This window comes from Protomyctophum bolini (assembly GCF_963924005.1).
Source record: "Protomyctophum bolini genome assembly, chromosome: 14".
NCBI lineage: Eukaryota > Metazoa > Chordata > Actinopteri > Myctophiformes > Myctophidae > Protomyctophum > Protomyctophum bolini.
This window is the reverse complement of record NC_137875.1, coordinates 2,592,722-2,664,810: the sequence shown is the minus strand read 5'-3', so window position 1 is coordinate 2,664,810 and position 72,089 is coordinate 2,592,722. Positions and strand designations below refer to the sequence as shown.

The window sequence follows — 72,089 nt, the reverse complement described above, 5'->3', positions numbered from 1 at the left end:
CTACTAGCATCATGTACGCGTGATGCTACAGTTTAGGTCAATATTTGACCTGATAAACAATCCACACCTTCACAGTGTTGTTGGTGGAACCGACGTCCCATCATGGCATGCACTCACTCACTCACTCACTCACTCACTCAAGCAAAAAGAAAAGGTACTATGTTTACCCTGCAGGGTAACTCTACTAAGCTCAATAACTTGTTTACAGCCAGGCCCTGCTCATAGAACATTTCATGGTAGGGGTTCAATGCCTTGCTCAAGGGCACTTCAGTGGTGGTAATTTTAACGTGCCGGTCCGGGGATACGAACTAGCTACCTTCCAATATCAAGACCGCACGTAATGGTATACACAGCTCTGCTAGTAACAACAATACAGACAGACAAATAGAATCTGTAAGCACATACAGTACCCACCTACCTAGGAAGCTCTAGGAGAAACAGGGAAATCTAATAAAGTAACCAACAATGCTACTGAACTAATATAAGACTAGAGCAACAACATTTTCTATAGCGTGTGGAATCTGGAAATCCATAATTCTACAATATTTCATGTTCGTGAACAAATGTAATGTACTCAACTGTTCATTCAGTAGCTCTGACTATACAGTAGGTCTGGCTGGCTTAATCATGCAAGACAGTTGGTCTCTGAGGCCTGTCTTTGTTCTTATACAAAGTCCACCTGGAGTGAGGACAGTCAGGGTGATGGTGTGTGTATACTCCTGGGTGACACACCCAAAAGGACATTTACATGCTAGGCTTTCAGTTTTAACAGTATTTCGTACAGTAGAACTAGAGTGTTTGGTGTCTACCAGATACAACATACCGTCAAAGCAGGAGCAGTGAATGGGAAGTGTGCCCATATGGCAATCCTAAAAACTTCATCACAGAAGCTCCAGTTTGAGGCCTTTTTTTTCTTCTCAGCCTCAGATTTGATTGTGGGTAACAGAGCTCTATATGTTGTCAATACATTTTTGGGAGCTTTTAAAAGCATGTGCGGATCTCCTCTCTACTTTTTACACATTTTACAATTTAGTCATTTATCTCCTCCAGAGGGACTTACATAATAAGCAAAAACAACAAACGGTAATTCATGAAATACATAGAACTATAGTCTTCAAGGATCATAATAGCTAGAACCTAATTAACATCCGTCTAACTGTAGAATATCTGTACAATGATGAAACTATGAGTATACACTGTAGACAGTGTAGAGTGCTATGTTTACATAATGTTTAACACTAAATTACATAATTTAGCCTTTGCATTCTGCTGCAAGGTCGTAGAGGGTAGGGCAATTAAGTGCTGTGGGCTAAGGTGGAGTCTGAAGAGGTGGGTTTTCATGCAGACGATATGGCGGACGATTGGGAGGGACTGAGTGTGCAGTTCTGACTGATATGGGAATTGCATTAGGATATGAGTAACAGCTTTATTCCCTCGTTAGGATAATGGGTGAGTAACAGTGTCTGTGAACAAAGAAGTGTTCTGGCCCTTGTCCCAGTCGGGGTTACTGTTTAACCTGCAAGCATCCCTATCTCACACACCCACGTACGTGCACGTGCGAGCACACACACCATTATCTGACACTCGTTGTGAGTTAGGAGTCGGACAGTGGTAAACGTGTCAGACTGTCATCATCGTGTACAAAGATGCTGACGCACGCACGCCCAAAGTCCTTGTAGCGCTGCCGGCCCACCGGAGGGAGAGAATCTTGAAAAAACAAAAAAGTGGAGTCACACACACCAAGAGCCAGAGTGCCCAGTGGCAGTGCCAATGCTGTATCTCCTGTTTCTGTAGCGTGATGTACAAGTACACCCCCTGGACATGACGCTAGTATGTCGCATGGACTTACCCCCCAATGCAACCCTTGATGCTGAGTGCCAAGCAGGGAGGCAGTGGGTCCCATTCAATCCCGGCCAGGGATCGAACCCCGACCTCCCAGTCTCAGGGCGGACACTCTAACCACAAGGCCACTGAGCTAGGATGGTTAAGACAAATGAAAGGTTAAGACAAATTAATCCAACGTTTCAGCGGTTAAGCCTTCTTCAGGGAAACGTGTCACCATGACAGCAAAGTGACAAAAGGCCTGGCTGTAGAGGACAATAAAAAGACCATTACTGCATCAAAAGTAATCAAGAATCTATTCTATAAAAACTGGTCAATTAAACATTGGCCAAATTGTCAAACGGTTGGGACTGATGCGCTTCTTGATCTGAGTACCTAAAAAGCAGATCCATTGCATCACTTTCCTGAGTGTTGGTTTGTTGAGAGCTTTGAGAGAGAGAGAGGCAGACTGGGGTCGTCTGTCTTCTGAGGGAGAGAGGTCGCGTGGCAAGCGGCAGGGGTTGGATCGCTGGTCTGGGTAACCCCTGAGCTTCTCGTTGTAGTGCCTTGGAATGACTGGGATGGCCTGGGACGCTCAGGTCAGAGCGTCGGGAGCTGGTCTGTGGGATTGAGCGGTGTGTCCTGATGTGGCCAAGACCCGATCTCATCAGACATCCTTCTCTCTGGTTCCTTCTGGTTCCTCTCCTCTCCCTCCATCCGGGTCCTAGATTCCTATCCGATCCTCTGGTCTCACTAGTCCTAAACTTTCCCGGATTCCCGGAATCCTGGATTCCTTGGCTGGGCTTCATCTCTCTCTTCATGGCTCAGTTACCATAATGTCACTCTCATTGCAAGATGGAGACATTGAGAAGTCACGTGACGCAAAGGGTCCTTTCAACATGCATTTAGTTGTCAACATGTTGTTGTGAAGCAAAGTCTTTTTGAAGTTCATTTTGGGAAAGGTAATTTTGTGTATAAGCATGCACTTATCATGGCTTTACTGACGGCTGTATTTTGCGTGTCTTAAGTACCAGGTCTTATTCCCTAACTTGAGTAAACTAAAGACCTGGAGGCGTGATCAATGCTCTTTGGCCACTCAGAATAGCCAAATGGCATTGATCACCCCTCCAGGTCTTTAGTTTACTCAAGTTAGGGAATAAGACCTGGTACTTAAGACACGCAAAATTCAGCCCTGAGTCTCTAAGTCTGTAGTGAAACCAGTCAATAGAATGTGTACGTCGTTGTAGATGAACATGAAGGCCAGACAGTGGTGCCTGGAATTGGACAGTTCCCAGTAAGAGTGTGTACATTTGGGCACACAATTCTATAGCACCATGGGCAGGATTTGATCAGACTCAGTCAGTCAGTATACCATACTGACCATTCTTGAGGGTCAATAGGTCAGAAGACTCCTCTGCAGGCTATAACTGTCCGGCTCCTCCACTTACATGCACTATGGGTGCACGTGACGTAGGATGGGAGAGAGAGAGAGATCACTTCAACATGTTCATTAGATCATCCAATGCTGTATATGTGCTATAGCTAGATGCGATAGCTTAATTGTGCCTTTATACCCCTCGTCTACCACACGGCCATTTAAGTAAAAGAGTGTGATTTAAGGCCAAAATAAAATAGGCCATTTTGTTGGCCTATAAGTGACGTGGAGAGACTAGGTGTGTTTTCACTGACCGCTGGTGAATCACTACGGACTCTGACGCCACTCACCGCCACACCGGGTGTCAGAATATTCGCGGGGTTTATGGGTGCGTTGGGTTTGCACTGCAGAACGCACGCCCCGACAGAGTGACATGCAGACATGATTGTGTGTGTGTGTGTGTGTGTGTGGGGGGGGGGGGGGGGGGCGCGGGGGCCATAAAATGACCGGATGATAAGGTCAGAGCAGGATTTATAGAGTCACAGATATCCTCTTTAGTGACGCAGTAAAAGACAACTACTCATTAACCCATTCTGAACGGGAACCCATGTTGGTGTTAGCATCATGTTATGCTTTAGCTATTGAAAAATAGCAGATCTACAAGCTCATAGCGCGCCACCGAGTGGCGCGCTACGAGCTTGTAGGTCTGCTATTTTTTGAAAAATCGAAGAACGACTGACATTTTTATAGAATCTGATCTCAGGTCAGAATGGGTTAACCACCTGACGTCCTGCAGGCCGCAGCCCTGCTCTGCCCTGCCCTGCGGGGGCAGACGCCTTTAAAAAGGGTCCGTTCTGGAGGTTGGGAGTACAGAACAACTGGAGCTGACTGTCTGGACACTACCTACCGTATACCGAGCCACACCAAGAACCACTGTGTTGACTGGACACTACAGTACCTACGGAAATACACCAGCCTATACTGAACCACACCAACACCAACAACAACGAACCCTCAGCTGACTATAGACACTATTCCTACTGATCTACAGCATCAACAAAACAACCCAGAACAACCATGAAGACCAGCATGCTGTCTGCCATCACCGTCCTGCTCCTGGCTTTCACCTTCACTTCTGATGCCGTGCAGGTCCAAGTAAGTGACAATTCAATTCAACTCAATTCAATTCAATTCAATTCAATTCAATTCAATTCAGTTCGATTCAGTTCAACTCAATTCAATTCAATTCAACTCAATTCAATTCAATTCAACTCAATTCAATTCAATTCAATTCAATTCAATTCAACTCAACTCAATTCAATTCAATTCAATTCAATTCAATTCAATTCAATTCAATTCAATTCAATTCAATTCAACTCAATCCGTAAAGTTGATGTCAGCCTATACTTACAAAGGTGCCCATGCACACTTTTTTGGACTTGAGAGCTACTTTCAAAATGACCAGCTCAACAATCAATCTATCTACCTACCGAAAAAAGAATATATTATAAACCATTGCTGAAACTAGTTTAAATATGGAATAGCGGCGCTGGTGTTACATAATAAGTCAAATGCACTTGGAACGGAGAAATGGAATAGGTAGCTGTTTTTTTAATTTATTTAATCTGTGATGCCTCTGACGTTTGTGCACAGCAACATCTATCTTGAAAACAAAATATTGCATTGTGGGTTTGAGCTGACAGGCCCTTTTTGATCAATGAATCAAGTCACCTTAATTCAAGTGGCAGATGCCAAAAATATATTTTTGTATATATTTTTTTAGGGGCATGTCATGTGATCTACCTGCACAGCCCTTGTGATCTACACGATCTATACCTTTTGGGTAGATGCATGCTCAGAATAGAGCCTGCACCTCCACTCTGGCCCAGGTGCAAAAGACAAAAGGCAGTACAAGAGGACAAAATACAGTCCACAACACGTAGCTCCACTGGTTTATTGATTCAACGTTTCCATCACTGGGATCTTCTTCAGGAATCCTTTCCTGAAGAAGATCCCAGTGATCGAAACGTTGATGGAAATGTTGAATCAATAAACCAGTGCAGCCCCCCGTTTTCTATACCAGTGTTGTGGACTAGTCCTCACTGTAAAAAGGGAAAGGAACTTAAATGCCTTTGACATAATTAGGTTATACAAAGTAATCTTGAACTTTCAACTGAAGCAGACCAGAGCAACTTTCACACTATTAGTGGAGTAATAATTCACCAGGAGTATCTAAACTTTGCCTCTCAGGTAGTGAGTATATCACCTCCGTTCTAGCGTCCCTGCACTGGCTCCCAATCTCCTTCTAGAATCAACTTCAAACTCCTTCTCACCATATTATTCAAAGCCAGCAAGTCCGGTCTCGCTCCACCCTACATCACCGATCTATTCTCCCCCTACGTCCCAACCCGCTCCCTGCATCCACCCTACATCGCTGATCTAATCTCCCCCTATATGTCCCAACCCGCTCCCTGAGATCCTCAGTCATCCGAAGACTTTCTCAACCCTCACATTTGCCGGCTAAAGTCCAAAGGAGACCATGCAGGCTTTCAGCTCCCTAATAGCGCCAAAACTCTGGAACACACTGCCCTTTATACACATCAAGCGCGCTGAATCAGTGTCTTCTTTTAAATCCCTTTTTTAAAAACCCACTTTTATAGATTCCTTCAAACTGCCAATCTAACATTTTAGTATATATATTTTCCTGCTTTTGTTTTGCTGTATATTTTTCTGTTTGTTGTTGTTGTAAAGCACTTTGTAATGCAATTTGAAAGGTGCTATATAAATAAAGTTTTATTATTATTATAAACTATAATATGTCGAACACGTGGTGTCTGCCTGTGGCTGGCCTTTGAGACTGTATTCACTGAGTTTGTACCTGTCTCTCTCTCTCTCTCCCTCCCCCTCTCCCTCTCTCCCTCTCTCCCTCCCTCTCTCCCTCTCTCTCCCCCTCTCTCTCTCCCTCTCTCTCCAGGAGGGAGTGTTTTCTTTCTCGGCGGAGTCGGTCAGGACGCTCCAGGCGTTGACGACGACCAATAGCGCGGCAGCCGAGCAGCGAAGCCCCCGGCTGCCGAGCCCCGGTGCATTGTGGGTCTGCCAGGACCCCGAACTCCCTCTGGACTTCCTGCCTCTCTGCCAGCAGCCGGGAGCCGCCATGGCTCTGTCCAACCTACGTAAGATTATTATTATTAATATTAACGCCTCTAAATCCTGACCTAAGGTTTTTGAAAAACTTCAAATATTTATATAGCAGCATCAAAAAAATTACATTTTTGAATACTGTACATACTGTACAGAACCCAAATATGGGTTCCCGGCCTGAGGGGGTAAGATACCAATAGGGGTTCCCGCCCAGAATGGGTTAAGAGATCATTCTATCCATTTCTCTTTCGATAAACATGATTTTGTTCGATTATTTAAAACTTTCAGCCAAAGCCGTTTATTTTTAAATGACTGTCGAATCTATTAAACCGCTTAGTTTTATTAACTGTCATAACTCTAAGGGCCGATTAACATACTCCTATTTTAGAGCCGAATAAAACTGTGTGTAATTTGGGTGTTTCTTTTTATCATTCCTACAGTGGTGGTCCCCATGGATGTGTGTGAGATCTGTTCCTTTGCTGCCTGCACTGGCTGTTAACATCTACTGTACCACTACCTAGTACCCACCCCACTGTACTGGCTGTTAACATCTACTGTACCATTACCTAGTACCCACTGTACTGCACTGGCTGTTAACATCTACCACTACTAGTATACCACAATGAAGAAATACTGTTACAAGAACAAGGCTTGTCTTAAAAACTTCAAGTCTAAAAACCTAAGTCTAAGTACTCAAATTTTACAAAACATTTTTTTTTCTTCTTTTTTGTCCGATCTACATGCTCAACAAAGTCTTTAGCTTGTAGCTAAGGCTATTTTCCAATTCCTAAAATATGAAACGATGCTTAAGTGGAATGTTTTGTTCTAATAATCAAAATCTTACAAAGTAATAATATTGCCATGGAGTAAAAAGAACAATAGTGAGATGTAGTGAGAGTGAAATGAAGGATGAATACGTGTCAAAAATGGAAATAATACTCAAGTAAAAGTACCTGAAAAAATACAAAAGTACAGTACTTGGTTACTTTCTATCACTGCCCAGAATGAAATGTAAAGACATGTTTCGCCAGACGAGACTACCTTGTTGTTTTATATTGTTATACATTATATATTATATAACTATTAGACTATAAGAGTTCATTTCTCCGTTCAGAAAGTACCTCTACATTCTAAGACAACTGTTTTCTCTACAAACTGTTACTTATTATTGCAGCATATCAGCCATTTATTTTAATTTATATTTGGAAGTAATTTTGATATTTTAAGTTATATTTCAGAGACTTTCTTACAGATCTTTGTATACACTCATTTTTTCATTTGTATTTTTGAATAAAAAAAAGCAAAGTTTAACTCAGTGTGTGTGTGTGTGTGTGTGTGTGTGTGTGTGTGTGTGTGTGTGTGTGTGTGTGTGTGCATTCCAACAAGTCATGTATTTATTTTCTAACCATTACATTAATATTTATCACTGGAAAGTTTATTTTTTCAAATTTGCACTTGAGGTAAAGTACTAAATGTAGCCTATATTTGCTTTAAAAAAACCACGTAAGTGTTGAAAAGTACATGATTAATACTAGTGTTTAATTAATGAATATATTATATACTAAATATCTTCATTTTTAAAAGCAGTATTTGAACTGCATACTATTTTAGAGTAGTTTGTGAATGTTTGCTGCCCTCTAGTGCTGTTCAGATGAATGACAACATGAACAAGTCTTTTTTTTTCGTTACCCCCTCACCCCTAAACTTCTTTGCTTTATTTACTATTTTGATTTTTTTTGTTTTTAATAGTTCAACTAGCCTATCTGCATCGACACTGTGAGCTTGTAGATTGGCTATTTAAACTATTCAAAAATGCTTTTCAAAATAGTAAAAAAGCCAAAGAAATTAAGGGGTAAGGCACCAGCGAAGATAGGGCCCCTTTGAAGATTTCCTACTTAACCAATAGTCACCAAACTCATCAGGGGACACATTTGAATATATATATATATATTTTTTAGGATTTCACAGATTCACTTCATTTTCAAACGTGTGTCGACTCATCATGTATCATCTATCTTCTATGAGGTTCAACTGAGACCAAATGTCTTTCTTGTGAACCAGGGCTGGACTGAGACAAAAATTCGGCCCTGACATTTTCACAGAACTTTAGGCCCAGACTGGCCCACCACCAACAACCAGCGCGCAGATACTCTAGTCTACCGGCTATTTCTGGTCGAGGCACTTGAAATACAGAATAAGCCCTTGGCTCCTTAATACCACCACTTTTACAGGACACAACATAAATGATACACAACCAACAGACAGTGAAACAGACAGACCGGCCCACCACAACCCACCAGACATAATGTCTGGCCTGTTGTGAACAAATCACTGCCTAGTATTATTCCTAGTCGTTGATAATACCAGTGCAGTAACACGTTCCGTTTTGATTTCCTTGTCGATTCCTTGTGTTGGCCCAATTAAATCCAACCTGAGCTGGTTTGACGCGGCCTGAACAAGGCTATGAAATGACATTTTTGGCCGTTTTAGACTGAATAAAAACAATGTGACTCCTCTGAGTCAAATGGAACCAAAATGGACTCTAACGGGTCCATTTGTACACACGGGGGTCCCAGAGATAGAAATGCCATTAAATGGTCTAATGCAGGTCAAACTGGGGGTCCTTGAAATCAAAATGGTTGAGAATCACTGCTAGAGCCGTAAAAAATCTTCTCTTATGCATGGGGGGTCACTGCTGTAGGCTATATCTTTTCAAATGGGGGTCCGCAGGTTAATAAATGTCAATTTGGGGGTCCTTGACATGAAAAGGTTTGGGAACCACTGGTCTACTCTATATGACACCTCTCTGCCTGCCTGTCTGTCTGTCTCTCTGCCTGCCTGCCTGTCTGTCTGCCTGCCTGCCTGTCTGCCTGTCTGTCTGCCTGCCTGTCTGCCTGCCTGCCTGTCTGCCTGCCTGCCAGCCTGCCGGTAATGACCTCGGACGGACGTTTGACCCCTGGCTGTGGGGGTCATCATTCACCGATCCATGACACGGCCAGGAAGTTTAGAGGTTCAATCTTGACCCGTCTGGACACTAACGCTGACCTGGAGTCTGTCTGTCTGTCTGATCGTCTGTCTGTGACAATGGAACACAGTTGCTGGACTGGGGGCGAACTAGAGGTGATGAGACATTACCAACCATGTACCTTGAGCTTGTCTCAGAGGCGCGCGCACACACACACACACACACACACACACACACACACGCAGACGTCAACACAAACAAACACACACACACACACACACACACACACACACACACACACACACACACACACACACACACACGCAGACGTCAACACAAACAAACACACACACACACACACACACACACGCAGACGTCAACACAAACAAACACAGACACACACACACACACACATCAACACAAACAAACACACACACACACACACACACACACCCCCGTGTTGACCCTGTGGGAAAAGCCAGCCAGACTTGATGATTAATATCATGAACTGCTGGAGTCGGGTTGAGTTTGATGTGAACGTACGATAATATGCCAACAGCTGCAGAAAGGAGCAATAAATCATTATTGATCATTTTACAATATCCCGCTCTAAAAGACACATTATTCTTCAATAGCAAAATAATAACAAAACAATAATAATGGCAACCAGAGAAGAAAATCATATAGTTACAACTTCATTTTATTGAGTAGGCACTTTCCATTCATACACAGAAATACAACGGTGGAAAAAACAAATAATTAATCACATCATATTATTATATCCATCTATTCTTTGATTTTTACAGAAAACTAAAATTAAACAAAAATGCATTTCTTTCAGGCAGCATCACAGAGACCTACTGGTAGCTATGGTTATGAGTGTAAAACAACATGCTGTCTTGAAGTTGAACCAAAAACTAAAAACACATTTAAAGCAATGGTTCTCAAAGTGAGGGTCCAGGAACTCGAGACGGGGAGGGAAGCTACACACTATAGACTACACACTTACTACTAAAACTACAGTGTGTAGTTTAGAGACAGGGGACAAACCCTGTTAGTTTCTACTAAAACTACAGTGTGTACTAGTAGTTTAGAGGTGGTGTCAAACCCTGTTAGTTTCTACTAAAACTACAGTGTGTAGTTTAGAGACAGGGGACAAACTCCAGGTAGTTTCTACTAAAACTACAGTGTGTACTAGTAGTTTAGAGGTGGTGTCAAACCCCGTTAGTTTCTACTAAAACTACAGTGTGTAGTTTAGAGACAGGGGACAAACCCACGTAGTTTCTACTAAAACTACAGTGTGTACTAGTAGTTTAGAGGTGGTGTCAAACCCTGTTAGTTTCTACTAAAACTACAGTGTGTAGTTTAGAGACAGAGGGGAGGGAAGCTACACTAGTGTCTGTGGACAAACACAGTTAGTTTCAACTTCAACACGGCATGTGTTTCACTCACATTATGAACAACAGAACAGGGGTATATAGGGCTACTTTCATCTATAAAAAGGTGTTGCAAGCTTGTAGATCTGCTATTTATTCAGGCTAACGTCCCCCCCCCCCCCCCCCCCACAGAATAATGGCGTGCAAGTGCTTAATCGATTGACGAACAAAACAAACAATAATAAATCCTATTCCTTTCCACTACAGCCCTGATCATTACGAACACCACAGTCTGATCAGAAGGGCCATTTCTAGATCCATTTAATAAACATGCTGATATGAGAATTTGGGCTCCATTTTCGTCACCGCTTAAAAACCCCTTATCCCTAAACTTCTTCGCCTTTTTTTTAACTATTTCGGAGGAAAGAAAATTATAGTTCAACTAGCCAATCTACATTGACAGGTTGTGAGCTTGTAGACTGGCCATTTTAACTATTAAAAAAATGTTTTGCAAAATAGTACAAAAAAGGCAAAGAAGTTTAGGGATAATATGGGCCCTATCTTACTTCACCCCTTACCCCTTATCCCTAAACTTCTTTGCCCTATTTTTCTTTTTACTATTTTGAAAATCATTTTTGAATAGAGGTTATAGCGTAGTGACATCATCATCAAACCCGGAAGTTACGCGGGAACACTTACTGAGTGGCAAAAAACTACTTCCTGGCCTCGACAGCCCCTACATCCAAACAGATAACTATTTGATTGCATTAAACTACTTTAAACAACATTAAATTAACTTTGCCACCACCTTTGCCACGAGATCTGCCATTCACTTTATGCACGCTCATACCCTCTATAGTTCAATTCAGCCGATCTACAAGCTCACAACGAGTCGATGTCGATCGGCTAGATATGTTTTTCAAAACGGTTAAAAAAAACTAAAACGCAAAGAAGTTTAGGGATATATAAGTGGTAAGGACTGGCGAAAATAGGGCCCTAAAAATGTTATCTTGGAACTTCCCGATATTGTGATCCTAATGATGTGTCGTCCTTCGCCCCTCGTTAAGATCTAACAACACTGGGACATCAATGCCCACGGCGGCGCGAAATATCAAACAGTATTTGGTACAAAACAAAAAGTATACATTTGATTTTATCCATAAGTTTACAGTATGTGCTGTACGTGGCCCAGTTCTACCGATCAGTACATGAAAACATTATGGCAACAATGTTGGGGAGAGAGAGAGAGAGAGAGAGAGAGAGAGAGAGACAGAGAGAGAGACAGAGAGAGAGACAGAGACAGAGAGAGAGAGAGAGAGAGACACAGAGAGAGAGAGAGAGACAGAGAGAGAGAGAGAGAGAGAGAGAGAGAGAGAGAGAGAGAGACAGAGAGAGAGAGAGAGAGAGAGAGAGAGAGAGACAGAGATAGAGAGAGAGACAGAGAGAGAGAGTTGCGGGGGGGTGCAGTAGGGTCTGCAGATGTAAGAATTCAGGAATTGAATGGAATACTTCGCCCCCTATTTTTTGTTTTTCCTATAAATTATTAATTCCTATTTTGGTCAAAGTATTCCTTTCGGCTTTGCTAGCGCTCCAGTTGTAGTAGTTATTATTAAAGGGAATGAAAACGAGGATAAAAAAGGCAGAATGTCAAGAACGAGTCGCCGACAGGACGAAGGTGGAGGAAGATGGAGAAGAAGGAGGTCTTGTCGCTGAAGTATAGGCTCTGCTCCACCCTCTTGCAGGAGGACACCAGGTCTTTAGGAGGTGAAGGAGGAGGAGGGAGGTTTCTTTCTTTACGAGGTGGAGGTCTTGTCGCTGAAGTAGACTCTACTCCACCCTCTTGTAGAAGGACACCAGGTCTTTAGGAGGTGGAGGTCTTGTCGCTGAAGTACGCCTGCTCCACCCTCTTATAGAATGACACCAGGTCTTTAGGCTGTGGAGGATGGAGGTTTCTTTCTTTACGAGGTGGTGGAGGTCTTGTCGCTGAAGTACGCCTGCCCCACCCTCTTGCAGAAGGACTCCAGGTCTTTAGGAGGTGGAGGAGGAGGATGGAGGTTTCTTTCTTTACGAGGAGGAGGAGGTGGAGGTCTTGTCGCTGAAGTAGGCCGACTCCACCCTCTTGCAGAAGGACACCAGGTTGGTGTAGGTCTTGATGCGCTCTGCCAGCTCGGTGCTGGTCAGTGCCGTGGTCAGGATGGTGAAGAGGTGTCCGAACACCAGCGCGTCCAGCTCTGTGGGCCTGGGGAGTGAGGAGGAACCACACAGCGGGCACACCGCTGGTCAGTTGGTCCACGGGAGGCTCGCGCACGACGCGCAGCTATTAAACAACCTCCGAAAGCTCTGGAACGGCAGCTCCCGAAATCGGAGTAATCCGTTTGTCATTTTGGCAAGACAAATTTCAGTGTGAACTGACAATAAAGTACTATTATCATATCATATCATATCATATCCGTTCACAAAAATATATTTTAAAATATCTTTAGAGCCTATTAAGTAGCAAGCTATATATGCTTAGAATCTAAAATATGATTTCTATTTATATTAGGATAAATTTGTAAACGGAAACGGAAGTGGGGAGGAGGCTTTACTTTATATTCACTCATGATGAGAGCTTCCGTTGCGCCAGACTGTACGACGGAAGCATATATATTTTACTCATGATCAGAGCTTCCGTTTCTCCAGACTGTATGACGGAAGCATTTATATTTTACTCATGATCAGAGCTTCCGTTTCTCCAGAATGTATGGCAGAAGCATTTATATTTTACTCATGATCAGAGCTTCCGTTGCTCCAGACTGTACGACGGAAGCATTTATATTTTACTCATGATCAGAGCTTCCGTTGCTCCAGACTGTACGACGGAAGCATTTATATTTTACTCATGATCAGAGCTTCCGTTGCTCCAGACTGGACGACGGAAGCATTTGAAAATTGCGAGAGGCAACATTCAGGCAACGCGAGACGGTCGACGGTGACGAAAGATGTTCACATACTACCTTTTTTCACTGACCAAAAAACCCCCCAAAAAACAGCTATGCTATGATGACTAAAAGTAAGACTAAAGGCCTATAGCAGCGCCCAGCGATTCATAGCAGTGGAGCACATTTAGCGACGGATCGGATGTTATCTCAAATGTGGCTGTAGCAGCTAGATGTAGCTAGATGCAGCTAGATGTAGCCAAAACACTCTAGAGGCGATCGACAACAACGGGAGGCGTGATTAAGGTCACATTCTCACCTAATACTTCGGTAGACTCGGATGCGTATGGGCGGGGAAATTGGGATTCTTGCATATTATTTAATTGGCTGCGGTTTGCCTTCACACAGCTGTCATCCGCAGCAATTGGAAACGCAGCAGGGGGGGACCTTTATCAATGTGTTCCATTCATAAACTATAGCCTACACAGTGAAATCTATGGTGATAAAATTACACTCATAACGTGCATGTGTCGTGCCGTCTGGGACCCCCCCCCTCTCTCTCTCTCTCTCTCTACGCACGCAGCCGCCACACACTGTTCTTTTGGGCATGGAGGCACAGCGCTGCATGAGTGCACTGATATAACTCCCCAGCCCCCACACAGTGACAGCACTCCATGTTTACGGCACGCACAGACAGACAGACAGAATATTCTGTAGGCTATAATACACTGCAGTGTTTTTATGTGTTTTCCTAAGCAATTGATTAATGTACACGTCCTCATTTCGATCAGGGCTCCAGTCTCCTCATTCGACCAAGTCTATCCACAGTAACGGGACATCTTTGCGCTGCGTAAAATATGCCTTCTCCGTCTCCAACTGTGTTCAGCTCCTCACCCGCCACATTGTTTGCTTCATTTCCTTTATTTACTGCGGATTGCATTCACACCTGCACCGAATCGTAGTCGAGTGCGATTGGAAGCGAAGCGAAACCCCCGTTTTTGGGCGGAGTAAAATGCGGTTCTTTGCTGCGCATTAGGATTCGAATGAGCCTTAATTCACACCTGCCAAACGAAGCGCACTTTCGTTTTAAATCGCAGCAAAGCTCTCTGGTGAGAATGTGACCTAATTCTACTGCGACTAGCGACGAGACTGCTGGGGGGGGGGGGGGATATTCATTTCACTACGTCTTTGAGACAAAAGCAACAAACAAGACATCTGAAAGAAAGAAATCCGATAAAAAGGTAGCTGGGGAAATTAAGCGTTAAAGCGTACGATGGAGGACTTAATGGAAGGAACATTTAGGAACTTACTGTTTGTTGAAGAAGTAGTGTTGTGTCCCCAGTCGCTGAGACAGGGCCTGGCAGCACTGACTAACGTCTTCATAGACCTACAACACAACACATGCTTTCTATTACTACACATGTGAGGACAGCAACCTTACCAATGCTATTTGTTACATACTTTTAACCAATTTAGGCATTTAGCAGACACTCTTAATCCAGAGCGACTTAAATTAAGCAAGAACAAAAAAACATGGCAATATACAGTATCATATATTATACATCATACGTGAGCTAAGAACGTAACAGTGGAATATCTAATGAAACTATACATGTATACTATATAGTGCTATGTCTACATAAAATGCTATCCTAAGTTACATAAGTTGAGCCTTTGCATACGCCTGTAAGGTCGTCAAGGCTGGGGCATCTGCTATGGCCTAAGATGGAGTCTGAAGAGGTGGGTTTTCAGACTACAGCGGAAGATCGGGGAGTGAGTCTGCAGCATAGACTGTAAAAAATATGGACAAAGCGTTCCGCGGGTCTAACATGAACGTAAAATGAAGCCTGTCAGTCCTTGCAATGGAAGTCGCCATCTTTCTAGATCCGTTTGGGCCCAGCTGGCCCATTGGCTGGCCCAGACAACGAGGCGGGACTTCCCCCCATCTTCTTCGTTGGTTTTTATTTTGACTCGAGTGGGTGGGGGATCCCGTTCATAGACTGTAACGGTAGCCACGCCCCTCAGAACATACTCGACTTTATGGTCATGTTTTTTATAAATGGGACCATAATTTTCCAAAAAGAATATTATGACATGAGAAATGAGACTTTAAACTAGTGACTGGAAGCAGAAAGTATTCATGACCATGTTTATTAAGGTAATACAGTCTAGGTGAAGTTGGGCCCAAATACATGGACTTCTATGGGGCTATGGGTTTTTTTGGGCCCAATGACAGCGCCACAACAGGCCATTATATGAACTTTCAGGAAATCCCGATTTCCTCAGTGGCTTCACAAAATATCTGTCTGACTGCCCCCCTGGTCTGCAGTTCTGACTGTAATGGAAAGTGCATTCCACAATTTAGGAGCCGCAAGCCTGAGAGCCGGATCCAAACAGCAGATCTACAAGCTCAGCGAACACTAGACTAGACGGTTTGCCAATCTGCTCCAGGGGGGGGGGGGGGGGTCTTGTGTTCAGCCAGCCAATGGCGTTCCTACCTGCTCCAGGGTCTTGTTCCCCCAGCCAATGGCGTTCATCTTCTTGCGAGTCTCCCACTGCTTCTGATAGGCCAGGATGTGGTTGAGAGGCCACGAATAGGGACTGCTGTAGCGCGGGCGGGAGATCTGGAGGAAATGACACGCACACACAAATCAGAATCAGAACCAGAATCACTTTATTTGTCATTTTCCTACTGTATGTACTTTCATACAAAAGAACATGAAATATCGTTTCTAAAGCTAAAAACTAAAACAAAACAGGGACAAACATTTAAAAAAGAGCCCCAGTATGATGACGTGCAATTCATATGGAAGAGTTAAGAGTTACCAACACCACCACGCACAACCTATGAATAAATAAAGTGGCATGGTGCTATCCTTAAAAACAAAACGTTACCAGCACAGTTTTTTTTTTAAAGTGCTGTTGTGCATCCAGAGTGCAATCTTTTGTCCAGTTCAGTCCAACGCTTCAAATGTGTAGCGTAAGTCTAAGGGCCTAAAGGCTACACTGGCTCTTTACAGTCTTTGTCCCCGTCTGAAGGCGAGGCAAAAGGGCTGCGTAACGTTAGCCTGCTGATACGCAGAGAAACAGAGCATTTACGTTAAAAAAAAGATTCACTTGTAAAAAAAAAAGATTAACTTGCGGAACTCGTCTCGTTCCTGTGACCACATTACCGTCGTGCCAATAATCACAGTAAAGCACACCTTCTCGTGTAATATTATCGCTTAATTCTGATACTCAGAAATAAGAGAATTTAAAAAAACTATCTGACAACATTTACACGCACACACACACACGACAACTGTATCTAGAAAAGCAGTCTTTGGAGACAGACAGACAGACAGACAGACAGACAGACAGACCTCAGTAGCTGTAGCCTCGTCACACCATTGGATGTACAGCTGCAGAGAGAAACAATCAGATGAGACTCAGGAGTAGTAGTGGGAGTGACGTTTGGTACTGTAGGCAAAACCTTTCATAAAACGACAAAAATGGCTGGCACGGGATGTGTGTGTGGTTTTGGGTGCAGTGTTTGTGTTCATATGTGTGTGTGCGGTGTATATATATGTGTGTGCATGCAGTGTGCGTGCGTGCATGCGTGTGTGTGTGTATGTATATGTGCGTGACGTGCGTGCAGTGTGTGTGTGTGTGTGCGTGCAGTGTGTGTGTGTGTGTGTGCGCGTGTGTGTGTGTGTACCTCAGCAGTCAGCAGCATGTTGTTCACCAGCTCCATGTAGGCTTTCATCTCTGCTCTCTGAACGTCATCTAGACCGTCTGACAGAGAATGACCCTGTGCACGCGCACACACACACACACACACACACACACACACACACACACACACACGCACACACACACACACACAGTCACACACACAGTCACACACACACACACACACACACACACACAACACACACCACGCACACACACACACACACACACACACACACACGCACACACACACAGTCACTCACACACACACACACACACACACACACACACACACACACACACACACACCACGCACACACACACACACACACACACACACAGTCACACACACAGTCACACACACACACACACACACACACACACACACACACACACACACGTTTCTTTATGTCCACATAATCAGAAGTACAGGGATACCTTGTACTGTACAAAGGACATAAAGTGAGACAAAGGGAGAACAGATACAGATACTGTACAGATACAAAGTGCATATAGAAGAAGGCTAAACATTGCTACTGTACATACAGTATAGACATAAGTCCTGTTCAGAATACATACTGTATATCACTTGGGGGGGTCCTTGACATGAAATAGTTTGAGAATCACTGATTTATAGAAACATTAGGTTTCTCAGAAAACCACTCTGGTAGAGGTTGGGGTTGTAATGTTGTAGTTTACCTTGCCGTGATTTAACTTCAAACGTGGACCAGAAATTAAAAAGTAATTGCTCCAAAGATTATAAAATTGATTCATTATAACAATGATTCACTATGTGTGTGTGTGTGTGTGTGTTACCTTCGCCTTGGTGAACTGAACGATCGGCCCCAATTCAGACACCACCTGATTCCCCACGTGGACAAATGGAACCTTGCCTACAGACACAGACAGACAGACAGACAGACAGACAGACAGACAGACAGACAGACAGACAGATGGTTAGATCAAATCCACCAAAGCAATTACTATAGTCATTTACTCCAGTACTGTAAAGAGCTTCCATTTTTGCAATACTTCATAATTACATTCGTCTCTCTACTACATCCCAAGGTAAATATTTGTACTTTGTACACTTTCGTAGACAGCCTATACGTCCAATCAGAAAACCTTCTGTAGACAGCCTATACGTCCAATCAGAAACCTTCTGTAGACAGCCTATACGTCCAATCAGAAACCTTCTGTAGACAGCCTATACGTCCAATCAGAAACCTTCTGTAGACAGCCTATACGTCCAATCAGAAACCTTCTGTAGACAGCCTATACGTCCAATCAGAAAACCTTCTGTAGACAGCCTATACGTCCAATCAGAAACCTTCTGTAGACAGCCTATACGTCCAATCAGAAACCTTCTGTAGACAGCCTATACGTCCAATCAGAAACCTTCTGTAGACAGCCTATACGTCCAATCAGAAACCTTCTGTAGACAGCCTATACGTCCAATCAGAAAACCTTCTGTAGACAGCCTATACGTCCAATCAGAAACCTTCTGTAGACAGCCTATACGTCCAATCAGAAACCTTCTGTAGACAGCCTATACGTCCAATCAGAAACCTTCTGTAGACAGCCTATACGTCCAATCAGAAACCTTCTGTAGACAGCCTATACGTCCAATCAGAAACCTTCTGTAGACAGCCTATACGTCCAATCAGAAAACCTTCTGTAGACAGCCTATACGTCCAATCAGAAACCTTCTGTAGACAGCCTATACGTCCAATCAGAAACCTTCTGTAGACAGCCTATACGTCCAATCAGAAACCTTCTGTAGACAGCCTATACGTCCAATCAGAAACCTTCTGTAGACAGCCTATACGTCCAATCAGAAAACCTTCTGTAGACAGCCTATACGTCCAATCAGAAACCTTCTGTAGACAGCCTATACGTCCAATCAGAAACCTTCTGTAGACAGCCTATACGTCCAATCAGAAACCTTCTGTAGACAGCCTATACGTCCAATCAGAAACCTTCTGTAGACAGCCTATACGTCCAATCAGAAACCTTCTGTAGACAGCCTATACGTCCAATCAGAAACCTTCTGTAGACAGCCTATACGTCCAATCAGAAACCTTCTGTAGACAGCCTATACGTCCAATCAGAAACCTTCTGTAGACAGCCTATACGTCCAATCAGAAACCTTCTGTAGACAGCCTATACGTCCAATCAGAAACCTTCTGTAGACAGCCTATACGTCCAATCAGAAACCTTCTGTAGACAGCCTATACGTCCAATCAGAAACCTTCTGTAGACAGCCTATACGTCCAATCAGAAAACCTTCTGTAGACAGCCTATACGTCCAATCAGAAACCTTCTGTAGACAGCCTATACGTCCAATCAGAAACCTTCTGTAGACAGCCTATACGTCCAATCAGAAACCTTCTGTAGACAGCCTATACGTCCAATCAGAAAACCTTCTGTAGACAGCCTATACGTCCAATCAGAAACCTTCTGTAGACAGCCTATACGTCCAATCAGAAAACCTTCTGTAGACAGCCTATACGTCCAATCAGAAACCTTCTGTAGACAGCCTATACGTCCAATCAGAAACCTTCTGTAGACAGCCTATAACATCCAATCAGAATACTTGAAAACCTTCTGTAGACAGCCTATACGTCCAATCAGAAAAGTCCTACTGTATCTGATTGTATTAATTAAACAACGTCAAACACACCAACATCGCAGCTTGTACGGAAAGCTTGAATTATCCTCTTTCTACATGCAAAGTGTTTGTTTCATAAAAATCCACCACATGTTAAATATTTGCACTGTGACCTTATCTACATAATCTGTGTATTATGTGGTGGTTGGTGGTGTAGGTGGAAGAGGGTGAGCAAGCTATTTGTGTATATATGTATGTATTTGTATATCTGTTTGTATCTTGTGTACTGCATGTTTTGTGTATTTGTGTACAGTATGCTTTTCTGTTTTTTTATGGGTCCCTCTTGTAAATGAGATGCTGCATCTCAAGGGGCTGTCCCTTCAATACAAATCTGAAATCTTATGAGCTACTTTCTATCAAGAAATTCCTTGCAGGTGATTATTTGTTGTGTGTTTGAGTTTTGGAAGCGCTTGTTGGATATCACTCAACGGCCCTGCGTACCACCCGTTTAGAATTGGCACACGGTGCAGAAGGCAGCAGGACGTTGCTTTACTGAAAACGAGCGCTTCCAAACTCCAGCAGCAAGGTGGCCCTGGTCTGCATATAGTCAGTATAGTGTTTGTTACTCATCAGATGGAGCAAGCGTTGGCCTTGCAGTGTGTAGTTACACAGGGCTTAAAGCCAAAAAGAATCCCAAGACTGAAAATGCTTTTTTGCAAATCTACACTGATGCCATTAAATGACCCCTATGAAATCCTCAGGACTGAAATCAGTCCCCAGGACTGAGAAGCCCTGAGTTACAGTATGTTGTGTAGTTTGTGTTGTGTAGTTTGTGGTGTGTAGTTTGTGGTGTGTAGTTACAGTATGTTGTGTAGTTTGTGTGTAGTTGTGTTGTGTAGTTTGTGGTGTGTAGTTTGTGGTGTGTAGTTACAGTATGTTGTGTAGTTTGTGTGTAGTTGTGTTGTGTAGTTTGTGGTGTGTAGTTTGTGGTGTGTAGTTACAGTATGTTGTGTAGTTTGTGTTGTGTAGTTTGTGGTGTGTAGTTACAGTATGTTGTGTAGTTTGTGTTGTGTAGTTTGTGGTGTGTAGTTACAGTATGTTGTGTAGTTTGTGTTGTGTAGTTTGTGTGTAGTTATGTTGTGTAGTTTGTGGTGTGTAGTTTGTGGTGTGTAGTTACAGTATGTTGTGTAGTTTGTGGTGTGTAGTTACAGTATGTTGTGTAGTTTGTGTGTAGTTGTGTTGTGTAGTTTGTGGTGTGTAGTTTGTGGTGTGTAGTTTGTGTTGTGTAGTTACAGTATGTTGTGTAGTTTGTGTTGTGTAGTTTGTGGTGTGTAGTTTGTGGTGTGTAGTTACAGTATGTTGTGTAGTTTGTGTGGAGTTATGTTGTGTAGTTTGTGGTGTGTAGTTTGTGTTGTGTAGTTTGTGGTGTGTAGTTTGTGTTGTGTAGTTTGTGTTGTGTAGTTTGTGTTGTGTAGTTTGTGGTGTGTAGTTTGTGTTGTGTAGTTTGTGTGGAGTTATGTTGTGTAGTTTGTGTTGTGTAGTTACAGTATGTTGTGTAGTTTGTGTTGTGTAGTTTGTGTTGTGTAGTTTGTGGTGTGTAGTTTGTGGTGTGTAGTTACAGTATGTTGTGTAGTTTGTGTGGAGTTATGTTGTGTAGTTTGTGGTGTGTAGTTTGTGTTGTGTAGTTTGTGGTGTGTAGTTTGTGTTGTGTAGTTTGTGTTGTGTAGTTTGTGTTGTGTAGTTTGTGGTGTGTAGTTTGTGTTGTGTAGTTTGTGTGGAGTTATGTTGTGTAGTTTGTGTTGTGTAGTTTGTGTTGTGTAGTTTGTGTTGTGTAGTTTGTGTTGTGTAGTTTGTGTTGTGTAGTTTGTGGTGTGTAGTTTGTGTTGTGTAGTTTGTGTGGAGTTGTGTTGTGTAGTTTGTGTTGTGTAGTTTGTGTTGTGTAGTTTGTGTTGTGTAGTTTGTGTTGTGTAGTTTGTGTTGTGTAGTTTGTGGTGTGTAGTTTGTGTTGTGTAGTTACAGTATGTTGTGTAGTTTGTGTGTAGTTGTTTGTTACTCACCAGATGGAGACATGTACTCAGCGTTGGCCTTGCAGGTCACCTGCACCGGCAGAGAACACATCCTCAGGTAGGCCTGCAGGGGGCAGCACAAACAGCAGGAGCATTATTTATTATACTCCAACTACATGAATTAATGAATTAATGTTATTCGTATAACACCTTTCCAAACATATAGTTACAGTACAGGTTAAAAACAACACAATTGAAAACATCAACATAGCATCAGAAATAACAAAGCATAAAATAACAAAACATCAAAGACAAAAGAGAAACAGCATTATGAAAAACACTTGGCATACACAAACGTGTTTTTAAAAGCCGTTTAAAAAGGAGGGCACTGACTCTGCTCGCCTACGAGCCAAGAGGAGGGCGTTTCAAAGCAGAGGGGCCCGACGAGTTGAGGCCGGAACTAGGAGGGCCCTAATCTGAGGATGTGAGGCTGCTCACAGACCTGTGGGGTTCCTATGTCTGTGGTGTAGCTGATGGAGCTAGTCCACAGACCTGTGGGGTTCATATGTCTGTGGTGTAGCTGGGAGCTAGTCCACAGACCTGTGGGGTTCCTATGTCTGTGGTGTAGCTGGGAGCTAGTCCACAGACCTGTGGGGTTCCTATGTCTGTGGTGTAGCTGATGGAGCTAGTCCACAGACCTGTGGGGGTCCCAGTGTGTCTGTGGTGTAGCTGGGAGCTAGTCCACAGACCTGTGGGGGTCCCAGTGTGTCTGTGGTGTAGCTGGGAGCTAGTCCACAGACCTGTGGGGGTCCCAGTGTGTCTGTGGTGTAGCTGATGGAGCTAGTCCACAGAAGGGCTTTAAATGTGATCAATAAAATCGATTCTGTAGCTCACAGGGAGCCATGTCAGTCTAAATGGTAAATGGTGCATTTATATAGCGACTTTATCCAAGGCGCTTTACAGAGATTTTGCATTACATTCACCCATTCATTCATACACTGATGGCAGCAGAAAGTGAAACCATGCAAGGCACCAACCAGCACATCGGGAGCAATTAGGAGGTTCAGTGTCTTGCTCAAGGACACTTCGACACTAACTCTGGGGGAGCCCACAGGGTTCGAACCGGCAACCTTACGGTTACCATCCAGCCACTCTATACCCCTGAGCCACCACCGCCCTGTCTACACGCATACAATACACGCTGGCATCAACGACGTCGACTCTGTGGGGGCTATGGGGCTATAGCCCCCATGAAGAATTAAATAGCCCCTTTTAGCCCCCATGAACATTTTCGTGGACATTTTATATTAACATTAGTTACATTACAGATTTTCTGACTCTGTCACAGACTGCATACTATGTACCCATTCCGAAAATGTGAACCTCTCCACTGGCTGTTCAGAGGTGTTAAAATGGGTTGGGTGCGGCCACCAAGTACTCAAATGCTAATCGGGTTTCTTTTGTTTTCACCTAGCCAGGTATGTATAAATATGCCTACAGTACAGTGTGATGCTTACTTTTCATTCACAATGAAACCACCACCAGCTAAGAAGGGTCGCTTCGTCCAGAGGAAGCTACAGTTCTCCAGTGATGCCAGCCTGTCGCCGCTTAAACCTGCCGAAGAAGCTACTATTCCAACGGCACTTTTAAGTGCCAATGCTTCCTGCAGCAGCAACCAGCAGAGAGAGAGCCTGTCGCCGCTGAAACCTGTCCTACACCGCCCTCCCCTGGCTAAACCAAGCAGCGCTAGTGGGAAGCAAAAGAGATACTACAATGCTGCCTGGAAAGCTACTTTTCCATGGGTGGTGTACGATTCCAGTAAAGACGTTGTGTTTTGTACCTATTGCAAGCGAGCTGAAGAAATGCGTGCTCCACTCCCATGCACCTCTGCAAGTGAGGCGAAGACCGTACAGTGGACTCCATGTTGCTCCATGGAAGGAAAGAAACATGCGCAGTTGAGACCAAGGAAGCTGAGCCTGAACGCGGAAGTGTCGGCTGCATAAAGCCCACTGCGCATGTTTCTTTCATTCCAGGGAGCAACATGGCGTCGCCCGTACACTGTCTTCGCGTCTCGTCCTCTTTAGACAGTCCTTGCTCTTAGTCAGGATGTGGTGGTCCCTGCCTGGGTCAAAATCAGTTGAAACCCCCTGCTGTTCATGACCATTATCATTGAAAACAAACACACACACACACACACACACACACACACACACACACACACTATCTCACCTGAACAGCGAGCGATGAAGCACAGTCGGACAACAATATCTGATCTTCTAAAGAAAAAAACAAAGAAAAAACAAGCACATACTGTAAACAATATATGGTTGTAACATTCACCATGTAACATACTTCCTAGATAAACAAGTTCACACCACACACACACACACACACACACACACACACACACACACACACACACACACACCTTACCCTTCAGTGGCTGGTACAAAGTGGCATTTTCAGGCCATGGTTCAACAGCTGAAAATAAACAAATACATGTATGAAAAGCTATATTTGATTAAATGGTATAAACAAAAACACTCTAGAAATGGCATATAGGGTATATTACGCAGTGGATGTACATTATGCACTTTAGTTCAAATAGGTTGTTTGCATGATTCACTTACAGGGTAAAACACAACATGTGTTTGTAAGCTTTTAGATCTGTTATTTCTGATATTTCTTGAAAAGAATGTTGGACGTTGGACGTTTTTCAACATGGGAAACGATTGAAGATTCATGCCAAACATAACAGCTTTCATCTCAAATAATTGTAATTAGGCGATTATGTAATCATAATTTGTGACAGCAGGCCTAGGAAATTAAATACATGACGTTAATGTGGAGGTCCTTAAGAAGTTTACATAAACAAACAAACACTTCATTCAGTCAATCAATCAAACCACAACACAGCTGCTAAAGTATTGCATAAGCGTGACATGTGTTTTAGAGCTGTGAATGTCAGAGGAGACCCACCCCTTTTCCCCCCTCACTGTATATGTTTCTTTTCCATTAATTGTTACCTCCTTTATGATGAATTCATGTTCTCTTTTTTTTTTGGCTCTATAGAAGTCTATTTGTACGTAAATGTTTTGATGAATTGAACAAGGTGGACCCTCATTGTAAACACGTGTAATGCTTTATTGGGTCGTCCACTCACAGTTAACAGTCTTTGTATTGAGTTGTGCTCGAAATGTACTGTCATTCTGCAAACTGTTTAATAAATATTTCAATCAATCAATCAAAGAACAACATATGGCATAGTGATACAATTTTAGATATTTTACTATATATATTCCCTATATATTTTTAATGAATGAATTGAGTAACGTATCCGTAATTATGAAACGGTCTGGGTCTGGGACGCTAATTGTCAAGTAAAAATATTAACCGTTAAAACAAAGGCCAATACAAATCCTCACCTGCCATCTGCGACACGAAGGCTTCTGCTGCCAGAGACATGACGGATCGAACTGTCTGATAGATTGATTATGGATTAATTACTTGTTACGTTTATTGATGAGAGAGAGATAAATAAATGTGCATGCAAGGTTAAGGACAACAATCGCTGGCTGGTGCGTCGCGCTATTTGCTCCGTGTGGAGTCACCGGGTCTTGGGAGAATGGTTCCGCTTGCCAGGAAAAAACGGGAAAAACATGTTTATGCCTACTTAGGCTACTTAAAGGGATAGTTTTTAACTTAAAGCTGTATGAAATACTTGCCATTAATATAGTGTGTGCAACTGTATTAATTGATTGCCCGAGTCCCGTGGTGGGAGTTCTGCTCTGGTTTTGGTGAATATTATGGTGAGTAGTAATAAGTGTGTCTTGAGACAACTTGTTGTGATTTGACATTTTATTAAAATTGAATTGAATTGAATTGAATTGAATAGTTCTGGTCATGTTGTGGAGGGCACAGATTGCCACGCATTTAAATTAGGCCTACACTAATCCACAAAACTAGAGTCATTTGTATCGTTGACCTATTTCTAAAATATTAGCACAACTTTCGTACAACTTTGACCTCTCTATCACATGGAACTATTTTTTGGGGGGTTAGGGTTAGGGTTTTGTGTGATAGAGGGGTCAAAAATGAATGAAAGTTGCACTATGGTATATCTCAGAGGCAACACATGGTAGGCTACATCTCAGAGGCCGATCTATCTGCTATATTTTCAAAAGATGTTTAAACATTTGAAAACTTGAAATGGGACAGTACTTTCTACTCTTGGTACATTTTGATATCAATATGATGATGATGAGGATGTGCACTGTTGTATGTATGTTATGTTGTCCATGTGAAGCAAGTTTCAAAGGTCAAGGGTCATTCTCTGTCTTCTGTCGCAGTGTCCAAGAGACATCATGGAGACATCATCGCGGTGGGATTCAGATTTTGGGGGCCAGTTTCGAATTGCAGCCGTCCGTAGGTGCCCTTTTAGAGCGGTTTTGAAGGAGTCAAGGGATTTGCATGTCTTGTATTTTAGTTCTACTGGATCTAGTTTGTATATATCTGTGGACGGAATTGTCAGTGTATTTATAGTCATATCGTTTTAGTCATCATAGCTTCGCTTTTATGTTCGTTTTGTATGTAGTCGGTGAAAGAAAAGGGAGTCGACGAACATTGTTCGTCGTCATTTCAGTCGACAAAATGAACATTGATCGTATGGTAGTGGGCATGACCCCCCCCCCCCCTCTCTCCGTGGCTGTCTGAGCGAGCATTTTCTGTGACTCCTCTGGCAAGTGGAAAAAAATAACAACTGGTGAACCTTGAACTGGAAGAAACCTCATGCTGAACCAGGCTCTGGGGTTCAGAGGTCATCTGCCTTGACCCTACAGAGAGAGAGAGAGAGAGAGAGAGAGAGAGAGAGAGAGACAGGCAGACAGACAGACACAGATCTCATGAAATCGTATTCTTTATTTTTTGGGGGCTTTTACAGGAGATGGTGGGGGTTGACACCACGCAGCAAAGGTCGTCGGAAACAGGACCCCGCGATTACCCTTTTTGTCTTATCCGGTCTGCACGAGGGCATATAGTCGCCAGTCAGGTTCTCGCTTGACGTTTCTTCCAGTTAAGTGCGTTAAGGGGAGTTTTACGTTAACACTGTCTCAACATTACTTGCTCAGGGTGTGATCATCTCTGCCTGCAGGTCACTGCTCTAAAGAGTCTTGACTGAGACAACTTGTTGTGATTTGGTGCTATTAATAAAATGTAAGTGAATTGAATTGAATCATGTCTGTCTGTCTGTCTGTCTGTCTGTCTGCATGGGGGCAATTAGAGGTGATGAGACATTACCCATGTACCTTGAGCTTGTCTGAGGCCTGGGGGCACACACACACACACACACACACACACACACACACACACACACACACACACACACACACACACACACACACACACACACACACACACACACACACACACACACACACACACACCACACTGTGTGTGTGTTGTCATTGATAGGTTTTTTTTTCAGACCTCCAGTTCTAGGCAACACAGAATGGGGATTTATAATTATAATTAAAAACAACTCTAAGGTAGGCTATATTAATAACATAGTAAAATGTTGAAAATGATTAAGTACATTTTGAATAGCAGACTTTCACTTATAACAGAGTAGTTCATTGCAGTATTGATACTTTTACTTACAGTAAAACAAAAAAACATGTGAGTACTTTTTCCACAACTGCCCCAGCCACCGTTAATGCTGCTGTACCGCTCGCTACCACACGAGGTCAGTGGTGTTCCGTTGCGATAACCTGTCCTGTTGTGTTTGTTTCCACACACACACACACCACACCAGCATGTTTAGTTTTTTTAAATCAATGAAAAAACAACCGAAATAAATAATTTGTTAAATCAACGATATCAAAATTAACACACCTCGTGGTCTATCTATCTAGATTCTAGAACATGGTAACATTTGGACAAATCGTGTGGTGGCACTTGGCAGTGTTGCGGATTCATTGATTGAGCAGCAGCTCGTGTGTGTGTGTGTGTGTGTGTGTGTGTGTGTGTGTGTGTGAGAGAGTGTGTGTGTGTGTGCATGCGTGCGCGTGCGTGTGATTGATAGGTTGCGGGTTCAAATCCGTCACTGTCAAACCCGCTGCTGCGTCTTTTCCGACGTTTTCAGACCATTCCGCGTCTCGACCGGATGTCCTTAATTAGACCCCCCCCCCCCTTTTCCCCCTACACACACACACACACACACACACACACACACACACACACACACACACACGTTGCAGTGGAGTACATTCCTCAACCAAATGGACCCATTTGGTCACATTTGTACACTATATATCAAAGTTACAAATTGACCAATTAACTGTGAGGATTTCCCTCAGTAGCCTATATTAGGCATACATATGTAATAAAATGCCTACTAATACTGAGGAAAATCCCTGCAGTTAATTGGCATACTCAGTTGTACCCGAGTAAAAAAAACATAATTAAATAAATACATTAACAGCCTGTTAGTTATCTAATGTAGACTAATCATATATATTATATAATCAAGGTACGGAGATGTTTAACCAGCACATTATCTAATTATTTACAATTGTACACTAATCAAGACAGAAAGGTATAGTCTATATTTGAAGGATTGAGTGTTGGATATACTTACAGTGGTGAAAAAAATAGGCTATACTCGTGTTTTTTTTTACTTAAATGTATAAATATACGACAATGTAAATAAGCCTTTTATGTTACAAGAAAAAGTCCTCATGTGGCGTATATGTAAAATTTACTAAAGGTATATACTGGAATCAAAAAGTATAACATAAGTAATTAACTGTAGACCTATACTCATGCAGAATGTCCAATTTCAATAAGTTTTCAATAGAAATATTTTGAAAATAGCAGATCTACAAGCACGTTGAGAGCTCGTGTAGATAGCATTTGAAACAGACTTATAGCATGTTATGTAGACAGCACTAGAATTGCATTGTATATAGTCATAGCACGCCATAGTACATATGTATAGCATAGTAGTATATATGTAAAGTTTATACGTATAAATTTCATTATATAGATATTCCACTGTTACTTTCTTAGCTTACGCATGTTTCATGATGAATGTTTTTATGTGATGTATTCCCATGCTTTTGTTCTTGCTTAATGTAAGTCGCTCTGGATTAAGAGCGTCTGCTAAATGCCTAAATTGTAAATTGTAAATTGTAGATCGGCTATTTTCAAATAGCCAGCTGAAGTTGTTATTGCATGTTTTGTAACATGTTGTAGTCACTGGTTTGTAGTCATCAGGATGGTAACTTACGTCATGTTGTAGTCACTGGTTTGTAGTCATCAGGATGGTAACCTACATCATGTTGTAGTCACTGGTTTGTAGTCATCAGGATGGTAACTTACATCATGTTGTAGTCACTGGTTTGTAGTCATCAGGATGGTAACTTACGTCATGTTGTAGTCACTGGTTTGTAGTCATCAGGATGGTAACTTACATCATGTTGTAGTCACTGGTTTGTAGTCATCAGGATGGTAACCTACATCATGTTGTAGTCACTGGTTTGTAGTCATCAGGATGGTAACTTATGTCATGTTGTAGTCACTGGTTTGTAGTCATCAGGATGGTAACTTACGTCATGTTGTAGTCACTGGTTTGTAGTCATCAGGAATTTCAGGATGGTAACTTACACAATGTTGTAGTCACTGGTTTGTAGTCATCAGGATGGTAACCTATATTATCTGTATTTTTTTAATGTTTTTCAAAATAGTAAAAAATGGCAAATAAAGTGGGTTAATAAGTAGGCCTATAAGTTGCTAATGTATGTTTTGTATAATATTAACAATACTCTAAAAAGACACGAAGTTCTAGGTTGTAACTAAAGTTTTCATAAAGTTGCATAGTGGAGAAATAAAGGTCCACCACAGTGACACACATGTCTTAGACGTCACCCAGTGGAGACTTTTACTGCCTCACAAGCATTTGTCTCCGTTTAGCATTGATTTACACACCTCTGAACTGAACAGAAGGAGCAGATGTGATGTTTGGTCCGGCAGCCACTGACACCGCCCTACGGCTGGCTCACTATATAGCTCTCAATGTGCTGTGAGAATACAATCACAGCAAGGAGAGTCTGAAAACATGACAAAATAACTCCCATATCTGCTGCGGCGAAGTATACAAACACAGCAGCAAGATCTGTGAGCTGCTGTGATATAGGGGGATATCAAATGGAACATAACCACCCTAAAGACTATAACCATTGTGATCTAGAAATTGATGTATCTGAGAGTCTGACTTTCAATTGTACGTACATTTTGTTTGGATTGTTCCACCTTTTGTTGTGTGTGTGTGTGTGTGTGTGTGTGTGTGTGTGCATGTGTGCGTGGCTTGTGTGTGTGTGTGCGTGCGTGAGTGCATGCACGAGTGAGACAATGGAGGCAAGTAATACAACGTTCATACTATTGTTTATAATTTTATTGGCTATCTAAATATTTTATCGCAAAATTTTCCACATATGAAAACGTCATTCTTTATACGTGCGGCTTATTATAAAAAAAGGAACAGGTATAAAAAAAGAGATAATAATAATTACTACAAACAATATGAAATAGGCAAGTTTCTAAATAATACGAAATAAGTACTATAATGGCGGCAATATACAACAATAGCATATAAACCTGGCAGCTAAATAATAAAAAAAAGACATTGTTCGGAACGTTTCAGACACTCGTGCTCCAATACAAATACAAATTTATAGAAACATTTTTCAAAAGGTTTTTCTTTGTTTCCGACCCTGTAACCCTGAGATATCTATCTATCTATCTATCTATCTATCTATCTATCTATCTATCTATCCATCTATCTATCTGAGTGCAGATACCTCATCTGTCCGTCCGAATCCTGCAATGTTTAAATCATTGTAAATATTTGTTTTATAAAAGTTTACATTTTGGAAATAAGAGGTATTTGCATGACATTATGGGCTGTATTTTGCGTGTCTTAAGTATCAGGTCTTATTCCCTATAACTTGAGTAAACTAAAGACCTGGAGGCGTGATCATCAATGCCATTTGGCTATTCTGAGTGGCCAAAGAGCATTGATATATGGTATATGGTATGGTATCTTCCCTGCAGGCTAGGGCCTCAAGATCGTTTGTTCCCATAAGTATAGGACTTATGAACAAGCAGGCCCCATCTCAGTTCCGCGCATAAGGTGTGATGTGATGCCTCTTGGAACTATGACTGGTGGCCTTCTGTTGGCACTGTTTCTTTATTGTCTATGTACTGTGTGATCTGTTTGTTTGCATGTTTTATGTCCTGATATCCTGATGACTGCTGTGCACAAAACAAATTTCCGAAAGGACAAATAAAGTATCTATCTATCTATCAGGTCTTTAGTTTACTCAAGTTAGGGAATAAGAGTAAGACCTGGTACTTAAGACACGCAAAATACAGCCCTATATGGCTCTTGTTCCTAAACTTTAAAAACACATAGTTCGTTTCATTGGCTGGTGAACATTCGACCGCTGAGCTAAATACAATTATTACATTTGGCTGTTCGTTTCCTTTTCCTTCTCCTTTCTCTCCAAAACACTGAGGTTATAAAAGGCTACACGCGCTGCTTATAGCGCCAGTTTGTGGAAATAACATTTACATTTAATTATAAAATTATTATTATTAAAGCATATAACACAAAAACCCTGTTGATTAATGTATAGGCTAATTAATTACCCTGTAAATTAAAACCCTGTTTTCTCCACGTGACATCATAATAATGTGACGTGATAAACAAAAAAAATGACATCATAAAAATGACAAATATAAAAATATCTCCCCCCCTTCAACAGAGAGAGAGAGAGCTGTCTGTATCGCTGTGCATTCTGGTACTTGTAGGCTTATGACAGCACTACTGCATTCTGGTAGTTGTAGGCTATAACAGCACCACTGCATTCTGGTAGTTGTAGGCTATAAGCACCACTGCATTCTGGTAGTTGTAGATTATAACAGTATAGCCTACTGTTGCATTCTGGTAGTTGTAGGCTATATATGCATATGGGTCTATCATTGGCCTGCCACATTGTGTATCCCTGTCAGATCCTTTAACTCATTACCTGCCAGAAGTCTTTTCAGAGCAAGCTCTTATTTTGAAGACCATTAACTCGCGGACCATGAACCGGAAGTAATAATCTCTCGCGATAAAACAATGTCGGGTATGTGACTCTGGCTCGTTCGACCACAGTTATACATTCAATAACGTCTATAGTATGTTTGGAGAAAAATATGTTTTCTTACCCATCAGCCGATCGATGCTTCATATCCATACGAGTTAAAATCGCGCGACTGACGGTTCTGCGAATCTAAGATTCCGACGGGAATCCAATACAAAAAGATAATGCCGTGAGTGACCCACAGGGGGCAGTGATGTCAGAACACATTATGACAGGGATACAACTATTAGCAGAACTATTCTAAAGCCATAATGCATTATTTGGGTGCCAACACACACACACACACACACACACACACACACACACACACACACACACACACACACACACACACACACACACACACACACACACACACACACACAGAGAGGCCTATACTGATGGGGATTAAGTGCCTGTCACTTTAAAAAAACTGTTAATTATTATTTCTTGTTGTTGTTGTTATTGTTATCGTTGTTGTTGTTGTTGCTGTCCGTGCAGGGCGGCTTCTTGTTCTTGTTGCGTCCCTTGGTGTTGGGCAGCTTGTTGTCCTTCTTCCAGCGCATGCGGCGGTTCTGGAACCACACCTTGACCTGCCGCTCCGACAGGCACAGCACGTGCGCCACCTCCAGGCGGCGGCGGCGGGTCAGGTAGCGCGAGAAGTGGAACTCCTTCTCCAGCTCCAGGACCTGCTGCCGCGTGTAGGCCGTGCGCAGGCGCTTGGGCTCGGGGCCGGTGTGGTTGGGGTTCACTGCAGGAAAACAACAAGGACAAGAATGATGTTATAACCCCATTCTGACCTGAGATCAGATTCTAAAAATGTCTTCTACATCCTGACAGTTTTTCATTCTGACCTGAGATCAGATTCATACGAGGTTTCCACTGGACACACACGTACTGGTCTGATTAACCCATTCTGACCTGAGATCAGATTCTAAAAAAAATGTCTTCTACATCCAGCCAGTTTTTCATTCTGACCCGAGATCAGATTCTAAAAAAATGTCACTCTTCGATTTTTCAAAAATAGCAGACCTACAAGCTCGTAGCGCGCCACTCGGTGGCGCGCTATGAGCTTGTAGATCTGCTATTTTTCAATAGCTAAAGCATATCATAATGCTAACACCAAAATGGGTTTTGATTGATTGATTGATTGAAATCTTTATTAACAGTTTGCAGAATTGCAGTACATTTCAAGCACAAACTCAATACAAAGACTGTTAACTGTGAGTGGACGACCCAATTAAGCATTACACATTTGTTTACAAGAGGGTCCACCATGTTCAATTCATCAAAACATTTAGAGACGTACAAATAGCCACTTCCATATATAGTCAAAGAACAGAACAGGAATTCATCATAAAGGAGGCAAAAAGGGGAAAAGAAACATAATGTTGCGATGGGATTCAGATTTTACGGGGGCCAGTTTCTAATTGCAGCCGTCCGTAGGTGGTATAGGTTTTGTAGGAGTCAAGGGATTCACACGTCTTAATGACTGTTGGTAGGGCGTTCCACATTTTGGTGGCATATAGGAGCGAAAATAATTTAGTCCCTTGTTTGTGCCGAATCTGCATGGGGAAACAGTGTGGGCTATACCGTGTGTGTGCGGTATCCAGACCCATAGCCTGGCATGGCCCAGACCAATATCACTGCATATAGATTCTGGAACTTCTGTGTGGAAGATTTATTTCCAATTAAGTTACAAATAGATTCCAACATCACAGCAACAAAGAAATGTCTCACTTTGAATAGTGGGCTCTGATTGGTCACCCACAACTCTGGGGTGAGCATAATGTAATTCAAACTGAGGGCCTGCAGTCAGATCAATCTCCCCAGGGTTTTTTCTTTCTATAATAGACCACTGTTATACTGAACAGTGAACACACACTCTAAAGCAGTGGTTTTAACCTGTTTTCCGAAATAAATATTTTCACGATTTTTCAAAAATATCAGACCTACAAGCTCGTAGCGCGCCACTCGGTGGCGCGCTACGAGCTTGTAGATCTGCTATTTTTCAATAGCTAAATTATAACATAATGTTTAAAACACCAAAAGGGGTTAAATCAGTGGTCCGAGAGCAGGTAGTCCCCCCAGCTAAATGATGGAGAGTCGGTATAACTCTTGAGTCACTTATGTGTATAAAATGAAACATTTGATTCATAAAATGATTCATTTTTTTACGCTCTCAAGAGTATAGAAATGTTGTTAAACACCTGCATTCCATAATTGACAAGAAGTCAACACAATTAGAGAATGTGTTTTGATCAACGTTTGCCTGTTATGTCTCCTAATGTTATAATGTATTAGAATGTAATGTATTAATGTTATACCAACATTAATACAGCATGGAATTTGTGGACAAAATCTTATTTGGGTCTGAGAGGCTAAATCTTATGGTCCGTGGCTCAAAATGCACAATAAAAAAAAGCTGGGCCTTGATATGAAAAAGGTTGCAATGCAATATAGTGCGATTTAACACTATTAGTGAACAAATAATAATTACTCTCACAAAGAGCTATTAAACACTGTTTACTGAACACACTCTATAGCAATAATTACTATCACAAAGAGCTATTTAACACTGTTACTGAACAGCAATGATTATACAATATAGAGATATTTGAATAACTTACCGCGCTAATAATAATAATAATAATAATAGGCCTATTGTTTTTGCACCTATATCAGGTTATTTAAATGTTGTACATTTCACTTAACACATTTAACAGCTATAGTATAATTACTTATTCGTAACCTTGCTTGTTTTATTAGTAAATTGTCTTGTTCTTTGCGTTATGTCAAATGTGTGTATATGTGTTCTGCATATAGGCTGCAGGGTCGCAAGACACATTTCAGTGTGAACTGACAATAAAGTACTATCATATTCATATTCATATCATATCATATGATAACGTCATTTTGTATATAGGCTGTTATACCTTTGACTTGCATTATAACTTGCATAATAAATATATAATTTATACATATGGATATAGCCTATATACACATCCGCCTGCATAATGATGAATACAATTTACAATACTAAAATAATGATAATAATGTTATCTATATATTTCACCGATAAATATTAATTGAATGATTTAGCATTTAATCCTTAATTCTGTTTGTCTGTGAAAGAGTCCAATATATACTATGTGAGCTTCAAAAAACGTCCAGGATATCTGGAATCTCTTTGTTCTGCACCTCTCTCTCTCTCTCACACACACACACACACACACACACACACACACACACACACACACACACACACACACACACACACACACACACACACACACACACACACACAGAGAGAGTCATAAAAGTTAATGGGGGTGTATAATTCACACTCTCGAAGGTCGTAAATAACTCGCCAAGCTAGAAAACATGTTGTACACAAATGGACAAATGGACAAACAAGAGGGAGGGGGGATGGGGGATGCAGCGACGCAAATGACCCAAAAAAAAGAAACTTGGGACCAAAAATAAAGACGAGGTACATTTAGAAATGTGGACCTCTTTATAAATAACCGCCAGTTGACAGACACGAGGATATAATTTAATATGCTTCGTTTATTTCTGAACACTTGCCCTTATATATTTGGGAGGAACCTTCGCCCTGCACCACGGCCCCCAAATGGGCCAAATATCAGAATTGCATCGTGGTGCACTGCACGCGCTTTGTTATTATTATTTGCATAGGCCAGCTACTATCTGCTGTGCTGTTGTTTTGTAGGCCGTGGTGTGGAATATACACCATGTATGGTATACACGAAATCTCGCTGTCCTGTCCTGACTTAATTGGCTTTTCCCGTGCATGTAATTCCAATTAGGCTAAGTGCAGCATGGTCATGGCAGAGATATTTCGGCCCTATAAACATTATGCTCATTTTCGTCTCCCCTCTCTTCCTGAAAACCGAAAATGAAGGAGAGTCTTTGCGCAAAAACATTTAAAATAAAATAAAATAAAATAAAATAAAATAAAATAAAATAAAATAAAATAAAATAAAATAAAATAAAATAAAATAAAATAAAATAAAATAAAATAAATCAATTTTCACCCACTTCTGCTGTAATTTTTTTTTACAATAAATGCGATGCGATGTGTGCCCATAAAGTGATTCTGAATCGTGCATGTGTTTCAGAATCAGATTTATTGGCTGTATAGTGCATGCAGCGCGTGCGTGCACTGCAGTGGCTTCATGGTCTTATATATTATATAATTATTATCCTTACCGTGCGCGATGTGCACTTTCTTCATCCACGGGTACACGACCACGGGCGGCTTGTCTCTGCCGTGCTGGTGACCGAGGAGGTGGTGGTGGTGGTGATGGTTATAGCTGGCCGCCTTCCTCTGCACCTGGGCCGGCTTGCAGCTCATCAGCCAGCCGGTGGGCTCACCTGCAGCAGCACCTCCACCTCCGGGATGCTGCTGCTGCTGTTTGAGCACCGCCGGGGATGATGGCGGCGGCGGGGCCGAGGCGCCGGGCTCCCTAGTGTAGCCGGGGAAGGGCGCACCTTGGCCGGCTGCTGCTGCTGGATACTCTCCTCCGTCCTGCCGCCGAGGAACCGGAGCGGTTACGGCTACAGGTACGGCTGCTGACGGCGGTTGTTCCGCCGGTTGTTGGCCCTGCAGAGGCGGCGGAAACCCGGTTTGTTGACGTTGTCGTTGTTGTTGTTGTTGTGGTGGTGTTGTGTACGCGCCGGGGGTCGCGGGATGAGGAGGAAGAGGAGGAGGAGGGGGGCCGGGCTGCACATAATTGGGGGTCTGCTGCCCATAATTGTCCGTACTGTCCTGGGGGTCGTAGTACGGACCCCCCTGGTCGGTGAAATTACTGTAATCGTCCTCGCACGGCGGGAACTGCGGCTCCACATATTTGCAGCTCACCACGTAGGAGTCCATGATTGATTTATAGCGAGGCTGGAAGGAGAATACTAATTTTTCTTTCCTCTCTCTCTCTCTCTCCCTCTCTCTCTCCCCTCTGGCACCCACCCAGCCCCCCCTCCCTACACCCCCCACGCCCCCCCCCGGGCTGTCAAATAGACGGACGGCCACGCGGGTCACGTGACCCCCGGCGCCGGCCAATCGGAGCTATAGATGGAGCTGTTTATTATTTATTATAAGAGAGGGGACGTTTTAATGGGATATAATTTAGATGGAGAGAGAAAATGTTGATGGATTATTGTTGGTTTGGTTTGCATGCTTTGGGTTGGTTTGGTGGAGCCAAGCGAGAAAGACACATGCGGGATAATATAGATATATTTACGCACATTAATGTCTATATATCTGTCTGTCTGTTTGTCTGTCTGTCTGTCTGTCTGCCTGCCTGCCTGCCTGCATGCCTGTCTGTCCTGTCCTGTCTTGTCTGTCTGTCTCATAATTGACTACATGTCTGCATATATGGATATATACGCATGCATGCACACTTTTATATAGGCTATACTTATACCATGGGGACATTTAAATGTCCATGTTTATGCTAGAACATATGAAATATAAGCCCTTTATAATATAAAGGGCTTATATTTCATATTTTCTAGTAGGCCTATATATAAAGTTTATACATGCCCAATATATATACTACTGCGCGCAAGTTGCGCCATTGGTGCTTTGATTTGATATATTGCGCCGCGCAGCATTCATTCACAAAAACGCTATAGGCTCTATCTATCTATCTATCTATCTATCTCTCCATCTATCTCTCTCTCTCTCCATCTATATATCCATGACCATGATCCATCCATCTATATTTTATATCTGTCTCTCTCCACGCCTCTCCTCTCTTCCACTCTTTTCTCTCCTCTAGATGGATGGACGGACGGACAGATTAGATAGATAGATGAATGAACAGTAATATAGATTTATGGTTCCCGGGTGCCCCACACACACACACACACACACACACACAAACACACAGATGGCCGAGAGCCTGAGAAATTAATCCTTCCCATATTGAGTCCATATAGAGGCGGGCAGCCATAGGCAGGGCAGGGCAGGCCGTGAGGCCGGCCCGCCGCGGCGCGCTGGGCTGGGCTGGGCTGGCCCATGTTTGGCCTTCATGTGTTGTGGCGGAGCCTGAAAAGGCTGCAGCCGGACAACAGAAAAAGAAGACCCGGACGGAGCCAGAAGAATGGAAGAAAGGCCCGGCCGCTAGACAGTGAGTAGTGGGCTGGTGCTTTGTTATAGCCTGGGGGGGTCAGCCCGAGGTGTCCCCCCCCGGCCCCCCCCGCCTCACAATGACAGCCATGCTAGGGGTTAAAAATGAAGGCAAAAACATGCTATATACACGCCTGCGTGCGTGCGTGTGACTGTGATGTGAGTGCGTGCGACGTGCGTGCGTGCGTGGTTCGCATGTCGACATCTATCTGTCAGTATACTAAAATGATAAGGTGATATATCTCCTATAGTTCATGTATATGCTATTTTATATTTATATGAAAATAGTTCCACCGTGATTGACAATATAGGCCTATACATATTGATATTCATTTCAAATCAAACGAGACAGAGAGTGAGAGAGATAAGACGATATTATAGGAACCATCATCAAATCAAATCAACCCAGCCCAACCCAACCCAGCCCAGCCCAGCCCTTGACAATTAAAACATTAGTATATAGACTATAATTATGATAACGATGAGATTTAGACGATTGAACTGAATGCAGGACGCAATCAAGCGGCGTGCGTAATGCGTAATATAGGCATGCAGAGCGCGTGGTCTGTCTTTATGAGAAATATCTATTTAAATACTTTTAATTGGATATATATATAGCCTATAATATATATTATTATGCATTATTATTTCTGTTGATATTAATTTGTATTGATATTTAATTTGCAGCTAAGCCACGACATGATTTTTTTAAATTTAATCGCATGATCATGAACTATAAGTGATGAATTCGGCGCAAAATAGCGGAGCATGCGTGATATAAAATCCCGCAGTAATGAATTAATTTGTAACTATATAAATCTGAGAGTGTACCTACTATATTATATTATGGCTATACTATAATTGTATAGCCTAACCAAATGGACTCGTCACTCGGCGGGAATGGTCCAAGCCAAGGTACTCACCATGGAATGGAAAGTAAGCTGATTCATGCTACCTTTTGCTGGGGAGTCGGGACCCCCTGAACCCCCTCAAGGACCCCTTGGTCCCCGGACCACACTTTGAGAACCAGCGTATATATAGTGCAGTGGTTCTCAACCAGTGGTCCGGGGACCACCAGGCATGCAGTGGGGTCCTTGAGGGGGGTCCATGTGGTCCCCAGCTAAATGATGGAGAGTTGGTATTTAACCAAATGGACCCTTATAGATCTTTAACGCTTGAGTGTGAAATGAAACCAAATCTTACACTTTCAAGAGTTAAATTATTGTCAAACATCTGCATTACTTAATTTACAAGAAGTCTACACAATGTAGAAGAATTGTTATTTTCATCAAGCCTGTTATTATGTCTCCTAATGGTACCAACATCAATACAGGATTGAATTGTGCACAAAATCTTACCCAACAACATAAATAGTCTTTGGTCTGAGAGGCTAAATGTCATGAAATGGTGGTCCGTGGCTCAAATGCTGAAGAATGGACCTTTGAAAACCACTGCTATAGTGCAGGCCGGGACAGAGGATGACAGTAAAGTGACAATTTAAGAACTTTTAAGACCTTTTTTAAGGTAGGCTACTCATTTATACAGAACATTCCATTTCATAATTCATTTCAACATTTGACAATATTTTGTAAAATAGCAGATGCTGTGCATGGTGACGCGTGAGGTTGTATTTTGTAAATCGTCATATTGTCCAAAAGGTGACGTTGTACAAACGTAGGATTTAAGCACTTAATGTTTTGTAGTAATAAACTAATTCTAAATCGGATAACTACGTTTTTATATAATTGCACTGCATGGAGTAAAATAATAATAATAATTCACAGTGGTGTGAAGTGCCTGCAGGTAATGTTTGTTTAAGGTGCTCTAAATAAAAAAATATAAAAATTCCATAGACTTGGCTGCCACTATATATATGTTCGTTAAAAGTGCTCGAAACAAACATTAAAAGTACATAGACTTGGCTGCCATATATATGACATCAACATAAAACATTGGAGCCTGGGCTATATAGCACCCCTCAAAAAAACAATATTTTCCTGTGACAATATAGCAGAAGTATAAATAAAGCATTGAATAATGGAAAGGAGTAAAACACTGTATATACCTAATATATAAGTAAATAAGTATATAAGTAAATATAAGTATATACTGTGGTATACTTGAGTGTAACTTGAGTGTAACTTGAGTAAAACACTGTATACCAAGTAAATAAGTATATATAAGTACTGTGGTATACTTGAGTGTAACTTGAGTAAAACACTGTATACCTAAGTATGGTGTACTTGAGTGAATGATCTTATTTACTTTAAGTACTTATAAGTACTGTGGTATACTTGAGTGAATGATCTTATTTACTTTAAGTACTTATAAGTACTGTGGTGTACTTGAGTGAATGATCTTATTTACTTTAAGTACTTATAAGTACTGTGGTGTACTTGAGTGAATGACCTTAGTTACTTTAAGTACTTATAAGTACTGTGGTGTACTTGAGTGAATGATCTTATTTACTTTAAGTACTTATAAGTACTGTGGTGTACTTGAGTGAATGACCTTAGTTACTTTAAGTACTTATAAGTACTGTGGTGTACTTGCAGTGAATGATCTTATTTACTTTAAGTACTTATAAGTACTGTGGTGTACTTGCAGTGAATGATCTTATTTACTTTAAGTACTTATAAGTACTGTGGTGTACTTGCAGTGAATGATCTTAGTTACTTTAAGTACTTATAAGTACTGTGGTGTACTTGCAGTGAATGATCTTAGTTACTTTAAGTACTTATAAGTACTGTGGTGTACTTGCAGTGAATGATCTTAGTTACTTTAAGTACTTATAAGTACTGTGGTGTACTTGCAGTGAATGATCTTATTTACTTTAAGTACTTATAAGTACTGTGGTGTACTTGCAGTGAATGATCTTATTTACTTTCCGCCACTTGCGTCAGATAAATGGTGCTCGTGATGTGGTCTCCACAGGGAGCCGTGATGGGGTCAAAGATGGATACGATATGCTAGTAGTTTATCCGATACGGAGAACTACTAGCGGCTACTGTTACAACTGTACCCCCCCTCCCCCCCCTCCCCACCCTCCCCACCCCCACCTCCTCCTACCAGCGCCGCATATGGAGGCCCGACCGGCTCGCAGCCAGCCGCCTCGTTCATCACGGCTTTATCAGGGACTTTGTTTGACAGACCCGGGATTTGGCAGAACACCATAAAGCTACAACTTCATGAGTCATTTGTGGCCGACAACACATACAGTCCATAACAAATATAAGCTCTTTAAGATCAATAAACGGCTAATAAATGGACCGTGTCTCATGCTCTCTCCGGCTGAAGACTCAAAGTCATGGATGAATCAGACTTGTTTTCATGAGTTATTTTTTTGACTTCAATATTGCACCTGCTAAGCATTGACTTGAGCACTTCAACGTAGATGTATAGGGTTGCGTTGTTCTGTTTTTGCGAACGCAGTGAGCACTTACTATGAGACCTAGCAGCTCATGTCTGTGTGTCCGTCCGTGTGTCTGTGTGTCACTCTTTTGTGCCCATATATGGAGCTGAGTGATTTGTTTGTGATTGATGCAACACACTCCATATTTGGACGTATAGCTGCTTTGGGGACTCCTTATATGGTTATGGCTAACTTAACTTAAAAATAACTTAACTTAAAGCTGCGTTCGCTTCCCGCGTTTGCGCGTCTTACTGGTGTGAATTGTATACACTTATGTTATGGACCTATTATCTTATAGTGTCCGGGTCGCTCAGTCGGTAGAGCTCTCGCCTTTGGACTATAAGGTCATGGGTTCGATCTCGGCCACCGGCGCCAACTCAGCGTATGAGTACTAAGCACAGCTTGGATGTGGCAAGTCATGCGGGAAGTACTGGGAGCTGATGGTAGGTGTGGCGCTCCTGCACCTAGCGCATTGTAACAGGGACAGACTCCATCTCCCAGGGGTCTATAGGGCATTGTAACAGGGGACAGACTCCATCTCCCAGGGGTCTATAGGGCATTGTAACAGGGGACAGACTCCATCTCCCAGGGGTCTATAGTGCATTGTAACAGGGACAGACTCCATCTCCCAGGGGTCTATAGGGCATTGTAACAGGGACAGACTCCATCTCCCAGGGGTCTATAGGGCATTGTAACAGGGACAGACTCCATCTCCCAGGGGTCTATAGGGCATTGTAACAGGGACAGACTCCATCTCCCAGGGGTCTATAGGGCATTGTAACAGGGACAGACTCCATCTCCCAGGGGTCTCTAGCCTAGGGCATTGTAACGGGGACAGACTCCATCTCCCAGATCTGTAGATCTCCCAGACTACAGATCCGACATTGAGGAACCAGACTCCATAGTGGTGTAAACTTTACACCATAAAGTACCAAGTACATTTACTCAAGTACTGTACCTAAGTACAATTTTGAGGTACTTTACTTGAGTATTTCCGATTTCCAATAGGGCCTACTTTTACTTTATAGGACATCTCAGAGGCAAATATTGTAATCTTACTCCACTACAATTATTAGAAAAATGTATAGTTACTATTAAGTTATTTGGTAACCTAACCACGACCTGCAAAGATGTTTAAACATTTGATAACTTGAAATGGGACATTCTGCATAATGGGTATACTTTTACCAATTTGGGTACTCACCAATACTTTTGTATACTCTTACTCGAGTACATTTTGAATTCCGGACTTTTTATCGTACTTCTTCCACCACTGGGTATACACAATACAGCCAGGCCTGCAGAAAGTGGCCAGCATGCAGTGGAAAGAGTTCCCTATAAGCGTACAGCAGAAAAACATGGCATCGCTATCAGCATTATGTGGCGGCAGCAGCAGTGGCTCGGGGGTATAGTGTGACCGGTAGAACAGATGTACGTATGGGAACAGTTCGATCCCGGGCTCCCCCAGAGTTAGTGTCGATTGTCGAAGTGTCCTTGAGCAAGACTCTGAACCCCCGAATTCATTGCTCCTGATGAGCAGGTTGGTTTCCTTCGCCATCGGTTGTATGAATGTGTATGTGTTGAAATGCACTATATAAATGCACCATTTACCATTCATTGATTCCGTAGCGTTCGGGTTCCGTTCCGTTGCACATCGGGGGCGTTGACAGACGACTAGTCATCACCCATAGACTCCCTTAGAACCCAATCTGTGACTGAGGTTACAGCACCACACACATTCGGTTCTACAGGGTAGATATGGGCGACTACAACTCCCATGGTTCCACAGGTCGGTTCCACAGGGTAGATATGGGCGACTACAACTCCCATGGTTCCACAGGTCGGTTCCACAGGGTAGATATGGGCGACTACAACTCCCATGGTTCCACAGGTCGGTTCCACATGGGGTAGATATGGGCGACTACAACTCCCATGGTTCCACAGGTCGGTTCCACATGGGGTAGATATGGGCGACTACAACTCCCATGGTTCCACAGGTCGGTTCCACATGGGGTAGATATGGGCGACTACAACTCCCATGGTTCCACAGGTCGGTTCTACAGGGTAGATATGGGCGACTACAACTCCCATGGTTCCACAGGTCGGTTCTACAGGGTAGATATGGGCGACTACAACTCCCATGGTTCCACAGGTCGGTTCTACAGGGTAGATATGGGCGACTACAACTCCCATGGTTCCACAGGTCGGTTCTACAGGGTAGATATGGGCGACTACAACTCCCATGGTTCCACAGGTCGGTTCCACAGGGTAGATATGGGCGACTACAACTCCCATGGTTCCACAGGTCGGTTCCACAGGGTAGATATGGGCGACTACAACTCCCATGGTTCCACAGGTCGGTTCCACATGGGGTAGATATGGGCGACTACAACTCCCATGATTCCACAGGTGCACACTGCACAGGCGACTACAACTCCCATGGTTCCACAGGTCGGTTCCACATGGGGTAGATATGGGCGACTACAACTCCCATGATTCCACAGGTGCACACTGCACAGGCGACTACAACTCCCATGGTTCCACAGTATTGTATTGTACAATAATGTATTTACATCAATTTATACGCTCTCAAGAGTTAAAGGTCAAATAACGGTCCATTTGGTCACAAACTCTCCATCATTTAGCTGGGGACCACCTGGAACCCTCCTAAGGACCACTGGTGGTATAAGCCGGTAACCTACAAGTATACTGTATACTTGATTTGAATTTTTATCCGACCACCATTTTCGTAGTTTTTTTTTCTTCGCCATATATGCTTTCAACTATAGCCTACACACGCCTATTGTGTATTGCACTGATACTTTATAACGTTTTGAGAAAATGGCCACCGATCGTATATTAAAATGCTTTTTTATTGAGGAATACGGAATGCACGTGTGCGAATACCTGCCCGTGCAAACTTCTAACATCCAATCCATGGCCCTTCCGGAGGTGAGCACTTTATATTTGAAATCTGAACGTTTATGTTTGTAGACGTTAACCTTGTAAATGTAGCAATTAAGGCGCCCAGAAGAGCGTATATTTCCGCCATGACGCTCGTGAAGGATGAGTCACGAGCGTCATGTGACCCGTGCTAACCCATGGCTAACGGAACAAAGGCCCCGCCCCTAAGCAGTGTTTGGAGGCCATGTTTGGCGTGCAAGTCGTTGGAGAGGTTACACTTTCCTACGAGTGTTTGTAGGAGTCAAATGAAGGGTGAAATGACTTTGGTTGAACCGTGCATGACGAAGCAAGAGTCAAATTATTTTCTTCCGAAAGATTTGTTACGTTTGGCCTTTGTTTAGTTAAACATGATTTACTTCTAGTTGAATGAGGTCAGCGCAGGAAAAGCGACGGTGAGAGTTAGCCTACTAATCTGAACGTTTTAATTAACACGATTTGAGCCAGTGGTGGCCAATTACTTAAGTACTGTACTTATTATTTATTAGTATTTGTCGCGCGCACACGCACACACACACACACACACACACACGCACACGCACATACCCACATATACGCACATGTACACTACACACACCAAATCACTTCGCTGAGAAAAATACCTGATAAATCAGTGCATATTCTCACCAGAATATAGGGAAGCTATTCATGCAGTTTATATACGTTAAACATGGATTTGAATGTTGCACCTCAAGGTTTTTTTTGGAATGGAAAATATAGGACGCAAAAACCTCTCTCTCTCTCTCTCTCTCTCTCTCTCTCTCTCTCCCTCCCCTGAACGACCATGCTTTGGGCTGACAGACTGACTGACTGGCTGCTTCATCATCTGGCCGGGTCTGGTGGTCTGGTCTCCACACTAGGCAAAGCCCTCGCTGCTAACGGAACCCCTGAGGGTCCATTTGGGCCTGTTTCTCAACACCGTCAGGGTGGCATTAAGGCATTTTGGACGGGAACGCGTCTGTGTCACCTTGTAAAGCGTTTAACCATATACTTCTGACCGTTGTTTTAAACTTTAGCTGTTGGGAAAATAGCAGATCTAGAAGCTTGTATAGATTTGCAAAGATCTTGAAAAGTCGTGAAAATGTGTGCAATATGTTTTTCTTTCAAAGCAAACATTTTTAACTCATATCTTTGCTTCTGGGGGGGGGGGGGGGGTCCCTGGAACTACATATTTTCAGACGGGGGTCGGCGGCCAATTACATATAATTTCCGGGGTCCTCAACATGAAATATATTGTTTGAGAACCACGGATACGGAAATATAGGTTTTTGACAAAAACAGTCATGATTTAGGGAAGACATTTTGAATCTGGTCTCAGGTCTACATGGGTTAACCCATTTTGCGCGGGAACCCCTTTTGGTGTTAGCACTATGTTATGCTAGCGCCACCGAGTGGCGCGCTACGAGCTTGTAGGTCTGCTATTTTTGAAAAATCGAAAAAAAAGCGACTGACATAGAAGACATTTTTAGAATCTGATCTCAGGTCAGAATGGGTTAAGACTGAGGTTCTTGTCAGTGTGGTGGCTGTGGTTTCTCTTGGTGGAGTTCGCTACATACCGAGGCCTGCTGTGTAATCAGTGCTGGGAAAAGTACTACCTTTTATATTTGTACCTATACCTAGTAAAAGTATCAATAGTGCAATATAGAAATACTCTGTTTACTCAAGTAAAAGTCCGGAATTCAATCTGTATAGCCTTGACCTAAAAGTAAAAAAAATATTGGGTTCAAAATGTACTTTTGAAAATCGACGATCTACAAGCTCACAAGGTGTCACATCACGGCGCATTGTGAGCTTGTAGATCGGCTATGATGTATAGGCCTATATATACACAGTACAAATACCTTACCTTACAAATACTTTGGTAATAGTATACTTAAGTATATAGGCTAAATGTACTTGGATATACTTTCCACCCCTGCCTGTAATGGACCTGTGCCCTGAGGGGCGAGAGAGAGAGAGAAGACTCAGACATGTAGTCATTTATATACTCTGAGCTGAACAACCTCATTGTTAACTTTAAATGTAACCAAATGGACCCGTATAAGCCCGTAGGCCTAATGCCTGATTTTAGTATATACACACCATCTCAGTGGTGGGAAGTATAATTGATTATGCATATTTTATATACCGTGTACTTAAAGAACACGTGTTTGAGCTGCTTTTGGTTTAGACTTTATTTGGACTTCAGGGACAGACAGACGGACGGACCGACAGACCTCACACCCTGGCAAGGACTAGCAATTGCAGGATTTGAAGCATTATTTACAAAAAGTGTTTCCTTCTCTATAAGGTGGTATAGGCTATACTGCTTTATTTTCAGAAGGTGTTCCAAGGCACTCCGTCTTTGGTGGAAATATATATATAAATAGGATTTATTGATGAGCAAGGCAACACAAAAAAAGACCAAGGCCTACAAGGTCTTCTAGAGATAGACCCTGGCGAAGACCTTGCAGGTCAGGAAATCCTTTTTTCTTTGCAACTCTGCATTTTATATCTTTTTACCTAATACCTAATTAAGCAGTATATACCACCTTGGAGAAAAAAACAACAACTTTTAGTCTATAATCCTATACCTGTATCACCAAAGAGTCCCCATGTACAGTATATAAGAGTATTATACCTAATACTGACTGATTCCAGCAGTGCTTTTCTATTTTTAAACTGAGACATTATCTAGTTTGGAACTCTGTCTGTTCCACATATTGGCATATTGTGAAAGATAGCTGATCTACAGCCTGCCCTGCAGGGCTCATCAACATGTCTGTGCACAGAGCATAGACACATGTCTGTGCACAGAGTATAGACACATGTGTCCATGACAGGACTTGCGCTCTTGTCCGTGGCGCATTTGAATGTTTATTTGTTTACGCACTAACGTTCTTATTTTGATCCTAAGATGCAATCACTGAATAAAGTGTCCATGGTTTTCTTCCGAATATTTAGTGACACTTATTTAATATTTACTATATTATTTACTATATACTATAACATTAGGAGTCCAACTAGTAGGCTACTAGTGGAGTGGTTCTCAAATGTTATATTTGCAATGACCACCATAACTCTGAGAGTGTACAAATGGAAGCAAATGGACCAAAAGGGGTCCATTTTGTTCCATTTGAACACTCTTTCAGTTTAGAGTTACAGACCTGTTATATGGTCATTCAGGGCTATAGCTGTTTTTCTGGTCAATTTCTGAATTTCTGAATTTAGACAAAAATGTGCACCACAACAAGCCAGCATGGGGATGATGTCTACAGTTGTACATCGGCTATTTTCACAGTTTTTGCCTCTTTCTTATATTATTGTCTCCACCAGGCCGAAAGGCATGGAGGGAGTCGGGAGAGTATGTTTTTTTGACATTTTTGGCCAATGTTTGTCCAGTTTTATTAATATAGTTTGTTGATTATTTTTGTTGTATGGTCTTCTTTCTTTCTTTCTTTCTTTGCATTAACCCATTCTGTAACCCATTCTGTTAGTGTTTTAACTATTGAAAAATAGCAGATCTACAAGCTCATAGCGCGCCGCCGAGTGGCGCGCTACGAGCTTGTAGGTCTGCTATTTTTGAAAAATCGTGAAAATGTGGCACAAAATGTGGCACAAAACAGATGACGTTTTTTAATTTATTTCGACGTCAGGCCTAAAATGGTTAAAAAGGTCGGAAAAGTCATGAAATTTGTCTCTTCACTGTCATCCAGTTAATTAGGGAGCCCCCCCCCCCCCATGCAGGGGACCCCTCGGGGGGGTACCGACCCACAGGTAGAGAACCCTCATCAGAGGGAGCCTAAATGGAGCAGAAAAGGCTCCATTTGGGTCCATCTGTCTCTCTCTGAGTTTACAAATGGCTAAACTGACATCATCTGTTTCACTTTCACATGTTTCCAAAGTGGATATTTGGATTCAAAAGCCATAACAGACGAGAATCTGAATTCGTCTGCATGGTAAATAATATCCAGGACGTCGTTGGTTTTAGTTTTGCATCTCATTTTCTATAATCTAAACCCGTCTGGAAGGCAAGGCTTTCCATCAATATATCTCTTTATATATGCTATTGTTCCATTAGGGCTGGGCGATATGCAGGTGACACATATCGTTGAGTCGATATACAATGTCCAGAGGTCATCGTTGGCTTGTGGTGGACATTTTTGTTAACATATATTTTGTGTTCAAATGAACAATCTCCATTTGAACAATCTATTTTGACCTAAATGGTTTGTTACTCCTTTTTCTTGTGTTGTGGTTGTATACGTACTGTTAAGTAACTTGAAAAATAACCATACAAACTGCATGAAAAATAATCGTGATAATATATATATATCGCTTGTTACGTAGACAGCATTTTATGTAGTCATAGCACTTTATAGTACACATGTATATTGTATAATATAATATAGTATAGTATGTATAGTTGACATATAGATACTCCACTGTTACGTTCTTAGTTTCTACATGATTCATGATAACTACTTTTTATATAATGTGATGTATGACATGCTTTTGTTTTTGCTTAATGTAAGTCACTCTGGATCAAGAGAGTCTGCTAAATGCCTAAATTGTAAATTGTATAATTGTGATACTGCTTGAAAAATAAGTGTGATATTATTATGTTTTTCCATATTGCCCGCAAAAACTTAAGGCTTAACAATCTTTTATACTGTATCCTTTTTAGACATTTATTCTGATCATTTAATACAGTGGTTTTCAACCATGTGGTCCGGGGACCGCCAGTGGTCCTTGAGGGGGTTCCAGGTGGTCCCCTATTGCTAAATGATGGAGAAAAAAACCCCAAATGGACTTTTAATAGATCTTTAACTCATTACGCTCTCAATCACTTAATTTATCCTGTATACAAGAAGTCTGCATGCACAATTAGAGAATGTAGAAGAGTTGTGATTCTTTTTAGGTTTTGGGTGTGAGAGGCTAAATGTCATCAAACGCAGAATACATATTGGACCTTGATGTGAAAAAGATTGAAAACCACTTATTAAATATATTTCATAGCCATTTGGAACACAGAGTCAGTGAAAATATTGTGAGCATTTGATTTGATGCAAACATGTCTTTCTCTCTCTTTTTTCTGAAGTTTGGATCCTACATTTAAACTATATAAAGAATAATGTTTTAAGCCGTTTGCTGCATGTCATCATCAAGCTTTATAGAACGAGGATCCTTTTCAGCAAAAGATAAATAAATAGATGCAAATCTATTCACCTCAAAGCCATTAATTCACGCCTTTGAATGAAAAGGACTTTGACCTAAAAAAGAAAAACTTTCATTTTTCAAGTTTTCTACGGTCACACCCAAAAGCCTCTCTCTGCACCGCTCAGATCAGATAGATGGAGATTTGAAAACATTTTAAAGTCATTATATCTTTGAAAAGAACGAATCCTTCATCATATAGCTGTGAACTTTCTTCTCTCTGTCTCTACCTCCCTCTCCCTCTCTCTCTCTCTCTCTGTAAAGGGGAGCATTCTTGCCTGTTAAGAATGTAGCCTAGCTGCCGTGTGGAGGTCGCCAGCGGGTCAATCACAATCATTGACCGCTGCTTCACCGCTAGCGTCCATCAGTCCTCCCGCTGGACAGCGCGCGCGGCACAGGCACAGCGCCGGAGCCCATGGGTTGCCATGTCCAATTATTAGAAGCAAAGGGTTGCCATGTCTGCTTATATTAGACGCAACTTTGGGCTTGTTTTTGGCTGTGTAAAGTTGCTTGACAGTTGTATGTATAAAATATGCTGTGTTGTAAATGTGCTTGTTTCCTATTTAACGTTGTTTTTAAACCATGCGTATTTCATTTTCAAGCCAATGCCTGAGGTTAGGTCAATATAGACCGAAAGCTTGCAATACAAAAAAATACCCGATTGTCATTGTGCACAGCCACACATTTTTGAGTATGCGGACTGCGGAGCCTCCCATTATTTTCTCATATCTAAACCTTTGTAGCCTCGGTATAGGCTTTTATTTTGGTACCAATAAGGCTTTTATTTTCATTGACATTCAAACTTTAGTGACTCCAACACCTCACCTAAGATGAGGTGGCTTTTTTCACTTTTTAAGTCAAGGGACCCAAAAATGTATATATATTTGTCTGCGGAACCCCATCTGAGGGGGGGGGGGGCATACAAGATTTGTGCTGTTAAAATGTAGACACTATTTTTATTTGACACGTTGTGAGCTTGTAGATCTGTCATTTTCAAATAGCCTATATGGTTTTTTGTTTAAAGGTAAAGGGCAAATAGACCACGGTTGCTTGTTTCTCTCGCAAAACCTGGCAACACTGCACTGGACAGGACAGTGCCGGCCAGGCCATACATACGGGGTCGGGGGCCCATCATCCATGCAACCCTGCAGGGCCCGTGGCCCGCCCTGGCCCGGCCCGTGGCCTGCCCGGCCAGGCCGCCCCGCGCGGCGCATGGAGGGTTTTTTTTGGGGACCAACCAGAGTTCACTGCATGCGGGAGCCGCGAGCTATTGTTGCACCGCTGTGTGTGTCTGTCCAGTCAGCCGTGTGCGTGCCGTGCACCCCCCCCCCCCCCCCCCCCACACACACACACACACACACATGCAGCAAAGATACATACAATGACAGAACAAGTGTTCAAAAAATACGCAGTTTACGCACGAAGGTTAATGCCCTGCATTCATTCCTGATGTTGCGAGAGAGAGAGGTATAGGGAGAAAAAATATATACAGCAGCACATGACATTAATTATTTGTTTTTTTCCGTCTCTTTTCCCTTCCTTTAAAAAAAAACCCACAAATAGCCTACAATTCAATGGTGTCTCTTAGCGACTATATAGCTCAGTGGCTGTCGGCCAAAATACAGCTATACGTTTTTAATCTGAACTTCTGAAGGCTGTTTTTCGGCGTCGCTCGATCGTCGACAATTCCATAACATCAACCATGGCTCACAGCATAATTCTATGTGAGCTATATATATGACGTTGTCGGTTGTATGAAGCTATAAATTAATATAAAATGAAACGTATTCTAAGACGTTTAACCCCGTCGGCTGCAGGGTTCAGCAGGCCGTATAAAGATGCTAATATTCCGCATTCAGAGAGCTGTAACGACGTTAATATATGAAGCCATTCAGAGCCGTTGGCCTTTCTTCTCCTCTTTGGGTCATTTCACTTTTTCATGTTAGACAGTTTGACCGGCGCGTCACCCCCGGTTCCCCCTCCACCCCCCGACCCTCTGCCGGGTCAAAGCCGAGCTGAGAGCTCCCTAACCCGGGTTGGACATTAACTAACCCCGCCTGACCCCCTGACTCCTGCTATACGGCCTATATGCCGCGGCGGAGCCATATCATGCACCGCGTCTTCTGTCAACTGGCCTGCCGCATATTGACTGTACATTTATAATGAAATAATATTATGACAAACAATCGTGTTATTGGAATAATTGAATATAGATAGCCTGCATGTCATGCGTTGTGTAGATTTATTTCATGAAGAAAGAAAGACAATTACGTTGAGTTATAAAAATATAACCATCACATAAGATTCTTTTTAAGATTTCAGCGATATCGATAACGATAACGATAATAATAATAACAGCCTAATAATAATATAGCTTTAGCTATGATATTAGGCCTATTATTATTATTTAAACAAAAAAAAAACCTACACAAACAAATACACATGAATGCAACTATATTTCACAATGTTCTCTCGGTATAAGCCTGTATTGCCAATAAAGACCAGATGAAGTCTACAGTTCAACAAGTGATACAAATAAATACATAGATAAATAAATGCAAAGATTAGACTATCACTATATCAAGTGCAGAAAACAAATCTCTCCAATTGGAGACATTTATTTAGATTTTTTGTATATTGGTTGTTGGTTTGGTTTCACACAAAGTTGTAGTGAATAAAATGTAATTTAAACCATCAGTTTTCCTGCATGACTACAATTTATATGTTACATTTTGAGATATTATAGAACAAGCAAATCATGAGAACTAATTATTATCGCATATAAACCCTAAATAACAAAGACTATATTGTGCATGTTATAACAACGAACAAATTTTGATTTGATTGTGGGTAAAACATATAGGCCTACATTACAATAACATATAACTTCTTAAAACCATGGACATATAATTAAATATAAGAGTTGTTTCCAATGTGGTCCTTCATTCAGACTAACAATGGCCTACAATATGTGACACTGACTCATAATGTGTTATTCATGAAGTCAGAAAATATTTGGAATGGATCGAAAACATGGAATTAAAATAGAAAATGTTTGTCTTTTAACCTATAGGACTATATTATGCTGTATTATATTTATAGGTATAATTTAGACAGTTTAATTTAATATCCTGAAACCATACAGGAGAATATATCCTTTGCCTATATTATTTAAACATATATGCGCCTCAAAATGAGCCAGACTAAAGGACTGCATGGTCCATATATAGTTTAAATATATCATATATGTGCATATATTTTATCATTTTAATGTAGCTATATTATTTGTCAATGTTCAAAAGCGTTTGTGTGCGCCTGTCCTGACACACACACACACACACACACACACACACACACACACACACACACACACACACACACACACACACACACACACACACACACACACACACACACACACACACACACACACACACACACACACACACACACACACACACACACACACACACACACACACACACACACACACACACACACACACACACACACACACACACACACACACACACACACACACAATCTTTCACTGCAGGAGGTATACATATAGGCCTAAACATGGGGCGGTTGAGTTTATGAGAGTTAGTTTCTTTAGGTTATGCCCGGTTGTGTGTCTATAAATTCAATGGTTCAGAACTTCAGAATGAAAAGATTTAACGTTGGAAACTCACGTGCGCCTCGATGCATCCTGTCCCAGTGTCCGACGGTCACCAAATCCTGCGTAATCCACAAAGACAGACAGACAGACAGAGCTGAATCACTATACTGTTTATTCCATCTGCAGACTGACTGACTGACTGACTGACTGACTGACGGTGTGTGTGTCTGTGTCACACTCACACACACACTCACACATTTGTGTGTGTGTGAGTTATATTTTGCAGCTTGTCAACGGGTGGCTATAAAAGTCACTTTATTACCATCACGTGCTCTCTCTCCCCCTCTTTCTCTCTCCCTCTTTTGGCCTTTTCCCGCGGCTCCCTGCATGGCGGGTTCATAAATTACATCCGCGAGCGACTTTTGTCCACCTAATGACGAAACCGTCATTTAAATAATTAATGTAAATAAACACATATACCGGTAGACCTGTTTTATTTATTTTTTTAGTTTAATAAAACAGAGTTTTTCCTCATTTGTAATTGTTGAATGGTTCATATATAGTTCTGTTAATTCATGTAGGCCTATTTATTTTAATTTTAGGTATTATATTGATCGTCTATATTTTCGCAATTTCGCCGGACTGCCTGAATTCATATAGCACATTTTGGACGGTGCAGGTGCTGACAAATGCAATTACATAAATTATATATAGACAGAAATATGAGTTTGTGTGTGTGTGTGTGTGTGTGTGTGTGTGTGTGTGTGTGTGTTAAACTCAAGTTCAGGAGGAAACGGCATTTTAGTGTTTTTGCGTATTATAAGTATAGGAGTATTGGTGTGTATTTCTGTCTCTCTCTCCATTCCATTTACGCATTTGACGCATGGCTTTGCGTCTCTCGCGGACAGCAGGAAACACACGGAACCGTTTGGTTTGGCGGGTTGGAATGCTGCCATGGCGGGACATTTGTTTCCCCCGCTTTGATTTCCGTAAATGGAGAGAGAGAGAGAGAGAGAGAGAGAGAGAGAGAGAGAGAGAGAGAGAGAGAGAGAGAGAGAGAGAGAGAGAGAGAGAGAGAGAGAGAGAGAGAGAGAGCGAGCGCAATACAACCATAAATAATCCCTAGTGTGAAAACACACGCGCACGCACGCACGCACACAGTCACACACAAATTGGGCACTTGTCTAGTTTGCTTTCACAGCTCAGCCGGCTGGTGAGAACATTATGAGGTGACAGACAGACAGACAGACAGACAGACAGACAGAGTCTGTGTGTGTGTGTGTGTGTACGATAACAGAGGTCCATTGGAAAGCACAGTGACGTCACCACAACGGCACAAACTGAACCAGTTATTGCCCGACTGCTCTGATTCCTGTCTTATAGCGCCCCCCAGTGTTGTACTGGCGCCAATGCTACACCTTTCAGGAACTGGGCCTTGCCTTGTTATGTTGTCACAGAACACAATGAAAAGGCCACAATAGTTCCACACTCACTCCAGAGGGCCACTATAGTTCCACACTCACTCCAGAGGGCCACAATAGTTCCACACTCACTCCAGAGGACCACTATAGTTCCACACTCACTCCAGAGGACCACTATAGTTCCACACTCACTCCAGAGGACCACTATAGTTCCACACTCACTCCAGAGGGCCACTATAGTTCCACACTCACTCCAGAGGGCCACTATAGTTCCACACTCACTCCAGAGAGCCACTATATTTCCACACTCACTCCAGAGAGCCACTATTGTTCCACACTCACTCCAGAGGACCACTATAGTTCCACACTCACTCCAGATGACCACTACATTTCCACACTCACTCCAGAGAGCCACTATTGTTCCACACTCACTCCAGAGGACCACTATAGTTCCACACTCACTCCAGAGAGCCACTATATTTCCACACTCACTCCAGAGAGCCACTATTGTTCCACACTCACTCCAGAGGACCACTACATTTCCACACTCACTCCAGAGTCAGACTGAGGGCCACTATATTTGGCCACTATATTTGTTTGGAATTGGAACAGCTGAAATCAATAATATATCAATATATTATTGATATCAATAAATCAATAATATATCGGAGGGTATTCTGATATTAACCTGCATTATGTGAAGGTGGGGGAACACTTTTCATCATTTATTATTTTATTCTATTTATTATTGTTTTATATCATTCATTCATTCATTCATTAATTAATTCATTCGTTCATTCTGAACACTGACAATAACTTTCTAAGTTAAACATCTCACATTGGGGGTGTGCCACTTAATAACTCATTCCTGGTCTTTGGCTCCCTCTAGCGGATCATGAGCCACATTGCCACATGGGTGTTCATGGTATCAAAGTGGGCCTATCTATTCAGCATGGTGCTTATATATATATAGGCCTTTTCTCACAGACAGTGAGGGTTCAAATGGACCTTTACGGTCTGTAACTCTGAGTGACTCAGTGGTCCAAGTTTGAGGACCACTGAACTACTACTAGAGGCACAGAAGCATAGCTCGTTTTATTTCACTATTTAGTCTAGTTTTTACCCCCGGGGTAACCGGGCTTTTTCCGCTCGAGCTCTCAAACTGTGGAATGCACTGCCAGTGCACATTAGGGTATAGCCCCATCCGTCCCCATTTTTAAGTCTCGTCTAAAAACCCACCTTTATACAGAGTATTTTTAACTACTTAATTAGCCAATTTGTACATACATGCTTGATATTGTTTTGTTTGCCATTATAATTTTGTTACTGTCTGTTTCTTCTTGTTTTTAATCCTGTTCTGTGCAGCACTTTGGAACTATATGTTTTGAAAAGCGCTATACAAATAAAGTTCATATCATATCATATAGGAGGAAAGACTTGAAATATTTCTTTCTTTCTTTCATTCTATCCACCATAAAGAAGCAAGCACCATGTCTGCAATTTGCAAATGGACCTACAATTAATGAATTGAAAAATACAAAACCTATCAATCAATCAATCAATAAATAAATCAAGTTCACTAATGTTCAACCATTTTTCATATAATTGGTCCTATGGCACCATTTCTGTCTCATTGGTGGGCCATTAAGAAACCTGCCCACCAGTGACATCATCGATGCAATTAAACTAATATAAACTACAGCATTTTTCTCTTCCTGGAAGAGATCGCACGCTGCAGTGCCTTTTAAAATATTTTATTTATTTAAATTGAATCCGGAAAAATAAATGTAATTTAATGCAGGTATATGCAATACGTATGTTAACTTTATGAGCTTATAGCTTGCTGAGAGCTTTTTGTATTTTATTTAATTTTTTTTTTTCTAGGCACTGAACATCTCACCTGGTGACACTCTAAGAAGGTGAGTCTCAGCCATTCTTCAGATGCTATAGAGCACCGAAGTCTGACGTCACTTTCAGTAGAGGGCGTCAGTCCCCAGGTTCATGTATTTTTTTAGTTGCATTGAAATCGCCATAGGAGGATGTTTAGATTGCTTCAAACTGTGTTTGAAAAATAAACATGTCATCCCGGCCGCTTCACTCATATGGATATGAAGAATCAACTGACTGAGAGAAAACGCTAATGTTACTGCTACTGAATTAGTTACATTTTCGCTAGAAGCAGACTGTATCATATATATGAGTGACTGACTGTTGCAAACGATACAGAGACACCTCCCTGACAATAACGCAGAGACAGCTTGTTTCTTTTTGGACCACAACGCTTATAGTAGACGATATTAAGATCACCCCATGTTATTCTCCATAGATAAATTACTTCCGCGAACCAGGGGAATCGAAGGGATGAAGGAGTTAGTCAGGACTTCGGTGCTCTATACCCTCTAGGCTAGAGTGCACTGCCATCTTTTGGTCAGTGTGCCATGTGTACTCTATGCCCTAGAGTGCATCGCCATCTTCTGGCTAGAATAAGTACTTGACAGCCTTCAGTGGACACATGCACCCACAGATATAAAAAAAGCTAGATGCCTCATTGGCCGCTGCAGTCGAGCCCCCATAGGGAAGCTCTCCCTGCAGGCAGCAGTTGTGAAGCACTCAGTCCTACTGGTCAGAGCTGAGAATGCAGGCGGGCCCCTGCATTTTGCCTGAGGAAACCCCGTGCAGCTCGGGGGTTTAACGTTGAGTGCTCGTTTGGCACTTCTGCATGCATTTGCCGGGTGCTTCAAAATGCCACTGTCTACTTATTACTCTATGATTCGCAAAGGAATTTCGGGAAAATTGTGCCATGACACGATGACACTCGCCCCCAGAGCCAGAAGAGGCGTCTACCTTTTTGCACCTATCTATGTCTATGATACATATAGTCCACAGTCCTCTACAAAAATAAATAAACCAATTTATAAATCATTGTAATTATGCTGGGTATAGGTTAGAACATATTATTCTGAGCCAGTATAAGGTCTGACAAAATTTGAATAGGCCTCTAGTCTACACCTCTAAATTCCATTTCTCCCCTTTCCAGGTGCATTTGTCTTAAATGTAATGCCAGTGCAGCGCTATTCCAAAGTCATTTTCAGCAATGCTATTATAATGTTTTCAGTGAGTAGATCTTGTTGAGCTGCCTACACAATACTGCTTGTACACCTTACTTAAGTAACACTATAGTGTTACTTAAGTATACAATACTGCACAATACTGCTTGTACACCTTACTTAAGTAACATGTTACTTAAGTATACAATACTGCACAATACTGCTTGTACACCTTACTTAAGTAACACTGTAGTGTTACTTAAGTACAATACTGCACAATACTGCTTGTACCTTACTTCCTGTTTATATAGGCATGCTTACTACTTGATCCTGTTTACAATGCAGACACTTAAAATACCAAATAAATCGGACAAAACAAAGACAATAACATTACAAAGGAAACTAACTTTACCATATTCAGAGAATTAAACATAAGTTACACTCAAACACATAGTTCTCACCTGCGTCATGCACTCACACAAAAGATACATAAGTCAGGAGAAATGGAAGCTCTGATCCTGTCCTTTGTTGTTGCTCAGAGTCTGAAGCTGATTGGTTGCTCAGCAGGTCAGCTGTGCTATAATCATGATTAGGGCTGTCACTGGAACGATTACACATTTATGTGTACAATCATACTATACCTCTATGTGGGTTTACAATGGTAAACCCTGCATAGAGCCCTATTCATGATAGCACACCTGACCTGCTGAGCGCAATCAGCCTCTCAGACTGAGGCGTATCAAACACAATCAAACAAATGTTTGGTCATTTTTTTGTTTTTTTAGGCCACCATAATGCTTTTCCAATGGGAGTCACATGGTTTGACCAAACATTTGTGTTTGATTGCTGGTTGCTGGTGGTGTTTGATCTGTGTTTGATACGTGTGAAGAGCTTCTTTATTAAATGTGGCACACAAATAATTGCGATTATTGAATTGTGTTTGATTTTACATTGAACATAAATAATACCATTTGTATAGTCATCACAAACTGCACAGGGCAAATATATATGACAAATAACTTAAAATATACAACGAAATTATTGACACATATAAATACACGTCACGTGTTGTATAAGCTCTGTGCTATTTCTGTTATTTATATTTTTGGAAAACGTATATATAGAGTTTTTTCAACATGGAAATATTGGACGATTATGCAAAATAATTGCGATTATTGATCGTAATTAGGCGATTATAATGTGATCATTGTGAGTGACATTTGGATTCAGGAGACTGGATTCATAGACTGATTCATGATTGCATTGTAACAGCTGGAATCAATAATATCTCAGTATTAATCATTATGTGATGATATCGTTCGCAGGTGTTACAAATTAACCTTTTCTTTATAATGGGTTTGATGAACAAACCTGGAGGTGATGACGTCATGGCCTCCCCTCAGCTCCATCCGATGACATCATGTCTTCTGGGTCTCTATAGAAGAGTGCAGGTTTAATTTGATATTGGTTATTGATCTCTCATGCACACTGTCTGTCTGTCTGTCTGCCTGTCTGTCTCATGTCTGTCTGTCTGTCTGCCTGTTCAATTCAATTCAATTCAAATTAACTAAGGTTTAAATTGTAGCCTACAGGCCCTGCTATATGTTTACAATGCCCGTCAAGATGAAAACAATGAGCCGTTACATGTCCAAATAAACAAGAGCTGCTGCGGTGTCACATTGCATTTAGAAAAACTATAGTATTTGACTATAGTTTTTCTAAAATGCAATGTGACGAAATGGTAGCCTATACATTTTGCTGTTATAGAAAAACATCGTCTCATTAGTCTCTCTCTTTCTCTCTCTCTCTCCCCCCCCTCTCTCTCTCTCCCTGCCGCATTGCGGCAGGTTGTAAATACTCGGCGTGCCAACAGAGAGAGAGGCTGCCTGGTGAGGTGACATACTGTCTTTGTTTCTGCCTGAGGTCTCTCACCCCGGAGAGAGAGAGAGGGAGAGGGAGAGGGAGAGGGAGAGGGAGAGGGAGAGGGAGAGAGAGAGAGAGAGAGAGAGCTAGAGAGAGAGAGAGAGAGAGAGAGAGAGGGAGAGGTAGAGAGAGAGAGAGATGGGAGAGAGAGGGAGAGGGAGAGAGAGGGAGAAATATAAAATAGAGGAGTAGAACCAGAGTCTTTGTGCCCGTTAGTTCTTTGTCTGCCTCTCAGTCTCAGCTCGTAAAAAGAAAAAAGAGCCAGTGGGAACGAAAACATAAAAAACGGCAAACAGAAAGAAAAGAAGAGCTTAGATTGTGTTAATTCTCGCCTCCGTCCATCTGTCCATCCGGTGAAAAGCAGAGAAAAAAGCCTCGTAAAAAACCCCCCCAACAGCTTCAAGAAAACCCAATAAAAAGGAAAGTGCAACATGGTGGATGTGGACAGACGGATGGATGGATGGATTGTATCTTATCTTACTAACTATATCTTCTTTAAGCCCCGTCTATGAAAATAATTAAGGCCGAATGCGAACGAAAATTAAAGCCTGCATGTGTAGGCTACTACTCGAGGCTAACGAAAATAGCAGATCCACAAGAACACAAGCACGTCATTACAGCTGTGACTATAACCCTGTATACAGTTCGTAATTTCGTGTAGATTCTCTTCTAAAGTGTGAAAGCACTGGCGGACCTGTCTGCATGTTAGACACTGAAAACCTGTTTTTATTTATTTATTTACTGTATTCTACTTTCTACTGCATGTGATTTATACGTTATTTTTTGTTCCTCTGTAATATGGATCTCACTGGCCACTGGGTCTGAAATGAAGCATTGATTGATTGATTTATAAGGCCTTGCGGCGCATGCATGGCGAGCTTGTAGATCTGCTATCTTCGCTGCTATATGACAATTTTCGTTATTATAGATGTTGAGATTCAGAATAGAGAGATAGTAACGAACGATTTCTGACGTTCATATATTTCTTAGACCTTCTAAATCAGTATTTTTGGTGACTGACAACTTCTTTGTCCACAATTCGAAATGATGATTTTTTCAAACCCTTTTTGAGATTTTTTCCAAAGGCCTACAAAATGTAAAATGACACAGATGGCTGCACACTGTATTAATACTTCATTATGCTACAGCAAAACATTACAAATAATAACATTATCCAAGCTGACAAATGGTCTGTGAGCTTGTAGATCTGTTTTTGCTATATTTTGGGGTCATTAAAGTGATTAAATGGATCCATTGGAACATGCATGTGTTTTTTTCTTTTACTAATTTTCAGAAAATTAACAGTTTTGGACATACAATGTTTCCTATCAACAAATTGTATTCACTAGCATCAGTGGTTCAAGGTCAATTATTTATTCGTCATTTGAGCCACTGACCACCATTTGACGACATTTAGCCTCTCAGACCCATCTGAGCCACGGACCACCATTTGATGACATAGTGGGCTGTATTTTGCGTGTCTTAAGTACCAGGTCTTATTCCCTAACTTGAGTAAACTAAAGACCTGGAGGCATAATCAATGCTCTTTGGCCACTCAGAATAGCCAAATGACATAGATCACGCCTCCAGGTCTTTAGTTTACTCAAGTTAGGGAATAAGACCTGGTACTTAAGACACGCAAAATACAGCCCTTAGCCTCTCAGACCCAAAACTAAAGAGTATTTCGTTGTCGTTGGATAAGATGTTGTCCACATAATTCCACGCTGTATTGACGTTGGTACCATTATAGGAGAGAAAACTGCAGGCAAACGTTGATCAAAATAACAATTCTTCCACATTCTAATTGTGTGTAAGACTTCTAAATGAACTGATGCAGAGGTTTTACAATCATTCATTTGGTTTCATTTTTACACAATAGTTAAAGATCTATTAAGGGTCCATTTGGTTAGCTGGGGACCACCTGGAACCCCCTCAAAGGGTCCCTGCCTGGACCACCTGGAACCCCCTCAAGGACCACTGGTGGTCCCCGGACCACTGCTGCTGGGTTATAGAGGACAGTCTTTTTCTATATCTCCATGTTTCACATTCATTTTTTTAACGTCAATTAGTTCTTGCATGTATCAGAAAAAGGCACAGTTTTGGACTTACAAGGTTTCTGCTCGACGACAATATTATTATTATTATTATTATCTAGAATGTCTTTATCGAAAGGTTGTCACACATTAAACGCATAATTTAATCGAGGTTAAATAAATAAAAGGGGGTGGGGTTTTTCCATCCTATAGGGTCTCAGCAACACACACACACACACACACACACATCTCATTTACATAATATGTTAATATCACAACCAGCATTCTCTGTTTTTTCTTTTGTTTTCCTAATATGGAATGACATCTGAGAATATCGATCAAGTAATCTGATTACATTTCATCCATCCATCCATCCATCCTTTCATTCATTCATTCATTCATTCATTCATTCATTCATTCATTCATTCATTCATTCCTCTTGCCTTTAATGTTGTCTATAGATTACATATTTGTTTTTTTTACAACGGATATGAATTCATCTGTTATTCTAATACTTTCTGTTATAGTACTTTCTCGATGTAATTCTTATATCATGTTCTTATACCATGTTTTTATAGATTTTTTTCTATACTTTGTCTATACTGTGAAGCACTGTGGTCAATTTCGGTTGTGTAAATGTGCTATTTAAATAAAGGTTGATTGATTGATTTGATTTGATCCATCCATACATCCATAATCCTTTCTTCCTGTCACTCACTCACTCACTCACTCACTCACTGCCTCACTCACTCACTCACTGCCTCACTCACTCACTCACTCACTGCCTCACTCACTCACTCACTCACTGCCTCACTCACTCACTCACTCACTGCCTCACTCACTCACTCACTGCCTCACTCACTCACTCACTCACTCACTCACTGCCTCACTCACTCACTCACTCACTGCCTCACTCACTCACTCACTCACTCACTCACTCACTCACTCACTGCCTCACTCACTCACTCACTGCCTCACTCACTCACTCACTCACTCACTGCCTCACTCACTCACTCACTCACTGCCTCACTCACTCACTCACTCACTGCCTCACTCACTCACTCACTCACTCACTCACTCACTCACTGCCTCACTCACTCACTCACTGCCTCACTCACTCACTCACTCACTGCCTCACTCACTCACTCACTCACTGCCTCACTCACTCACTGCCTCACTCACTCACTCACTGCCTCACTCACTCACACACTCACTCACTCACTGCCTCACTCACTCACTCACTGCCTCACTCACTCACTCACTGCCTCACTCACTCACTCACTGCCTTCTCACTCACTCACTCACTCACTGCCTCACTCACTCACTCATCCTTCCTGTCATTCATTCACCCTTTCTTTCTCTCATTCATCCATCCATCCATCCATCCATCCGTTCATCCGTTCATTCACCACCAATCAATTACACCTGAAGATTCTATATTACGAAAATCATCATGAATTACTGTCTATACTACAATATAACAGCAACACTCCCATCGTATCTCTCTCTGCATGCAGGAGAAACTGTACACTTCTGTTTCTATGTTACATTATTGTGGTTAAACTATGTGCATCGATCCTTTGTTCCGTCTACACCAGATAAAATATCTAAAACATTATATAAGATCTATACCCCAGAATATAGAGAGATCACATTTTATGTTATTTTTGCAGTATAGCATAATTATGAAGCCCATGCATTTAATTATTTCTTAATAACAGCAGTTCAATTATTCTCACCTGGAATCTGATCTTCGCCCTGTCGCAAGGGACGACAGCTATATGTGTGAGGGGGGGAGGGGGGGGGAGAGAGAGAGAGAGAGAGAGAGAGAGAGAGAGAGAGAGAGAGTGAGAGAGAGAGAGAGAGAGAGAGAGAGAGAGAGAGAGAGAGAGAGAGAGAGAGAGAGAGAGTGAGAGAGAGAGAGAGATATATTGAAGATATTGAAGAATTCAGTGCGAGATGGTTTTGCAAAAATAAATAATGTCCCAAATAGCCTATATGTTTAGCAACGAATGAAGCAAATACATTCATTCACATTGCATGTGGATCATTCAACATTTAGACTTATAGATCTTCATATGCTGGTCCATTCTGCATGGATGGTTACACACGTTTAATAGAAACGGTGTTTCTCAAAGTGTTTTCCCATCAGGTGTCCTTCTGGGTGTTGTTCCACAAACCGGTCCAAAGCAAAAGTAGTTTTAATATAACATCAACGACCCTATTATTTACGCGAAATTAAATAGATCCTATATCGCTATAGGATTCAATTAAGGAAAAGGTCCACAGACATGATAGCTATGCAAAAATACATTTTAAAACGTTATACAATAAAAACAACACAAACCTTATTATATATATTTTTTCAGATGGGGGGGTCCGCGGGCAAAGACATCGTCAATTTGAAGGTCCTCCGCGGCATGAAATGCTTTGAAAAGCACATCTATATAGGCGACAAACGACAATTATCGTCATTGCTGTGTGTTCACAATGAAGGGAAAGCGTTGACTGGCTGCGATGCGTCTCTGCTCGCGGCGGGGCGCGGCGCGGCGCGGCGCCGGGCCGGGGCATGATGGGCTGACCGTTTACGCGCGCGCACATATGACCGTTAGCGGCCCAATGGCGAGAGGGACTGGCTCGTAAAAGAGAGAGAGAGAGAGAGAGAGAGAGAGAGAGAGGAGAGAGAGAGAGAGAGAGAGAGAGAGAGAGAGAGAGAGAGAGAGAGAGAGAGAGAGAGAGAGAGAGAGAGAGAGAGAGAGAATAATGGAACTATAAATCAGCATTCTATCCATTTCTCTTTCCCCCACACTGGCCACACAGGCTATTATAATTATAATCATTTTGGGTCCACATTTCAACTAATTTATGTATAACAATATACTACATCACTGATATAAAACCCGAAATATTCTCTCTCTCTCTCTCTCTCTCTCTCTCTCTCTCTCTCTCCTCTCTCTCTCTCTCTCTCTCTCTCTCTCTCTCATCTCTCTCTCTCTCGAATAGAATGCTAGTTCTGTTCTATTGTTTTGTACTGGTCCACACATTTTTTTTTCTCATGTATTAAGTGTATACCCAATGGGTATACACTTAATACATGAGAAAATGTATACCCTGGGATGGGTATTACCCATCCCAGTGACAGCAATTATATATTTTTAAATCAATAATGTATTAAAAAAATCTATGTATGTATGTATGCATCTGTATTTATTTGCTTATAGTGTTTATTAATTATTTACTTTAATACCTATACCGGTATTTTTTTTTTTAAAGACATTAATTAGTGGAAACATTTGAATGGAATGGTTTTCATTCGGACATCGTGGACGTTTTCATTCTCAGAGGATCAATCCCAACTGTCTAAAAATATACCCTACCGTTTTACACATTCTATAGGCTGACATGTTGTCTATTGTCGTTTTACACATTCTAGGCTGACATGTTGTCTATTCTAATAGGAGAACAACATACCGTTTTACACATTCTATAGGCTGACATGTTGTCTATTGTCGTTTTACACATTCTAGGCTGACATGTTGTCTATTCTAATAGGAGAACAACATACCGTTTTACACATTCTATAGGCTGACATGTTGTCTATTCTAATAGGAGAACAACCAGAAAACAACATGGGCTCTCTCTCTGCAGCTTCCATCATGAATACCAGCAGTGATCCTGGAAGCCCAACGCCGCCCTCTGGCGGACATAAGTCATTACTGACTTCCAGTGGTGGCTTCCAGTTACTGCGATGTAGATAGGCCCACTACTGTCAGAGATGGGCAAAATACAAATACTGGGTCAAAAAAATGTATCTAAATACAAAATACATCTTCCATCCCAGCGAAATACAAATGACAAAATACAAAAAAGTATTTCAAATACGTATTTCAAATACATGTATTTCAAATACTGCCCATCTCTGATGGGCAAAATACATTGAAAATGTATTTTGATATACAAAATACAAATACTTGGTCAAAAAATGTATCTAAATACAAAATACATCTAATTTCTTCCATCCCAGCGAAATACAAATGACAAAATACAAAAAAGTATTTCAAATACGTATTTCAAATACTGCCCATCTCTGATGGGCAAAATACATTGAAAATGTATTTTGATACAAAATACAAATACTTGGTCAAAAAATGTATCTAAATACAAAATACATCTAATTTCTTCCATCCCAGCGAATACAAATGACAAAATACAAAAAAGTATTTTCAAATACGTATTTCAAATACATGTATTTCAAATACTGCCCATCTCTGACCACTGTTGTGTTACAGTAAAGTCCCATAAAAGTACAAAAGTATCTGCATCAAAATATACTTAAAGGGATTGACTTTTCAATTGTGGTCCTATTATATGTATTCAGTTCATCAACATCGTATACATTACCACAATAATAGATGTCATCAACAAAGACTCACACTGTATGTTTGTTGCTGATTATCGTTGCCGTTTATAAATGCACCACGTCTGTATACAGTACGTACGTGTGTACGCCTGTACGTCTGTAATCCACGTATAACTCGAGGACCGGTCGCCCTGCACCGACTTCAACACACGCGTTCCACATGCACCCACACAGGGGGGGGGTGAAGTGCCCGGTGTCGAGTCCGTCGGACCCACGGTTGTCCAGAACCGCCACAAAAGCCTCTCATGCCGGCCTGGGCCGTGGCTCAGCGGTCCAGGCACCTTTGGCCTGGTATATAGCCAGAGTCTGGCAGTGTGCCGCGGGTTCGACTCCCGATCACGACGGCCTTTATATACTGCATGTATGTGAAGGTATAGGTGAACACGGACATTGCTGTTCCTTGCACCACTCAAAAAAGAAAAAAATCACACCCTGCAACTCCCCACCTCTCTCTCTCTCTCTCTCTCTCTCTCTCTCTCTCATTAGCAGGCAACAGTGCAGCACTATCCCTCTCTCTGTTTCTGGCACAACAGCGCCCCTACTGGTACTCATAGTCATATAATGGTGATCATTAACCAACACAGACACACATAGCTGAACATGCAGGCATAGGTGAACACGGACATTGCTGTTCCTTGGAGTGGTTGCACCACTCAAAAAAGAAGAGAGCCTCTGCCCGGATCTGGACATAGGGCCCAAATGAGCAAACTGAGCACAACTAACCCTAAACCCCTAGATCTCCATATGGAGCTGACCTGTTCTGACATCACAATGTTGTTCTGACATCTGGATATATAGACTCCATATTTGGGCATTCCTGACAAAGAACTGCTCATAAAAAGGACACTAACTGGGGCGGGGCATTCGTTTCCAACTTGCATTGTTCCAACGGGCTGCACCGCTCTAGTTCATGATAACAATCAATCATCAGTTTGTTTACAAGCAGGTATAGTTTTCTTGGCCCATAGAAGCAACATGCACATGCACATGCACATGCACATGCACATGCACATGCACATGCACATGCACATGCACATGCACATGCACTTCCACCTCATGTCAGAGCTTCTCAATCCTTGTCTGTGTTTAAATCACGTCTGCAAACTCACTTGTACTCCCTGGCATTTGAACATACAGTATACCGATTAAGAGTTGCTGCTTCTACTGAATGAATTGTGTCCTTATGTTGCCCTGTTTATGTTCTAATTCTGAACGTGCCAAGTATCGCGAGACTGTCCACCGTTTCCTGTCTGGCAGCCAAATCTCACGATACCCCCGGAACAGAAAAAATACCGGCTGCTGTTTAAATAAAATTAAGTACTGTTCACTTTCTGTGCACATCGAAAAGAAAGTGATTATAGAAAACAAACTGCGATATATCTTTTTTATATGCCTGCACAGATTATATCATATCATGACACATTATATGTCTCAATGTTTGTTATGAGCTGGTCCAGCCGGCTCCATTCACCGCTTTGTATTCATGTAACTTTCGGTGTGAGATTGGGCTCCCCATGAAAGTGCCATGGTGCAGCACAGTCACGTGACCATGACACACTTCCTTCTCTAAGCCAAGGACTGTTTAAAGAGGACGAGACACAAAGACCTATGCGTACGGGCGACGCCATGGTGCTCCATGGAAGGATAGAAACATGCGCAGTGGGCTTTATGCAGCCAACACTTCCGCGTTCAGCTCCCTTGGTCTCAACGGCGCATGTTTCTTTCCTTCCATGTGAGCAACATGGCGTCACCCGTGTACGGTCTTCGCGTCTCGTCCTCTTTAGACAGTCCTTGCTCTATAAGCTTCCTATAGGCACCAACACGGAAGCTTGCCCTCCCTTGAGGGGATGACCTTTTACGCATGCCTGGGAGTCGATGGTCACTGCGGGGGCGCTTGTTTTACAGGCGACCGGATTATGGTTGGCGAGGGGTAGAACAAATATATTCAAGTTAAAGGAGAATTCCATATTAAAAGGCTTTCTTACCATTCTTTGTAGTTGTTACGTCCCCACCAAAGAGGTCCAGGTGTTATTTTGTGCAAAAGCTCCTTATTGGCTATTTCCCTACCATAAGCCCTCAATGAATTGCATTGAATGGGAATTGAATGCAGGGGCTATGGGGTGTTGTGTTAATTCGCTTATTTCCATCGCTCAATTATATTTTATACTCTTCATAATGTAAATAATATCCCACACTTTCGATGGAAATAAGCGAATTAGCATAACACCCCATAGCCCCATTCAATTCCCATCCAATGCAATGCAATTCATTGAGGGCTTATGGTAGGGGAAATAGCCAATAAGGAGTTTCTGCACAAAAAAACACCTGGACCTCTTTGGTGGGGACGTAACTACAAAGAAAGGTAAGAAAGATAAGAAAGCATTCTAGCATGGAATTCTCCTTTAAATCAGGAAAGGCCGGAAGTACACAGAGGATAAATTAGGCTAACAGTTGACTAACATGTGTCAAAACCCCTCTTAAAAGTTAAAAACCCAAGCAGTTCCCCCTGTTTACCTTTTACTGACTCCTCCACAGTCCACAGCTCCACCTCACAAAACATCACACCTGCAACATGCCGAACTCTAAATGGAATATAAAACGTCACTGATTCAAATATATCCGCCATTAAATAAATAAAAAAGAATGATCAAAGCATTACTATAGGCTGTGTATATATACGTATACACCTCATGCCTGCCTTCTCCAGGTCCTCAACAAACACTCAAATCAGGCTTTTGGACAAAGACGAGGCCTCAAAAAAAACACCCCTCTTATGCACTTCCCTTAAAGGGGCAGTGCTACATTAAGCCTTTAGCCATTATTATTATTATTGTTATTTCATTATTTGAACATTTCTGGGACATCTTTAGTTTATTAATCCAGTAAAGCATTGAAAGAGATAGAAGACAATGTAATGTAATGTAATTTGAACCTTTGAATAGGTTTGTTAATGTGTGTGTTGATGTTCTTTGCCTTGGGCCTGCATGGTGAAATCAGACATGTTGCACAAAATGACCGCACTCCGCGTTTTTCACACAGGAAGCGCCCAGCCGTAAAACCATAAGAAGCTATATGACTGTCTGGACTGAATGACTTTATGGTGTGCATAGTAGTGTGTGTGTGTGTGTGTGTGTGTGTGTGTGTGAGAGAGAGAGAGAGGGCGAGAGAGAGAGAGAGAGACTTGAATAGGATGAAAGTCACGTTTATTCACCAAATGCATGCATTTGGTTTATGACCCTGCACTCTAGGGCACGCACGCACGCACGAACGCACGCGCGCGCACACACACACACACACACACACACACACACACACACACACACACACACACACACACACACACACACACACACACACACACACAGGATATGGCCTAAAATGACATTATTATTTACATTATTGTAAATAATCGTACTTTTAAATATGAACATTATACTATAGCCTATACTATATATACTGCCTACCACTAAAGAATAATAAAATGCAATTAATAGAATGAATAACCAAACAATTTAGGGAAATAATAATATGAATAATTAGGTCTAACTGTAATTAAAAAAAAATGTATTTTTATTTGTATTATATTTACAAAGAGTGGACCCCGTGTAAAAACCAAATGAACCCGTATAAGGTGAAATTAATTCATGCAGCTATTATATGGGCGGCATTATCAAATATAGAACAACAACCTCTAGACATTTTATTTAATTTTAAGTTTAATTCCGTTAAAAAACACAAAACACACACATGTCACATGAGCAGCATAATTATTTAGTTGAAGTAAAGCGGATAAAAACCTGCTGTTTAAACACACTTAAAAATCCTTAGTGTAGATTAAGGATTATAGTGCATCCTCTGAGGATGTAGGAACGACCCAAGGGATTGTTTTAATGTGTAATGCATTTTTATTGTAGGCCTATACGTTTATAGTCATTTTACTTTGTATAGTTTTAATTCAAAACTTTTAACAATTTTTAAGCTCCATGTTTTATACACTTCAAAGCTATTCGAAACCGTTTAGGGTCCATTTGGTTCCATTCATACATCTCAGATTTATTTTATAAAGGCTAACATAGCCGAGTTTTATTTTTATTTATTTTTTGTAGTTTTTTGTATAGATAATTGTAGTTGTTTGTGCGTCAATTTCAGCAACGTTGAGAATAATATATATATATATATATATAAGAGAAAAAAGTTAACAGTTCTTTTTAATTAATCAAGTTAATTATGTTGTGTTCCAGAATGAAAACAGAAGTTTTGAACAGAGCTCGTTATTGATGTGGAAAAACAAACACACACTGTCTGACAACAAACAGCAACAAAACAACAACAATAAACAAACAAACAAACAAAGAAACAACCCGCAAGTTGCGGCAACAATTACAGCAATAATACAAAACAACAAAGCTATTGGAACGTCCCGTGCAAAATCAAATACAAACAAACCCGCAGCTTATAGTCAGACATGTTGTGACGCGGCGGGCGGGTGTTTTTGTTTGTGTACCGTATAAACCTCACTTTCAACTTGTCCCCTTCATTTATGTCCAAACTGTCACTTATATTGTGTACATTTCAAGTTAAAACAATGACAGATCTATTATGGTATAAATGACGATGGCTATATTGTTATGGGCTCCAACGAGTTAATCGACATCATCAATGAACATGGCCCGAAGAAAAAATCCGACCAAATTCGCAATTTCAACTTCTCTTCCAATATCAAAACTTTCACACATAATTATATGTATATAGCCTATTGTGCTAAATGTGTTGACGTGTTATAGCTCTCCCATATATGTTCATAATTATGATGATCATATTATGAATTCAGTGGTGTCCCTCTCTCTGGTGGGGGGGGGGGGTAACATTCGGCATATTTTAAATACAATAATAACAGATCTATACAGTACAATTCAATGTATAGGCCTACAATCTCATAATAATAATAATGTTATTTTCGGTGAAGAGGTTTTGGTGTACAGCAGTCAGTCAGTCAGTCAGTCAGTCAGTCAGTGGTTCCTTCCTAATCTGGGAGGTCCGACCTCCCGACATGTCGGGCTTTCTCCCCGCGCCGATGCAACATTGTTTTCTCAGTGACTGAACATAGTAAACAAGCCAAAAGTATATAGGCCTATAGCCTAAGTGTGTATACATGCTAAAGTGATAATTTCATGACTTTTTCTGTTAATAACAAATTGGCCAAATTGTCAAATATTTCGTATAAGAAAGAGCAAAAGAGGCAAAGACGTTGTGCAGAAAATAGCGCATCCTCAGTCACCACCACCACGCCTTTGTATTTAGTAGTATAGTTTAAGTTTAAGCTTCATGTAGTTCGGCTATTTTCCCACAACATGTATCTGTAGTAGAAGAACAGATATAGTGACTCAGACTAAACGATTTTGCAACCCATTTTGTCCACACATATAGTGTCAGTTTAATATATCCTGGGGGCGGTATACAGACTCTCTCTCTCTGCCAACCTGGGGAGAGAAACAGACTATAACCAGCTCATGCCAAGCCCGCGCAAGCCGCTTCTTTTCACTTGCAGGGGAAAAACGGGCCTTATAAAAGGTTCTGGAACTCTCTAGTCGTAGAGAGAGAAAGAGAGAGAGTGATAGCGGGATATATTACAGTCCAAAAAGTCCATATAATAACGTGTTGTGAATGAGTCGTGCATCCTATCCTCCATCCTCCTCATCATCAACATCACAGGACGGTTCTCCTGTCGCGGCCCATCAGCTTCTTCATTTTCATGCGTCTGTTCTGGAACCAGATCTTCACCTGGCGCTCCGTCAGCC

At 41.7% G+C, this 72,089-nt stretch overlaps 4 protein-coding genes across 4 annotated transcripts in view; 1 reads left to right on the top strand and 3 right to left on the bottom strand.

The window, feature by feature from the left end:
* Positions 1 to 4,273: 4,273 nt before the first annotated feature.
* Positions 4,274 to 6,836, top strand: LOC308328325 (guanylin-like; the record flags this gene model as incomplete). Its single annotated transcript, XM_080782096.1, has 3 exons — positions 4,274 to 4,351; positions 6,171 to 6,369; positions 6,778 to 6,836. 3 exons carry the CDS (start codon positions 4,274 to 4,276, stop codon positions 6,834 to 6,836), a joined length of 336 nt encoding a protein of 111 aa, XP_080638222.1.
* Positions 6,837 to 12,634: 5,798 nt separating this feature from the next.
* On the bottom strand, positions 12,635 to 25,499 carry mtx2 (metaxin 2). The gene is made up of 10 exons (XM_080781594.1): positions 25,350 to 25,499; positions 24,358 to 24,405; positions 24,154 to 24,200; positions 21,976 to 22,048; positions 18,124 to 18,200; positions 17,294 to 17,386; positions 16,959 to 16,997; positions 16,095 to 16,220; positions 14,907 to 14,983; positions 12,635 to 12,917 (listed from the first exon to the last, which is right to left on the bottom strand). Exons 1-10 carry the CDS (start codon positions 25,387 to 25,389, stop codon positions 12,743 to 12,745), a joined length of 795 nt encoding a protein of 264 aa, XP_080637720.1. The 5' UTR covers positions 25,390 to 25,499; the 3' UTR covers positions 12,635 to 12,742.
* Positions 25,500 to 32,548: 7,049 nt separating this feature from the next.
* On the bottom strand, positions 32,549 to 37,068 carry LOC308328256 (homeobox protein Hox-D4b-like; the record flags this gene model as incomplete). The annotated part of the gene is made up of 2 exons (XM_080782024.1): positions 36,339 to 37,068; positions 32,549 to 32,856 (listed from the first exon to the last, which is right to left on the bottom strand). The coding sequence occupies exons 1-2, from the start codon at positions 37,003 to 37,005 to the stop codon at positions 32,549 to 32,551; spliced, it is 975 nt and encodes a 324-aa protein (XP_080638150.1). The 5' UTR covers positions 37,006 to 37,068.
* A 34,920-nt stretch (positions 37,069 to 71,988) lies between these two features.
* Positions 71,989 to 72,089, bottom strand: part of LOC308328255 (homeobox protein Hox-D9b-like) — a gene marked incomplete at its 5' end in the record, with an annotated part of 3,980 nt that continues 3,879 nt past the window's right edge. The window contains one exon of the mRNA XM_080782023.1: positions 71,989 to 72,089. This exon is cut by the window's right edge and continues 159 nt beyond it. Coding sequence (XP_080638149.1) covers positions 71,998 to 72,089 — 92 coding nt within the window. The 3' untranslated portion in view covers positions 71,989 to 71,997.

Excerpts from the sequence above, each read along its gene's own strand:
- mtx2 (XM_080781594.1), bottom strand. The coding sequence starts at position 25,389 with ATGTCTCTGGCAGCAGAAGCCTTCGTGTCGCAGATGGCAG. Across the intron at positions 18,201-21,975 it reads TGAGTACATGTCTCCATCTG|GCAAGGTTCCATTTGTCCAC; the intron begins GTGAGTAACAAA and ends CTGTGTCTGTAG. Across the intron at positions 16,998-17,293 it reads ACATGCTGCTGACTGCTGAG|CTGTACATCCAATGGTGTGA; the intron begins GTACACACACAC and ends TTCTCTCTGCAG.